Source organism: Adiantum capillus-veneris, chromosome 16 (genome assembly GCF_014529385.1).
Source record: "Adiantum capillus-veneris isolate H3 chromosome 16, ASM1452938v2, whole genome shotgun sequence".
Taxonomy (NCBI): domain Eukaryota; kingdom Viridiplantae; phylum Streptophyta; class Polypodiopsida; order Polypodiales; family Pteridaceae; genus Adiantum; species Adiantum capillus-veneris.
The window spans coordinates 146,769,198-146,841,286 of record NC_140946.1 but is presented as its reverse complement, the minus strand read 5'-3'; positions in this window follow the sequence as shown (position 1 = coordinate 146,841,286).

The following is a 72,089-nucleotide window of genomic DNA, read 5'->3' as shown; positions in this document are numbered from 1 at the left end:
TAAGCTTCTTAGCATGCTGTTTCAGAGTGTAAACTAGGACATAGTCCCCAACCTTAAACTCTTTAGTCCGCACATGCTTATCAAAAAATTCCTTTTGTCGCCTTTTTTGAGCTTAGATAGAAGCTACTGCTTTTAGGCGAAGCTCATCTAGCTTTTCCAGGTCATCTATTCTATCAGAAAGCTCATGCCCTGTCCACTCTAGATCCTTAGCCACCCTTAATGTTGAAATCAAGAATTCTATTGGTAAGATAGCATTTAGCCCAAAAACCATGTTATATGGGGTCGTTCCTATTGATGTTTTATATGCTACCCTATATGCCCATAATGTTGAATGCAACTTCTGGTCACAGTCAGTTCTCGACTCAGATACAATCTTCAGAAGGACCGTGCATATGGTTTTGTTTGTTGCCTCAGCTTGTCCGTTTGCTTGTGGATGATACGGGGCTGATTTCCTATGGATTACCATGAATTCATCTAGAAGGATCTCTATCACTTCATTTATAAAATGTGTGCCTCGATCACTCACAATTTCTATTGGCAATCCATATCGTACAAAGACGTATTCATATAGAAATTGTGCCGTGGTCTTGGCATCTGCTTTTTGAGTTGCCTTTGCTTCGACCCACTTTGTTAGATAGTCTGTAGCCACAACGATGTATTGTGCATGAGTCTTATATGCAGGAGGTGAAATGGGTCCGACATAATCAATCCCCCATTTTGCAAAAGCTCTTGCCCCCATCATTGGTCTAAGCGGCATATCATCTCTTTTAAGTGGTACTTTGGTCCGCTGACAGTCATCGCACCGTTTAACGTATTCCTCAGCGTCCATATGTAATGTTGGCCACCATATTCCTGCGGCTAAGACAAGTTTTGCTGTCTTATCACCTGAGAAATGGCCTCCACCTGCTCCTCCATGAGTTTGCTCTAGGATTATCACATACTCAGACTCTGATGCACAAATCCTAAGCTGGTTGTCTTTACCTCTCTTATAGAGTTGATCTCCTATTAAAGCGTAATCTCTAGCTTCTGTCTCTACAGATTTCTGACGAGCTTTTGACGTTCCTTCTGGGAAAGTTCTATTTGTGAGATATTCAACAATATACTGACTCCATTTCGGAGCGATCGTTATCTGATATAATGTCGAATACTCTGCTGGCGGTTTCGATGAACATACAATACATACAGTGACATATTCATGTACGCTTTCTTTCATTCCTGGCCAATAGACTCCCAATTGTAACAAATTCCTATATGTGTTCCTTCTTGAACAATGAAATGCACATTCCTGAACATGTGCTTCGCGCAGATATATATTATATTCCTCAGGATTGATGCATAGTCGTAAAATATGATCATTTCCCAATTGATACAACCTTCCTGCAACCAATTGAAGATTCTTGGATTGCCGAATAGCAATATGTTTCTGGTTGTATTCTCTTCTATCAAACTCTCCTCCATAGGTTAATAGGCTAACGACATTTTGAGACCACTTCGGTATCATTTCTATGTTGAACAAGTACGCGTCTGGCATGTCGTCATCTACTCCTATAGGGTCTTCTCCATTCGTCAATCGCGAAAGATGATCAGCTCTAAGATGTGTTTTTCCTTTCTTTACTACTACCGTGAAGTCGAATTCCAGTAAGATAATGAACCATCTCACTATTCTCCCGGTATTGCATGGTTTATTCACTAGGTAGAGCAAGGCTTGGTGATCCGTAAAAAACACAAACTTGTTGGCTAGAAGATAATGCCGAAATTTCTTCACAGCATATATCATTCCTAATCCTTATCATTCCTAATCCTTCTCGCTCTGTTGTGGTGTAATTATTCTCTGCATTGTTGAGCTGTCGACTGGCGTAACAGATAGGAAAATCCATGTTTCCTTCTTCTGGCTGAGCCAGAGTGCATCCTATTGCATATGCCGAAGCATCTATGTGCACATGGAATATCTTCTCCCAATCTGGTGATTTCAAGACTGGAGCAGTAATGAGTGCCTCTTTCAATTTCTTGAACGATTCCTCACACTCCTCTGTCCATTCAAAGTTCACTATTAGCCTGTAAAGTGGTTGGCCTATTATAGCGTACATGTAATGAATCGTCTATAATATCCGCAATGTCCCATAAAGCTCTGTACTTGTTTCGCATTGGTTGGTCTAGGCATATCCACTATAACTTTTATCTTCTCTAAATCCGTGGATATTCCGTTTTGTGAGACAATATGTCCCAAAATTCTGCCCTGTCGGACCATAAACACACATTTCTCAGGATTGAGACAAATGCGATATGTCCTACATTTCTCAAATACTTTTCTTAGGTGTTCTAGATACTCATCTGTCAGAAGAGAATGTACACATAAGTCATCCATGTATATTTCTAGAAACAACCGTAAGTATTCTTTGAAAGCATGCGTCATCAGCCTCTGGAAGGTTGCGGGAGCATTGGTTAGACCAAAAGGCATAACCCGATAAGCATAAATTCCCCACTCCGTTGCAAAAGCTGTTTTATGTTGATCTTCCTGTGCTATGGCTAGCTGGTTATATCCTGAACAACCATCAAGAAAAGAGTATGCTGTTTTCCCTGATACACGCTCTAGAACATGATCAGTTATCGGCAGGGGATAATTGTCCCGGATTGTTGCAGCATTCACTTTCTTTAAGTTGACACACACTCGGAGTTTTCCGTTCTTCTTGGGTACTACCACAATCGGAGATACCCAATCGGTGTGTTCAATCTCGTATATAAATTCAGCTTCCATTAGCTTATCTATCTCTTCTTTGACTCGCTTAGCAAATGTATCATTATATGTGTATGGTCTCTGTCTGCTAGGCTTTGCGTCTTGTTTCAGTGGGATTGTGTGTTGGCATATCGATGGGTCAACTCCCTTTAAGTCCTTATAAGACCATGCAAACACATCCCTATACTCTCTGAGAAGACTCAAAAGTCTCTCTTCCTCACCTAGAGACAAATCTGTGGCTATGTACACCGGTCTAGGTGGCTCACCTGGAGCTGCTAAATCAACTTTTTTTGCATCCTCCGGTCCGTCATAAGATTCGGTCTCCTTTCTCTCTCGAATAGGTGGGGTTAATACCACCTTCCTATCCTCTATTGTGAATTTCCTATAGTGAGAGGGAACATCCATGTTTTCCTTGATTTTGGCGTTTTCGTCCTCTCCACTCTCAATTTCTGTTGTCCAAACTTCTTTCAGAGTTTTCTTGAGCTCTCTGTACTTGTTTCTACGTTCTAACTTGGACTCCGTGTGTTCTTTGTTGCGCTTGTTATTTTCTGATTTTTTTGTTTCTGTTTTCATCCCATTCCTTTGAACTTGATTTCTTGAGCCTCTTTTATTTTTTCGTAAGCTCTTTTGATCATTGCCTCTCATTCTTCCAGAAACCTTGTCCTTAACACAATCTTCCGCCTTTACTAGCATTAGGAATTGATTTTTTCCTCTTATTCTAGGCATCGGATTGGTTCTAACCCCCTTTGTTTTTTTCTTTGCTCTATAGCGTTTCTGGCGTTGTTTAGTTTGGTTCGAAAAATCATAAAATCGGACATCCGTTATAGTTTCTTCGTTTCCGCTTGAATTGTCCGTTGACTTGTTGTCTGCTTCATTTCCCCACTCAGGATGATCAGGAATGTCGTGAAATACCTCCTCTTCATCTTCCTTTTCCAGTGTATCGTTCTTTTCAGTTTCTTTTTCGAGTACAGTTCTCAACATGAAGTACGGAACCGCGTCGTACCCGTCCTTGTCGTAAAATTTTGTTGTGGGACCATCCGGAATTGCACAAACATCTAGGGTTGCTAGAATGTGTGTCCATTCTAATGGTTCAAGCGTGTCCTCTGGAAAGGGTTCTCCTACATAAGCTTCGTCTTCGATAGCCCTTTCTAAAACACATTCTTCTCGTTTCAAACTTCCACATTTCAAAGCTCCACACATCCATAACTCCTTGGGTTTACCTAACCAAGCTGGAAATTCGGATCCCGCCAAAGTAGCAGAATCAAACTCCTCCACCGGTGTTCGGTTCACATCTTTGTAGCTATGGTCTTTCAGGTTCACACGTGTAGTGGTTTCCATATTTCTCAGGTATATGTGATCGTAGCCCCAATCCTGGACCATTTTCAACTGTCTCATGAATGGTCTTCCCAGTATGATATCATAGTTATTCTCCTTGCCAAAATCGACAATAGCAAAAGTATGTTCGTATTCAATGCCGCAAGAAGTCACTACAACTTTCTCTAATAACCCCACAGGTTTCTCCATGTGTCCATCTGCTAATTGGAGTTTCAACCTAGTCTTCCTTATTGCTGGTTTCCCCCATTTTTTCCAGATTTCTTTTGTAGCAATGGCTACCCCAGCTCCGCTGTCTAGTATTGCCATCGTCTTTACTCCTTGGAATTCAACTGGTAAGGTTGTATTCCCCTCTTCACCTTCACAATACTCTCCGACCTTGTTTAAGGATACAGGCTTAGCGTTCTTCTGTGGTTTACTCAGCTCTTGTATTCCCTCTTGCAGTCTCGACGTTGGGTCTTTTATCCCAAATTTCTCCAAGCATTTTCCTACAGTGGTCCACATATTTGGTCTTAGCCTCAAAAGCTCAGCTAGAGTGATAGTACATGTTACTGGTGTTGACAAGATCTCTATCAATCCTTGCGAGTCCATGACTTTTTCTGATGAGATTCTTCGTGAGGGAAGTGCTCTAATCTCGGATTTTGCTTCATACTCTCCTAAGTATGAAGGTAAGGTATTTAGTGAATGAGGTTTGCTCTCCATTGTTCTAACAGAGCCCCCATCTCCCCAGTAAGATTGCAGGTCCAAGTCCACTTGAGATCCTGCCTCAAATTCCACTATGGGAGGATTCATGATGTCCCTTTCCCAATTTGTCAGATTAGCTTGGCAACTTAGCTCATTTGCAAAGTTTGCCTCTCTCACTTGTTTCCAAAATTCATTGTAATCCTCATCTCTTCCGTAAGACCTCTGTATGACTGGATGAAAACTCTCTATCTCCTGATCGGTTGTGTTTAATACTATGCGGTCATCCTTGTGTGTATTTTCAGGCTTTTGTGTACTGGGAGTCTTTTCAGCTACCCGTGAAACGATAGTCTCTTGCTGAATTGGGTTTTCCGTTCCACAATTCATTATTTCTTTTTGTGGTTCTAATAAAGCTTGTGCAGTCTCGATCATTCTCTGGACATTTCAAGTCTCTGCTTTTCCAATTCCGCGTTTGGGTATGTCATCCACCTCTGTTCTTGTTTTTGGTTGTTCTTTAACCTAGCTTCGTAAGCTCTCATCAGTGCGTCCAATGGTTCGTGTACTTTGTCGACTAGCACTGATCCCCCTGAGCTTAAGCTAGTTGTTTCTTTGATACTCTTTTGTTTCATTCTTTCAGGGCTCATCTCTCGTTTCCCGTTTTGACTCTCAAGTTTTTCTAATCTATCTTTCGTTCGCTTTAGTTCCTCAGCTAGAATAGCGTCTTCATGTTCTTTTCTCAACTTCATGCGTGCTTTTCTAGCTTTCCATGTGTTTTTCTGACTCCGCGGTCCTTGACTAACCATTTCAATCGCTAACTTTCCATTCTCAGGTTCCCTAGTGGTTTTCTTAGCTTGAGCTCTAGTAACAACTTGCGTTGGTATCAGAGTTTCATTTTCAGACCCACTGCTGGTAGGAATAGTTTCTAGCATATTCAATGTCGTCTTTTGCACTTTGTTTGGATTTTTTGAACAATCCTCAATGAAGTGAGTAACCCCACACTCAGTGCCATAAGCGTTAATTCTAATGATTTCCGTATGTGGACAAACATTCATCAGATGGTCACCTCCACACTTGTAACAGGGTCCTAGTGCTGGTCTTGGTCCCATTTGATTCGTCCTTTGTGGATAGGATGGTCTTTGTCCTGTTAACCCTCCATGAGCTATGAACATCAATGTTCTTGCGTCCAAATTGTATCTCTCTTCATCAGAAGCACTTATAACTGTTGGTATTCCAACATTCCCAATCATGCCCCATGGTTCTGGTTGTTTGGGTTCTTCTGGTGGGTAATACACAGTTGGAAACATGTGTGCACCAGATTCTTCATAATAGGCTTGAACAGGCACTAAGGCTTGTTCTTCCTGATTCTCTAAGGTTGGTGCATATCTAATGCCCACTGGTCTTGCTCCTGGTAAAGGTGGTTGTTGTCCCAATACTGGTTGCAGTCTTTCTATCCCCATAGGTCCTGGTACATTTCCCGTTGGGTATCGAGGTACTGGATGTACTTGAGGTGGTGCTAATTGAGCAGGAGGTGCATACTGACGCTCCCTTACATACCCTTTGTTGTAATAGCACTCCTCTGTTGGATGGTTTGTCCATTGTTGTTCAATAGCACACCATTTCAGTGTTTTTGGCAATGGTTTTTGGTATGGTGCCATCCTTTTTAGAGCATCTTCTATCATTTGCTCTACATTTGGCATGGTTGTTGTTTGAACATTCTTTTTAGTGGTAGTCTCGCTCGCTACGGAGGAGGAGCTACTGGATGCAAAATATGTATCCGCTGACACCTCTCCATAAACCGTACAGTTATCCACTAAGTACAATGCCTCTCTCGTTACTTGCTCGAAACTTCTACAAGCTTTCAAGTGCAAGTCCTTCTTGAGAGTGTCGTTTCTCAGTCCCTCAATAAAGAGAACAGATAGTCTATCATCTTGTGGTCGTTCACGTACTGGACATCTCTCAATGTATTGTTTGAAGCGAAGTGAAGCTTCCTTCACTTTTTCGTGTTCTCTCTGTTTAAAAGCATATATTTGTGAGACCGTATTGTGCTTAATCCCTCGTTTTGAGAATTCCTCAGCAAACTCTCTTAGCAAATGGTCAATGTCATGGAATCCCCCTATGTTCAGTGGTTGAAACCATGTCAATGCCGTACCTTCTAGAGTAAGACCAAATCCCTCGTATTGTGTATGGAAATCTGTTATCTGCTCAGCTCTTAAGACTTGCTTAAAGAGTGACACATGTGCATACGGATCTCCCGAACCACCATACTTCTTTGGCATACACTTCGCTACTTGAGATGGTCTCATACGTCTATGGTCTGATACCAATCTCATTGCTCCTGTGTCCCGGCTAAAGCTTTCTCTAGCATCATGGACTTCATGGGTTACCCTTGTCGGTTCCCCCGCCCTGAATCTACTACTAGGAGGTAAATGTGATGGTTCCGCTTCGAACCTTGGGCCTGGAGTGGTATATGTGGGGATTGGAACTGCACTACCTCGATTCGTATCCATTGACTCTCTGGAATGTAATGATCCCATTGGTCCGGGCTTCGAGTACTGAGGTTGATTGAAAGAGTCAGCAGCCTGAGTTCTTTGTCCTCCTGTCGTCATTGGGTTTTGCCCTCCATTTGTTGGTGCTGGTCTTTGTGATCTAGAAGTAACATAATACTGATGTAGTGGTCCCCCAAAGTATGTATATCCTTCTAATTCTTTCTTGCCCATTGTTGAGTATTGCCTGCCATACTTGTCGTAAGCGGCAATTTTCACTTCCGATCCCTCTGTGTAGGTAAAGACATAAAGTCTTTTTTGGTCTGTCAACTCTCCGGTGTAGGGTTCTTCATATCTATAATAGAGATCTTGCTCCCCATTATTATATTTGTATAGCCCCACATAGATGTTATCAGTGTTGATCCTTGTAGTTTCATTCTCTCTTCTTAACCTCGCATCAGGGAAGTTCATTATTGGTGCTTTCTCCTCAAGTTCTTCATCTACTTTGGCTTTGGTGCCCATCAATCCCCACTTGTCCACAATGTTAGGGTTTAGGACTACCAAGTACATGGTACCTTCGTCATCTAGATATCTATCTCCGCTATAGCTCACAAGCACTAAGTCCTTGAACTCACTAGGTCTCTCCTCTATCTTTACACAATAGCGGTCCATTCCATGTTTGTAGATCTTGGCACCTTGCTCATTGTCGTACTGGTATTTTATGAACAATAGCTTCATTGTGGCGGAAGGGTTTGATGATCCTGTTGCCATATTTTCTCTGTTGTTCAGGTTCAAGTGTTCCAAGTGTTCAGTGAAAATCTGGTAAGATATCTCCGAAGAAGTATCAGAGACACTTCCTTCAAAGATCGGCTCTAATGGTTGCACCCAACTTTGGTTTACACTTCCCTCGGTTGATATGACACTTGTTGGTTCCCCTTGTTTTGGTTGGTTATTCTGGAGGTTCCTGCCCGGTCTCAAATTCATCAATTCCCCTAAAGGACTTTAACTTTTCCGTCTCAACAATTTGTTTTCCCCAAGTTTTTGTGGTCAGAATTGATCCAAACTGATTGATACTTGGTCAAGTGCTTAATCTTGTCAGTTGGACAACTTCTGTTTCATCAAGTGAGAATTTTGTTGCAGTTATGCTGAAAAAGACATTATACGCGTATGATGTCTTTTTTCACAGATTTGGACAATTTTGGTTATACTCACTCTTAGTAGCCCCCTTATGCTTTGTCCACTCACAAAATTCAGTTTGAACTCTGTTTGAGCAAGTTATGGCTAATTTAGGCTTTTTTCGGCAATTTTCCGCTTTTAACTTGTTTTTTGGGTCAATTGTGATGCAAATGGGATGAAACTTGAAATATAACCTCTAGACAGCTATTACAATGGATCTGTGTTGGCAAAGTATCAAAATATGTCCAAAATTAGGTAAAAGACATAATACGCGTATGATGTCTTTTTCCTCAATTTGGGTCAAGACTTGATATTTATGCTTTCTACAGTGTTTGTAACAATCTTGTCAGGTCAAATATCAAAATTAAGCAGTGGATGTGCTAAAAGACATTATACGCGTATGATGTCTTTTGTCCCAGATTTTGACTATTTTTGGTTTTAAGCCTTCTCCAATGTTTATAATTGAGTTTCAAGTGTTTTTGTCAGGTTTGAACGTAAAAACAAGATCTGAATCCAAAATTTCCTATTCTTTGCGTTTCTTGGACTCCGACTTGTTGTTTTGGGTTTCTTTGAGTGTTAATGCTCTTGTTTTAAGTTGAAATTAGGGTATAAACCCCTTTTTGAACACTCTGGTAAAGTCAAAATTTTTGTTTTGGTCTCTGTTTGGTCATTTAGACATCATACGCGTATGATGTCTAAAGTTGCAGATTTCCAGTTTTTTGGCACAGAATCCTTCCTAAAGCTTTCTCTAGTGCTCAGCAACTCCCAGAGACACAGAAAATTTCTCTGACTTTTGTTTATTGCAAGTTTCACTACTAACTCGACGGTTTAGTGATCTAACATGCAATCAACCATATCAAGCAAATACTCCAATGATTACTAGCTCTAGATCAGGATCAAATGAAGTCCTACCTAAGCTATTCCTAATCATAAAATGGGTTTGGTAATTGTGATTTTAAAGAGACCCACAGCCACTCACGGACTAGCAAATTCTTCTTCTATCAACAACTACTCAACACCAACAAAACAACAAACAAATCTAAGCTAAACTAAAAATACTGTCAACACGGAAGACCCAGGAATACCCCACTTCCTAGTATCTCTTGAGATCTTCGGAGTCCACCACTCCTAGATCTTTTCTAACTAAAGTATACAAAGTAGTTTATACGACTCACCTCGTAGGATTAGTCTAAGGTCACCTACTTAGGGCTCTCGTCCCCGGCAGCGGCGCCAAATGTTAAGGCGGTTACGCCGCTAGCGGAAGCTAAATAGCGAGAACTCAACCAACAACAGAATTTGTCAGACGAGGACGAAGCTTGACCCGCAGGCGCATGGAAACAACTAGGTGGGTGTCAAATCACCTACTCGACCTTCTAATGACAATCACTACTAAGGAAATCAAATCTAAGTTCTAAAATACGCAAGTGACTGAAATCCATACTACGAACGAATGGTATACGAAACAGGATCTAGAATCATTGAATCGATCTCAAACTCAAGGGGAAGTCTATACACTAGGTAAGAACAACACCCTAAAGACTTGAACTGCAAAATCAACCTATAACCACTCCGTGCGGTAAACGCGTATGAAGACAGGCCGAAAAATACAGGTGATCGAAACTTGACCCCGATGGTACTAATGTGTAGCTCTCCTCGTTGTGGTTCTATAGATATGTTGCACGCTCCATTCCGACACACGAGTTGGAAGAAAACTCACACCGAAGCTCGTAGGAACTTACCACACATAGAAGCCGATAGCGCGCACTCTTGGTATCTGTGCGTAGCTCTCGCCGTTGCTAACACAATGGCGGTGTCGCTTCTCCAATGGCGGCTCCGTAGCTCGCGTAGCAAGTAGATAAGACTCTCTCTCTCTCTCACTCTCTCTCAGACACAGTCACGACGCTCAAAAACTCACTTTGATTAATAAACTGAATCTTTTTTTAGGTTACAAAACTTTGGCTTATATACCTCAGCCTTGGAGGTGAGAACATCTCTAACTAATTACATCAGCAAGTGAAATTACTTCGGGATTACAAGCTGGAAACTCAATTGAGTCCCGTTACTTAATGAATGGCTCAATTCAAAATCAATGTCGGAAAGACATTTATTACAATCAATGGTTACAAAAATGATGAGTGTGAGCAAAAATGTGGGTGTGATCCTCTGCTGGCTCAACAGCATAGCTTAGTACTATTAGCATGGTAGAGGACATGAGCATGCATTGGAGCGTGACTCTTGGTTGGATTTGCATCACAAAGCCAAGAGTTGTTGGTGTAGGCCTCCCTTCTCACACGCTTGGAGTAGATGATGAGCTTTCTATTAAAGCTTGAAAAGGAGAGAGAGAGAGAGAGTCTTCTTGCTTCACACATGAGATTTGTGTGAGTGTGTGTGTGTAATAATTCCTTGCCAAAATCAGCCCCCTCTCTCTCTTGGTCGACCCCTCTTGCAATTTACTCTTGCTGGCACCCCATTGGACCCTGCAAAGCTTAGCCAATCATAATTGAGAAGCATAAGTGATAGCCTTGTGACATGTGTCCCCCTTTCCCCTTTTGTGAGAGCTTTAGGTAATTAAATAATGCAACTAAACTCTCATTAGACCCCTTTTTCTTCTAGCCAATAGGAATCAGACAAGCCATTGGGTTGATGAATGCTCATTGGACCCCTTGGGAGACTTTCCAATAGTTTTCTAGAGAGCTTAATTCTTATTGGTTCTTTTATCAAGAGTTTTTAAATGAATTTAAGTAGATTTACTCTAGCCTAATTCTCATTGGTCCACCTTTATGGCCATCCAATAGGATTTGAGTGCATTTGGGGGCAACTGGGCTAGGGAGCTGACATGTGTCCCCTACTCCCTTTGTGTAAATGGAGCCTATGAGTGTGTGTGTTTTTCTCTCTCATCCCCTAATTACAAGGCTCTCCCCCTCCAGTGTAGTGAGGTGGTCTGGGGCGGGCAACAAGAAGAGTGGCCTCTAAGCACTCTTCTAGGCTCCCGTGCTGCTCAATTCGGTTGGGGTTGGAAAAAACAACAACACACACACAAACCCGCAACCTAACCCTACACAAATTTGGGCACCACCTAGTTTTGGATGTGAACTAGGACGCGTAGAGAGAGAGAGAGAGAGAGAGAGAGAGAGAGAGAGAGAGAGAGAGAGAGAGAGAGAGAGAGAGAGAGAGATAGTTCTCGGGCTGCTTTGAAATGTATCAGTAGTGATCAAGCAAACACAATTATATATGTAAGAAAGAGAGAGAAGGGGGAGGGGGTGCTTGTTGCACTAATACCTTCTTACAAATTTGTCATGACCAATCAAAGTGAGATTAGTATTTGTTCAACATAGCTTGAGTAAATTACACCACAACACATCACAAGAAAAGCCACCCCAATCACTGTCTTAAGGCCATGGGAGTCCTCTCCACCTTGTCGCCCTCTTACAATATGTGGGATTTATGGCTAAATTGATGACAACACCCAGAGATAAGCTATCAAGAACTTAAAAAAAACACCAAGACACTTACACATCATTGTTTTCCATTACTTCACGTTGGAAGAGAGACAAAGTATCCAAGCTTAGTCCAAATCCACCCTCCTTGATTCAGCAAATGTTGGGCTTGCACTAGTAGGAGAAATGATAGATTTCCTACTCTCAATTGAATGATCACTCTCTTACAATGGCATAGAGTTCCCTTGCTAATCACCCCTAATACAACACATGCATATGCATAAGACAATGAGCTTCCACTCAAGAGCTTCTTCTAGAGAGGTTGAGCTTGGCTTCTCAAGCAATAGGATAGTGCTCTTGCTTATGGCTCTCCCATTTGTGCTAGCTACACCCTCCTTTTATAGCAATTTTGAGGGCTAGGGTTACTCCTCTAACCATGGTTGGGTTAGATTTTCAGCACTTATCTAATTTCTTTTGCTTGGAATTATCAAGAAGTTGGTGGGGATAGATGAAGAAAAGAGAGAGGAGAGAAGTGGAGGTGATAGGACTTTTCATACTAGGTTAGTGTTAGTAAATTAGTAGAGTTAGTATTTTTATTGATTTACAAATGGAATTGGATATTTATAATGGGAGTATCCATGTAGGATACAAATAAGGAAGAAAAAACTCTTAATAGGTAAGAAAACATTGATTTCTTACGATGTTGATGCTCCAAGTGTCTTGAGTAGGGTCAATTTTGACGCTTGTTGACGGTCCATTAGCTTTGACGGTACGTTTTTTCTCCCCTCTTGACCTTCCTTGGGAGCCAAGGTAAGTGAACATGAGTAATCAATCACCATGATGTTGTCTTTCAAGAGAAGAGACTGAATTTTGTGGTTTTTTTGATAGATATGGGTAATATGGATGAGGAAAAATGAGAATAGGTGGTCAATTTTGGAATGGAAGTGTGTGTAGGAGACATGAGTTCACCATGGTTTCTCTTATTCTTCAAGGTTGAGAAGAAGGTGAGTAGGGTGCAGAGAGGAGTGGTGAGAGAGGTGGGGATGATGAGTGGAGAAGTGTGTGTGAAAGAGGAAAATGATAAAGTGGAAGAAGGGAGTGTGGCTGCATAGCATGGGAAAACAGGGGTCCACCAATAAAATCATAGCTCACAGCTCGTAGCTCAAAAAAATATGAAAAACTTTGAGGTGAAAGTTCAACCCATGAGCTACAACTTTTGTTTGTATCACCTTTTCAAATTCGGAGAGCAAGTGACCTTTAAAATTTCAACAAAACCGACTTTCTTTTTCCATTGCACAAAGTCCAAGAGTGTGTTAGGTATGTCAAGCCCGTGGACACAGCCTATAGCAGGCAATTCACTTTGCATGGCCTTTGCATGACAAGTTAACCCTTTATATATGTAAAGAAGCTTTAATCAATACACAAGGCGTTTTATTTCTCTGTGTCGACTCTCTCTCTTCTCTCTCGCTCTCGTTCTGCTGCTCATCTTCTTGCCATGGCACCCCAAAGGCGGCATCCCCTGTAGCTGCAACACCAACAAATGGTATCAGATCCCAGGCAGAGCCCAGGTGGGCCTCCAAAGCCAGGGCCGGATCCTTGGCGCTGTCACCAAGCACACAGGCGGTGGTCAGGAGTGTATCAAAACTCTGATTTTGCTTCGTTGTCTAGAGCAGGAAATGAAGAGACATAAAGGCCTGCGATCGACTTCATAGGGCCGATACAGAGCACCTCTAGCCATTGAAGTTGAAGCTTGAGTTGCTCAAGATCCTTGTCGCAGTTGCTATTGCTGCCGTTGGCCTGCCTTGCTCCAATCGAAGGGGAGGATAACTGGCCAATGCAAACAAGTGCAACCCCCGGTTCTGCCTTTGTCTCCAGCTAGAGGAAACTCGACCAGGCACAGCTTTGTAGGTCGCTGTTGCAAAAGTTTTTATTTTTGATTTCACACTAGTTGAACACCTTATTTGCCTTGCGTAAGGGGTTATTCATACAAAGCAAATCATGTATTGGAACGTCGAAGATGTCTTGACCTCGAAAGTCTTCCTGCCACCCAAAGATCGGTCAAGTTTGTGAAGCTGGTTCACAATCTCCAAGGCATAGCTAGCAAAAGTGATTTTGTACGCGTTCAAGAACACTACAAGCCTACGACTTCAAGCTTCTTAAAACCCTATTTACATCATCTAGTCGGCAAGTGAAGGAGGTTGGTTTCTCAAACATGGTGCACGATAATATTCAACAAATTGTCGAGGACTTGGAAAACAAATCTAGCCTAATTCAAATGAAGGGCATCACTTTTAGCTCGTTTTGGATTTTTTGGCGGTCTTCTTCAGACGCCTTTTGGTCTTATTGTCCTAGCCAAAACTCGCATTTTGTTATTTGTTTATGCTGTCATAGGTCAGTTAAAGTTTTTTTTAATGTTGTCAGTTGTCATCACGTCGAAATTTGTACGGGTTATAGACACTGCCACACAGATCAGTGGTAAGACCTCCCATTTTGTCAGTTCTCAGCCTGTTGTTACCGCTTCTCATGAGGTTACTGGGTACACCTTAAACCCAAGATTTGGCAGTGAACCAAAAACTCCATTTTTGGTAGCTAAAAATTTGGCCTACACCCTATCTCTTCAAGGGGGGGTTACTAACCTAGCACTAGGTTATGGATACACCAGAAATCCTTGGTTGTGAGAGAACCTAAAACTCACGGTTGATGAGTACACCAAAAACTCGAGGTATCATGAGTTGCTTCTCTAGTTCGGGCTTGAGGGGGGGATTGTTAGGTATGTCAAGCCCGTGGGCACAGCCTATAGCAGGCAATTCACTTTGCATGGCCTTTGCATGACAAGTTAACCCTTTATATATGTAAAGAAGCTTTAATCAATACACAAGGAGTTTTATTTCTCTGTGTCGACTCTCTCTCTTCTCTCTCGCTCTCGTTCTGCTGCTCATCTTCTTGCCATGGCACCCCAAAGGCGGCATCCCTCGTAGCTGCAACACCAACAGAGTGAGCCCTCCATAGTGCATGCATGCATGCCACATACCCTTGACCTTATTTGGTAGGTCTATAATTGAAGATATTGTTGAGATCATGATATAAATGAAAGGAAATCAAATATTGAGGGGTCTAAAAAAATATGTACATGTTAAATATAAATAATATAGGTGGAAAAAATATAAAGGGGTCAAAATAAATCTCTCTTATTATAAGTCTACCATAAAAAGATGAATATTTTTGGTGTTCTAATTTATGAGAGTAATAGAGAATAGATGTAGGAAGGAAAAAAATCACAATAGTGAAAAAAATATACACATAAATAAAACTAGTTTTTCTGGGTTTTTGTTGGGATGGAGTTACACAAAAAATAAGAGAATCTTGCATGAAATTATTTCTTTATGGAATAAAGAGTATGGTAAGAAAAATTGTGGTAATGGTGAGTCAATGTACATAGCATAAATAACTTACACCTAAGTATAAATATTTAAATAAATACCAAAATAATTATAATTTTTTTTAATATTTAGGCCCTGTATACAATGAAATATTTACACACAAAGAGGCCATAATATACCTTTTTATTTATTTTTTTTCCTTTTCTTGGCTCAACTAGTCCAGTGACTAGCTAATTGAGGGTTTTTAAGAAAATATGGAGAAAGTCCCCTAACTCACACACGCCTATGTACAGTGAAATGGTAGGGATAACCAAATTTTTTGAGTGATTTGATAGGGTGAGGTAGCTTACTATGGCAATTATGGAAAGCCGAAAAACGGCTATCAGTAGGAGTCTTGAACACTTTTGTGTATACTCACAAAGAATCCAATTTCCCTAAGGTTTGAACATTGGACACAATCTTTGAATTTTGGAACCTTAGAATTTTGGAAGTCTTAATGGGCTGAACCTTAGGGTCTTTAAAGCCCGTTGTTGCACATTGCTCTTTTGCAGATGGCCCCCCCTCTGGATCCCTATTTTCCCTCCTTTGGATCCCTAGTGTGGCCGGTCTGCCAGCTTAACCAATATTCTAGCTTTTTCTCCCCTGATACTTCCCCATATTAAATGATCATTTTAACATGAGAAAATAATTTAGGAGAATTAGATATTAGTTATTATGACATTACCTCTCTCTTGAAATCATAGTCGTCCTCGACTATGGGGTAGAGAAGATAAAGCCTATTTATTCGTCCTTTTTGTAAGGGATAGAGGATCCCTATCTTACCCTACGAGATCGTTCCAGAACGGATGACTAATCCATTTGGAGCTTGAGAGCCTAAGACTGCTGCAAGCATGTCTGCGCATTAGTCGTATCAATCTTCCCTGGTAGAGTGACAAGCTCTACTCGGTGTTTGGAAGGCATCGTCTCCTTAAACTTGATTCTAAGCATGCATACTACTTAGCATTTGTGCACAATAAAGAAAAAGAGAGTCTTATAAGACAAAAACTTATACTACTTAGCATTTGTGCACAATAAGAAAAAGAGTCTTATAAGAAAAAAACTTTGTTCATTCTAAACATTTGTACATTTGCTTACTCTAGGGAAGCATTGTAAGCATTGACAAGGTTTAGGATATCCTTTAATTGTAAGCCTTGCATCCATCTAGCATCTTCAAAAGGATAATTCTTAAACTTAATAAGATACCATCCAATAGTCTTACCACCTCTTAATACCTTGTCTTCATATCGGAGAATGGACTCGGGCTGTAGCACCTCTTCTTGGTCCTCGATCTCCGGTGGATCTTCAATAGTTGGTTCTTGAAGTGGCTCTCCTTTGTAAGGCTTTAGTAGGCTCACATGGAAAGAATTTTTTATGAGCCAATGGCTGGGCAACTTTAGTTGATAGGCAATCTCATTGACTGGTCGAAGAATCTAGAAGGGACCATAGTACCATTTTGCTAACTTAGCATAGTACTTTTGGTGTCCCATAGGATTCTTGCCCGTGGTATGTCTTAATCAAGCCTTGGGAAATTTAAGCAAGACCCAATCATTTTCTTTAAAGGCTTGGGCTCTTCTGAGATTATTAGCAGAAGCCTTTTTCCTTTGCTGTAAGATTGAGATAGCATCCTTAATCTTTTGGAAAGATTCTTGTAGGTCTCGACTATACTCATCTGCAACAAAGATCTTCCCGTGTACTTTAAGTAGCAGGGGACTTTTGGATCTTCCCTCAATTACGAGCTCGAAAGGTGCTTTTCCCGTGGAAGTATGTACAAAGTTATTGTAAGCATACTCCACTAAGGGTAAGTAATTCTCCAATTGGGACCTTTGATCTACTTCCGTTGCATAGGCTTTTAGTAGATCAAGGATTGCTAGGTTAGCTACACTTTGGCCATTCGTTTGAGGGTGATAGGCCAAAGAGAAGTTTAGTCTTGTCCCTAAATTCTCAAAGAGACCCTTCCAAAAATTACTCGTCATCCTAGTATCTCTATCTGACACTATGGACATTGGCAAGACATGGTACTTGAAGATTTGTGATATGAAGAGGGTTGCCATTTGATGGGCTTTGATAGTCTTTTTGACAAGTATGAAATAAGCTTGTTTGTTGAACCTGTCTACTATCATTCATATTCCCGTATTCCCATGGATATACTTAGGCAATCCAAGGATAAAATCAATGGATATGCTCTCCCATGGTGAATTAGGGATTGGCAGAGGTTGAAGCAATCCAGGTTGCTTCCCTCTATCGAACTTTGTCTTTTGTCATACCACACATTTAGAAACATACTCTTGTATGTTTGCTTTCATTGCAGGAAAATAGAAATATGTTTCTATCCCTTTTAGGGTAGACTGAATCCCTCTATGTCCCGCATTAGGAGGAGCATGAGATTCATACATTACTTTCGAGTTAGTAACGCATAGTCTATTGCCATAGGGAAGATAACCATCTTGTAAAGTAAATGGTTACTCTTTCTTCCCTAGTGCAAAAGCTGAAATCACATCTCTAAAATCAGAATCAATAGCATGCTCATCTATCATAGAAGATAGATCATTGTGAGTTGCTATGGAAAACGCATTCACTCTCGGCCGTCTTGAGAGTGCTTCACCTACTTGATTATGCTTGCCAGCAATGTGAGCAATATGAAAATGAGATTGGCAAAAGGAATTTTACCCACCTCATTTGTTTGTCGGAGATCTTGGTCTGCGTCATGAAGTACCTAAGGATTTGGTGATCCGTCCGCAGAATGAAAGGAGTCCCCAATAGATAGTGCTTCCATGAGTCTAAGGCATGTAGAACTGTGAGGATTTCCTTTTCATATATGCCTAGAGCTTGCTCAATAGGGTCGAGCCTTTTGACTTTCATAGGCTATGGCGTGCCCTTCTTGGAGGCAAACAGCTCCAAGGCAATCACCACAAACGTCACATTGGACCTCAAATGGCTTTGAGAGATTTGACAATGTAAGCACAGGTTGAGAGATAAGCTTTTTGAAAGAATTATTCTCCTTGGAAGACCATGTATACCTAATGTTTTTCTTTGTTAGGCCATGTAATGGTTCCGTGATTTGTGAGAACTTTTCTATGAAGCATCTACAGTATGCACACATACCTATAAAGCTTTTTATTTCATGAAGATTCCTTGGATTAGGCCATCCTTTTATTACATCTAGCTTTGATGGATCCATTTGGATGCCATCTTGAGAGATAATGTGACTTAAATATTGAATCTCTTGCAAGAAAAAACTCACTTTTCTTTTGGTTAATATAAAGTTTATTCTCTCTTAGGACTTCAAATATTAGCTGGAGATGTTTCTTGTGTTCATCTATTGAATTAGAGTAGATGATAATATCATCAAAGAGCACTCTAGTAAAGGTTTGGTGAGGCCTGAATAGCTTCTCCATCAAGTGGTTGAATGTGGCTGGTGCATTGGTGAAGCTAAAAGGCATGACAATGTATTCATAAAGACCAAATATAGTGCAAAATGAAGTCTTTCCAATGTCTTGATCAACTATCCTTATTTGATGGTAGCCACTTTTTAGGTCAATGCTACTGAAGTAGGTCGACCCTTGTAGCTTATCAAATAGGTCTTCTACCTGTGGAACAAGAAACCTATTCTTGATAGCGATCCTATTTAGTGCTCTATAGTCAACACACATATGATTCGTGCCATTTTTCTTTTGCACTAATAACATGGGTGAGAAAAATGGAGATGAGCTAGGCCTAGCCATGCCCTTGTCAACTAACTCATGCACTTGCCGCAGAATCTCCTCTTGTTGAGCTTGAGAAACTCTATAAGGAGGTTTATTAGGCGGTGAACTTCCTAGAAGAAGTTCAATTGCATGGTCATCATTGCATCATTTAGGAGGTAGTTCACAAGGGATGTCATCAATAAAAACATCTTGAAATCCCTTGAGAAAATTGGATAAGTTTAATTTCTTGTGATTGTTTATATTTTCTTTTGCTAAAGCATTAGGTTCATTTTGAGAACTCTTTAACAAAAATCATGTGCACTAAAATAGAGGTCTTTATTGACTTATTGAAAGCTTGCGTATGTACAATGGTATGGTGTTACCCAACTCTTTAGCATCTATGTACATATCTTTTTCCATGAACCTAAAGTAGATTTTCCTTTTAGGGAATATAACATTGGCAGCCATGCGATCAAACCATGGTGCCCCTAGGATTACATCCTCGTGCTTGAGAGGAGAGATAAAGAAGTCCTCTTTGTCCACATAGCTTTGGACATGGAGCCTCAATTTCCCAATTAAGGGAGTGACAGAAGCTTCTTGCCCCTTGAAAGCACCATCTACAGTGTCGTGCCGCTCCACTCCCATGACAAGAAAATGAGCAAAGAAATGGCCAATCAGGTTTATTTGAATCTTACAGGATTAATCAGTAGTTATAAGGGCTTGCTAACAAGCCAATTTATAAGCTAAAAGTGTGCCAGATGCGGCTCTAAGGGCCACAAGATGTCTTGGTAATGCTAAACAGTGAGTATCCTTGAAGTGGCCATAGCTGGGATTTTATTAATCCAAGTGGAGTACTCAAAAAGCTCTACATGCGTGTCTTTACGGCTCGTCAATCGGAGCTACGGGTAAGAAGTTATGATAGTTTTAAGTTGAGTGAGTAGCAGATCCGTACCGGATTGGGCAACTACAACTGAAGGGACAAGAATGAAATGAATGCGCTGGACTGAAGCGCTCACTTTGTGGAGCACGTCGGTCTTTTCATATCGATGATCGAGATTTTGGTTGGCAAGATATGGCCAATTTAAGTATCGTCGGGGGCCGGGTTCGAACCGCCCTGGTCGCCTTGATCAATCACATTCATCTGGCTTAATGAAGTGCGATGCCCGATGTGTATGCCAAGGTGGGCCAATGCGGAAGCATTTTTTATCATAAGCCTAGCTTTGACGGACACAGATACTTGCATCTTGGAAGCCATGGTGCCATTCAACACACTAGAGTAGGCAGTAGAATTCAGGGTGATATCAGTGGATGTGGAAAATGATGTTAAGGAGGCGAAGCCTTAACCGATGTTTATGCCAAATGTGAGCCTTCTTATGGAGAAGGCCACCAATGGAGAAGCCTAGCATTGCTTGGCTGATGTGCATGCCAAATGTGAGCCTTCTTATGGAGAATGGCATTGCTCGGCCAAAATATATGCCAAGTGTAGTGCCCTTACTAAGGAACAAGGGCCCTTTAAATAATTTATATGGCTGCCCGCCCATTATGGAGCTATGGCCGCCCAAAGCAAACGAATATGGCCGCCCAATGGGGTAAAAAAAAAAAGGGTTTTAAAACCTAATGTAAAAGGGAAAGTAGTCCATGGCGTTCAACAGGGCGCAGAAGGCGTGGGAAGAGGGAAAAAGCTTCGCGCTGGGCACCATGGCGCTCGGATGAAACCACTGCAGGAGAGAAAGATGACCACAGGCCATCGCAATGCTTTTCGATGCTACACGTGCCTGATTTGGTGCTGGTCCAAATCCGGCCTTGTCACGTCACTAAGGGGAAGTACCCATTAGCGACGTCGCTAATGGGTGCCTCACTTTGTTTAGCAAGAGTAAAAGCCCATGCCAACAAAAGGGATGGCTCTTGGGACTCACTCTTCATCATCTTGTTGTAGAGTTTTCTCTCCGAAAGAGGAAGCCAAGGCTCATAGGCTCTCTTAACCTACTCTTAACCACATAAGCCATGATTAACCTACCGGAAGCCAAGCTTTTGATTTCGAAGCTCTCGAAGCCATTAGCCAAATCTCTCTAATCCCGTACTAAAAACCTCTCTAAGCTCTCTAATCCAACTCTCCTGCATTCTTCTTAGCCTTAAGCTTAATCCAAGCTTGTTTGATCCGTTGAAGCTAAAGCCCTTAAGCTATCATTAACCTACTCTAAACCTCATTAGCAAAAGCTTTCAAGCTTGATCAACCATTCAATTTCTCCCGAAGCCGTAGCTGAAGAAAAGATTTCTCTCTCTCTCTCTCTCTCTCTCTCTCTCTCTCTCTCTCTCTCTCTCTCTCTCTCTCTCTCTCTCTCTCGCTAGTTCTTGGCAAGGCATGCAAGCAAGGAAGATGGAGATCGAAACTTGAGAAGAAGCTTGTCAAGGATTAATGCAAGCAAGGAATATGGAGGTCGAAACTTGAGAAGAAGCCTGTCAAGGGTTAAAGAAAGTAAGGAATTGAAGCCTGGAGGATCCACGGAGCTGATGCCTAATCTCTTGAACCGAGCCAAGCCTAAGCGAAGGTAATCTTAATCTCATTGAGCTTAGCCTAATCTTGAGCTTCTAATTCTAAGCCTAATCCCTTTAAGCCAAGCCAAAGCTTCCAAGCATTGATTAGCCATTCAATTTCTCAAGCTTAACCTCTATTAGCCATCCTAATCCTATTCTAAGCATTCGAGTCAAACCAAGCTTAAGCGGATCACGATAAGCTTCTTCATTGAAGCCTAATCTCTATATTCTTAATCTCTGAGCCTCATCTTAAACCATTAGCCGAGCCAAAACCCATTCAATTCTTGAAGACGAATCAGATGGCCATTGAAGAGGAAGTTCCTAAGCCATAACGGGAAGAAGCAGAAGGCAGAGTTAAGTACGTCATTATCCCTTTTCTTGACTGTCACCTTGATTAAGCCAGGTTTCTTCTTGTAAAGAGCATTTAAGCCTCATTAGTGATTGATTAAACATGGATTCTGTCTATTAACTGGAATTAGGCGAACTGCTTGATTTGAACTCTGTTTGCTGTTAATTGTGTCTGCTACACTTTTTTTTCCCGCACCTCTCACAGCCAGGGGACCGGTGCCTTCCCGGCTCACATTTCGCACATTTATCCCCCGACAGCACGGGTAGGAAATCTCGCATCTCATAGGCTTGGATGCCTAGCTTGTTGACCAACTCTGTGGATATGAAATTGTGACAGGGTCAAAGAGAATAAAAGCATCATGTTCTCTTCCTTTCCCCAAGCATGGCCTAGAGGATAAGCTTTGTGGTGAGCTTACTCTTCTTGGATTTTGACCAAGGTAGCTCTAGGAGGCTCATGGTGGGTGTTCTTTTGGGAGCAAGCACGGTACACATGCCCTTGCTCGCCGCATTTGAAACAACGGTTATCCTTGCAATAATTCTCAAGCTTTTTAGGAGAGAGTTTGTTTTTGCCTTTGTAAACTCCCTTCTCCTTAGCTTTGTTGTTATTGGAATTGCCATTAGGAGACTTTTTTTGGAGCTTGATGATCTTTAAGTGATTATAGTAGATGCAAATCTAAAGACCGGTTGGCACAAACCGGATCGCAATTATTTACATCTGCCCCATTTCAACTTATTTGACCAAGTCAGCATACCACTAGCTTTACCATGTTGTATTAAGCCCATAAACCAAATTTGGTAAGATTTGGATCATTGGATTGAAAATTGTTGCCAAATTTGGAACCCTTGTTTTTCGTGGGCTTAAAATGTCTCTTAGCCCCTATTTGGATCTTGATTCGTGAAGCCACCATGGTATGGTGTATAACCGCAAATATGGTGCGTGGCCTTTGGGAATTGACATACCCATAAAATTGTTGTTTTTGCTCTCCAAAATCCATCTTTTTGAAGATAGTGGCTTTGAGACGTAAGTCCCAAAACTTGTCTACATATTTGTGAATGGATTCGTAGGGAGAGACTTCAAGATTCACCATTCTATGAGCACTTTGTCTTTGGCATCGGTGGCCAAAAACTGCTTCATGATGGAAGCTCTTAAAGCTTTCCATGTTCGTCGGGCTTCACCATTTGCCCGTAGGCTAGACCACCAATTCTTGGCGGGTCTTTTGAAAATGCATAGCTACATGGTGTAGCTTAGAGGACTCCATGAAGACCTCATCTCCAAACGCCGCATCGAATTGTTGGATGAAAGCCAAGACTTTGTCCGTAGCACCAAAGGTGCCATTCGTAGGTAAGGAAAGAGATGTTCTTTCGTCCCTCTTTGAACTTCTTGAGCTTGCATGATCTCTTCCATGCGGCATAAGATTTTGTATGGCCTGTTCTTTTTTATGGTTCAAACGTTGCACCATCGCTTTCTTAAGAGGATGAAGAATTTGAGGAAGATGGAAAAGAGGGTGACCTCTTTCTCGCCTTTTTCTTGCCTTGTTCCTCCTTGTCTGCACCATCACTTTCTTCATAAGAGGAAGAGGATGAAGAATATGGAGAAGAGGGTGACCTCTTTCTTGCCTTTTTCTTCTCTTGTTTTTTTATCATCCCTCTTTGAATTATGGTGTGGAGAGGTGTGCGATGGTCTTCTCCGTTTAGGAGGTGATGGAGAGCGTTTTGCCCGCCGTCGTCTTGGAGCCATCTCCACCGAGGTGGCAGGAGACTCACTTCCATTAGGAAAAATATGAACCCTCTAGGGGCCCTTTGGGATTAAGGTTAATTAGAGGCCAGCCAATGAGAAGAGGGTGATGGACACACTCTATGCCCTCAAAAATGTAGGGGGACAAAGTAGTCTTACACTTTTTAAATGGGCTCTTACCTAGTGAGAAGGTGGGGTGGGGGGGGTAGGGGGGGGTGGGCCATATGGAACCTCCAACTTCCCTCCTTTTTGATCCGGTTTTGAAAAATTTGAAATTTTTCAAAAATTTCAAAACTCAAATTTCATCTTCTGAAAACCCCCCTAAAACTATTTTATGGTCAAAAAAGCATTTTTTGATCTCAAAAAGTCAAAACGTGCATCCAAAAACCCTAAAATTCAAAATTTTTAAAAAACTTTTAAAAAATCTTTTTTTGCTATCCAGAGCTCCCCCAAAATTAGTTATTAGGCAAAAAGGGATTTTCTCTCTCTAGAACCCCTTTTCCAACCCCTCCTTGGTTGCAACCATCACACTCATCCTCTACTCCAACACTCTCTCTCTTTACACCATCTCCATTGCTGCAGCAAGGAAGCTCCTCTCTCCTCCCCTACCACCTTCCATTGCCACACCAAGCAAGGCTTATCCACCTTCTCCTCCCAGTGCCACACCAAGCAAGGGTTGTCCACCTTCTCCTCCCATTGCCACAAGGGTTGACCATTTTATCATATCACTTTATCACACCTACATTGTAGCAACAAGCAAGGTTCTTCTCCTCCTCCTAGTTTGCTTTGCTCAACCATGGCCAACTCTACTTCGCAAAGGCAACCAAAGGATGAGGTCACAGCACTTGCATGCCACAACACTAGAGGTGTAGATGATGAGTGGGTGCCACAAGAGTTCACCAAAGGTGCTTGGGTATACATGCAACCATCTGCTGTTGGCCCTCATCATGTGCGGAATCGTGCAAACTTGGATCTTCATTGGAAAGGAAAGCTCCTTGGCTTCAAGAACCGCAAAGACAAGGGGACCATAGCCATTGTGCAACATGTTTTCTCAATGTCAACCATGCACTTGCAACAACCACCTCGATTTCCAACACATTGTAAGTACATGTTTTGAGAATACAAAGCTAGGTGTGAAATCACAGTGTAATGTTATTATGGATTCATACTTAACATTTGTCATGCATTTATAGTCATATTTCCATCCACGTTGGTGGAGGAGCAGCCACTACATAGTCTCTCCGGCACATTCAATGCTATACATGCGGATATTGGAGCAATAATGTTCCCGCATCTTTGCCCAACCAAACTGGTTCAAAGAAGGATTTTCTTCTATTCTCACTCCTATATTGTCCCTACTTCTACACAAGCATTTGGAACGCTTGAACCCATCAAAGTAACTTCCTTATTAAGTATGGAGTGGCCGGTCCCAGATTTGTGGTCGGTAGCATCTTTCAAGCAAAAGATGATAATGGATGTCCAAAACTCTTTGAAATACTCTAAAGCTTCTAGGTCTGTGGGCTTGAGCTGGTGTTTGCCTATTCATTGTTTTGTGCACATTTTTAAAGAGTTTGGATTTGTGGAGACTACCACAATGCTTGTATGTAAAGATGCGCATTACGAGGAATTAGGAAGGCTTTTAGAAGAGGACTGTGGTTTTGTGGAGGGCATGCACAACGGGGACCGGTACCGTTGTAAGGTAGGAGCTTCAGGTATTGGAATGCGCTATTTGAAATCCCGCACCTCCTTGTACATACGATTTCACTATGATCGTTGGATGTGCAAGCTTGGAGTGTGGACTCCCTTACAGAGTGTAGACGGCGCTATTGCAAGCTTTGACATTGCAGTGAAGATGCCCAACGATGCTTTGGAGGCAGTCCAAGTGAACAAGCATTGGACTCTCAGTAATGTTCGAGAACATTTGGTTATTATGGGTTTTGAGGCCCTTCAACAAGCACAATTTCGTTTACAAGGTCACAAGGTGAGAATCCTTCCACCACATTTTCAATACATCATGGTTTGTCGATCATTAGATGCTTATTGTTATGAATGTCCGCAGATTGGGAAGAGAATGGAAGACAAATTGAAGGTCGAGGAGGACTGGGGGATAGATGGAACTATGCTATCGATCTTATAACTTTGTAACTCTTGCAATTTTCATATTGATCCCCGCTGTAATCAACATGATTTGCTTCGGCAAATCATGCCTTTGAATATAATTTTTTGCATTGGGATGACAAATTATTTTTTGGTGAAAGTGCTTTTTTTTTTAATGTCTTAAAAAAAGGGTACATTATAAAAGGGGGGCCACCTAACTCATTCACTATTTTCACTTTTGCAACTCTTGAGCTCCTCCACTCTCTATCCACACCCCAGGCTAAACATGGATGCTGCCACAGCCACTGCATATGTACCCACATCCACCCCTTTGTCACACTTCATCCTCTTCCTCGAGGACACCAAATACAAAGGGAAGTTGGACCTCCACACCTTTTTTACTCGTCTCCCTGACCTTGACGCCACAGTTGCCCTTCACATGGATGCATTTGAGGAGATTTCTGCGTTCATGGAGGAGCACATCATAAAATATTCTGTATCTATCCCCCCACATGCAGGGATCTGGGTGCCTTGCGATCTTTTGTGCTATATACACAAAGGTGATCGTCCATTCGCCAAGCGGTTGCAACGATTCCAAGAAATTGCAACCAATGCAGGCCATTACTTGGACGAGCAAGCCCCTGGGGTGTCAGCGCTCAAGAAGCGCAAGTTGGGGGTGGAGTACCTTTCTCGGCTCGCAACATTTATCTTCTTGGTGAGCGAGGAACCTGATTTGGAGGAGCTCCGCTTACCACACCTTCAAGTTGGGTCCTTTATCAAGGACACCAAGGAGCAGCAGGTTATCCCCATGAACCCTGTAGCGGAAGGAAAAGCACACCAGCTGGAGTACCCTAGGGGTCTTGAGGAAGTGGTTGAGAAATCCATAGTTGCGGCTGGCCCTAGTGACACTCCAGTGCCACTACCACTGACGGATGTGGCTATCCCAGAGGTAGAAATTAGCCGCTTCTCCTCAGTGTTAGTGGATAGGGAGGAGTTTGTGTTCCTGCATGATTTGGAAAAAGCATTTGGCCTGCGCATGGATGAATGCTTGAGCGTGCTATGCAACAGCAGCAAATGTCCCTTAGACAATACGCCAGATGCCCTAGAAAGCAAGCTCTTGCCAGATGGGGACTCTGTTGCTGACACTATTGCAGTTGTATGTGCGGAGGTCCTGGCAGCAGAGCAGTTGCACATGGCTGATGAAGATTTCCAAGCCACGCAAGCCAAGGTTGAGGCTGCTAGGATGCCTATGCCATTATGCAACCTCCCATCTGATGATCCAAAGCTTGTATCTGTGGTGCATGGGACCATTGACTTGGATGCAAAGGGCAACAGGGAGGAGGATGACAAGGAGCAGGAGGTAAACTGTACCTAATTTTCATGTTACTATTTTATCCTTCGTTGTCTTTTTTCTCAACCTTCATCGGTTTATGACAGGATGTTGTGGAGGTTGATGATTTTGCTGCAAGGGCGGGTGGCAAGCGGACGGGCTTTGGACCTCAAGCTTCCCTTGCGCATTACCTCGGACAACTCCCCCCTGGCGATGTGGCCATTATCCATAATGAATTTACTCCCCAAGCTCATTTTATGACTTGCAAGTAAAGACCAAATCACCTTGTGGCTGTAACTCGTCATTTGCGTGCTCCTCCGGAATGTGCAAGAGTTTCAATGGATGAATACGGGTGTTTGCGTTCCCTTGCACCAAGGGGTGTTTCTTTCAAGTATGTGATGGTGTTGGTAAGCTTCTGGATGTGGGACTCCTTTTCTTGCATTTGTTGTTCAAGACTTTTAACTACCCTCTCCGAAGAGGCAACACTCTCTTGTAATGCCGTCGTCTTGAGGTGAAGAGCTTGACATTCGTGCATCCACATATGCAAAGAAGCACCTGCACCCATACACAGCCGCTTGCAATAGCCTAACAAGCCTGCTTCTCCCCTCCCAAGAAATTGAAGAAATGTGGAAAGGCTATTAAACGGTGGATGGAAGCGGCTTATAGGATCGTAAGGGTACAAATGGCCATCCACCCAAATGTCAACATTGGTCTCACAAGCGGTGCGACGTTCCTGTGATGACCTTTGATCACCTTCACTAGTGGTCTTCGGTGCAAATGCCGTGGGTAAGCGAATATGTATGCTTTTGGTGTGCGGAGTACGTGGTGGTGGAAGCAAACCATTTGTGATGTCCGTGAGCACCATGGAAACTGTTGCGTGAGGAAGCAAATGATGAAAAGATAGAGGGGGAAGGGTAGAGAGGCCGAGCAGGATGGGAGGAGAGAAGGAGGGAGGGAGGGGAGGGAGAGATTGGGGAGGAGGAGAAAGGTAGGGGCAGAGAGGGAGAGGAGAGGGATTTATTACTTTTTGGGGGAAAAGATTTTTGAAAAAATGGACTTTCTAAGCTTGTGGATTAAAAAATGGGTCAAAAAATGATTTTTGGATATGTATATATGTTGGGAGGGAGTTTTAAGTAAAAAACAAATAAAAATGAAATTTTTTTAAAAAAGTCAAATTTTGACTCTTTTTGACCCACGGAATTGCTGATGTGGACACACCCCTATGCTTCCTTCACTTAAAAAAAGGCTAGAGAGAGAAAGCAACCTTTTAGGTCCACATCCTACATTTGTCTAAAAAAAAGGCTAGAAAAGCCTACTCAAAACTACTTTCTTCAATGCCCTTGCCCCCTAAACCCCACACAACATTAGCCTTAATCCCTAAAAATTAGGATTCCTTACAAGGCCCATGCAAGGTTCATATTTCTCCTAATGCACTCTTGCTGCTTTGGTAGGGGATCTTGAGTTCTCCTTTAGGAAGGAGATGCGTCATCAAGAAGTAAACTTTTGAGCCCTTCGTATGGATCCTCTCCTTCTTCCCAAATCGGAGAGAGTACTCTTTTGGAAGTCTCACAAGGTGGCTTTCTAGGTACCCTCTCTTCATGGTGGGAAGCTTGGAGAATCTCATGAGCATGAAGCTTCCATTGCACTTCACTTTGGAGGGATGGATTGCCCATGGCATGTTGAAGCCTAGAAACAAGGTAGTTAACAAGCATAGGGGCATCATTAGTAACCTGTTCATTAGCAAATCAAAGCTATCAACATTAATTTCACTCTCTTTACTATTGTCAGCCATTCTAAAAATTTCTTAGGTGTAATATTTTTAGGTGTACTTTGGAACTTCAAACCCTATTTGCTGCTCCTCTTTACCCCTTTAGAAAAGCACTCAAGCTACTTCACCCATGGCTCGAATATCATTAATTGCAGGGAATAGAAGAGAGGGTCTTTCAACACCAAAATAGTACCGTCTCTTGTCAAGCTTCTCATAGCTCAATAGTGGTCGTAGGCAAGCCCTGTAGGAATCCACTATTAAGACCATAGCTCTCGACGGTGATGCCGTCATTTGAACGAAGGTAGGCGCACTGCAAGGTTGAAAAATCCCTATTCTACTTACTCAATTGCAATTAATAATACCAACCATTTATAGCTAGCTTGAGGACCTCCCTTCTTGAGCAAGAAAAGAGAAACCTTGTTCTCTGATACCAATGTAACATTATATGGCCTAGTAACTTGTGGGTAGTGGAAAATAGCATAAACATAGTGAGCATTTCATTAGAATAGATTCCTAATGACCATAGCAAGAGTGCTTGGATGGAGAGAGCAACAAAAATCATAACACCTAGTTAGATAGGCATGAACAATACTTCAAAAGAGAGAGAAATTAAGCTATTGACAACAGTTGAGGACCGGATTTATATGGAGCCGGCCCCCCCTCCAAAAGGCTTTGTATTATAGGTTTCCCCCATCAAGGGAGACATTTTACAGTATAAATATACTTTGTGTTCCTTTAATAAATTTATGGTGAAATGAAGATGGAAGCTTCAAGCACCATGCAGACACTTATAAAACACAACATCAATTCCCTCACAGTCTCAGACCCAAGACCTCACACACCTTCGAAGATGGTGAGAGCTAGCGGGGTATGAGAGTAGATTGAGAAGAAGAAGGAGTAGTCTTACAAGAAAGAAGTATGTCTCCTCACATAATCACTCATAAAAGCTTAACATAGCTTAGTAATTAGCATGGTAGAGGACATGAGCATGCATTGGAGCTTGGCTCTTGGTTTGATTTTCATCACAAAGCCAAGAGTTGTTGGTGTAGGCCTCCCTTCTCACAAGCTTTGAGTAGATGATGAGCTTTCCATTAAAGCTTGAGAAGGAGAGAGAGAGAGACTTATTGATTCACACATGAGATTGTGTGAGTATGTGTGTGATAATGCCTTGCCAAAATCAGTCCCCCCCTCTCTCTTGGTCGACCCCTCTTGCAATTTACTCTTACTGGCACCGCATTGGACCCTACAAAGCTTAGCCAATCATAATTGAGAAGCATAAGTGATAGCCTTGTGACATGTATCCCCCTTTCCCCTTCTGTGCAAGATTTAAGTAACTAAATAATGCAACTAAACTCTCATTGAACCCCTTTTTCTTCTGGGCCAATAGGAATCAGGCAAGCCATATGGCTGCTAAATGCTCATTGGACCCCTTGTGAGACTGTCTGATAGTCTTCTAGATAGATTAATTATTATTGGTTCTTTTATCAAGTGTTTTTAAATGAATTAAACTAGATTTTCTCTAGCCTAATTCTCATTGGTCCACCTCTATGGCCATCCAATAGGATTTGAGTGCACCTTGGGGGCAATTGGGCTAGGGAGCTGACATGTGTCCCCTATTTCCTTTGTGTAAAGGGAGCCTGTGAGTTTTTGTGTGTGTTTCTCTCTCATCACCTACTTACGGGGTTCGCCCCCTCCTATGTAGGAGTCTTGAAGACTTTTGTGTACACTCACAAAGCATCCAATTTCCCTAAGGTTTGACCATTGGACACAGCCTTTGAATTTTGGAACCTTAGCATTTTGAAAGTCTTAATGGGCTGAACCTTAGGCTCTTTAAAGCCCATTGTTGCACATTTCTCTTTTGCATATGGACCCCCTTTGGATCCCTTCTGTGGCCGATCTGCCAGCTTAACCAATATTCTAGCTTTTTCTCCCATGATACTTCCCCATATTAAATGATTAGTTTAACATGAGAATATCATTTAGGAGAATTAGATAATAGTTATTATGACGGGGATCGTTTCCCAAACTTATAAAGCACATTCTTTCTTACAAAATTTGGCAAAAGCCAAGAAATTCAAGGAGTTTCTGTGTGTATTTTTTGAAGATGTGGTTGTGTCCATTGTGGATTTTGTAGAGTACACGTTCAAAGGATATGATGAAATTCAATCAATGCATTGGTTTGGTAACCAAAGACTATTTTTGTGCACATAACATATGTGCGGATTGCAAGTAGCATCCACAAGTACTACCACTTTATATTTTGGATGATAAAAGTCATGATACTCTCTTTGTTCAATGTTGTTGCACCCTCCACCATAGTTGGTTGAAAGATCTAGGTATCTCCCAACATTGGGTTTGTCAGATGTTGTAATGTCATAGCTCAAAGCAAAAAGTTCTTTCTATTTTCTTGCTCGTTGTGGAATGTTGATCGAGTTAAAGATGATATGTCACCTTTCAAGATCAGGCCACAAGATGGGTGAACATGATGGTGTAGGTTTTGTTATCAAGAGGCATTTGATTGAGGAGTAGTTGAAGTCAGACTATGTGACATTACAATGTATATGAGATATTGTTCCATTCTTGAGGAAAACCATGTTAGAGGGGGTTACTATCACTTATGCATCTAAGGTACATTTGGTTACATGAGTGTTTTGGGAAATTCAAGGAGGGTGATGTGGATTGAAGCAACAATTGAAAATGTAAAGCTATAGAAGATATACATGGTTTACATTGTCTCTCTTGATACTCCTTAACCAATGGAAACACTCAATGGCATGCAATTTCTCACGTTTTTGCAATGCATGCATGCAAGATATTTGGAGAAGGTCTTCAAATATTGTGCATGTTCCTAATTGGGAGTATGTTACACTAGAAGCCTTCGATAATTTCAATGCTGATGACATTCATGAATTTGCATATGAAGGACACCGAATGATGCACTTCATATTGGTGACAATGTTGATATTGTCACTCATCATGAAAATGATTCACTTTCCAATTTCTATGTTCTAAAATGCACAGTAGCACATAGAAATTGGAAAGTTCATCATTTTCATAAGTATAGAGAAGAAGAGGACCCACACTATTGCCACAAATGTTTGGGGGAGCTATGGTCATATTGACATATATGTCGCAAAGATTAGTTGGTATGCACGAGCAAAAGAAAATCCCTATCAGTCCAAGCTCTTGTAGTAGTATAAGCATAAAGCTACCTTGCAATCAAAATTTATAAGAGCTATTAAGTTCCCAATGAAAAGAGTGGGCCATAGGAGAAGATTCTTGCTATTCCTGTGTATGATGTTATTTACAATATCACTCTTTTTAATGTGAAGTAGTTTTAGTTAACCTTTAAATTCTACCATCATGGAAAAAATTTTCCTTCCTTTTGTTGTACATGATTTTTTTGATTATTTGTTCTTGGTCATAGCTTAAATTGTATGTGTCGCTTGTTTCTTGAACATACAAAATGTAACACTTTCCATAGTGCATGCATATTGTAAAATAGAAATCACTTAGCGAGCAAAGCTTACCAAACGGCTAACAACAAAAGGAGAGCAATAGAAATTTGCACAAAAGGGGAAATAAAAGGGGGAGGGGAGGGGGGAATGTGTAACATAAGAGATACACCAAACACGTCTCGCTATTATCAAGGAGCCATCAGTGGTGGTATCTCTTACAAAAGGAGAGGAAGCTATATAGGGAGGGAAAGGAGGAAAAGAGATTTTCTTTGGGATGTTATCAAGCATTAAAGAGGGACAATTACTAAGAGCTTATCATTGTAAGGGAATTAAAATGGGGGGGGGGGGGGGGGGGGTTTGGAGTGTGAAGATAAGAGATTGAGGTTAGCGGCGAGGCAAGGATTTGGGGTGTGAAGATTAGCGATTGAGGCTAGAGGCACTTATCTCACAAAGGTTTCGGCCATTAAGCCAACATATGATGAATTTAGAAAGATGGGCAAGCTCTAGATTGGAACAAAGGAGCTTAGAAAGAGGCTCGTTGATGGATTTGTTTAGCCTAAGCTTATGAATTTTTACAATTGGGGGGAGGTGGGGGGGGGGGCTTTGAAACCTTTTGCTTGAGAAGCAAAGATTTCCTAGAGCTATAGGAGACAAAATTCAAGCAGGCTATAAGGAGGGGTGTGGGGTAATAGAGAAAATTCTAGTACGTATGGTAAGAAAGCCGAAGAGGGATCTTTCTCTAATGATATACAGCTTAAGCTCTGAGATACTGAATGCAATCTTCCGAGAGGAAATGGTTGTGGTAATCTTAATATGCTCCTATAGAGGATGTCCATTCTTGGAAAGGAGGTTGGTTATTTCATTGCGGGAGCCTTGCCAAATGCCAAAAGCATCATACACATACCTTTAATAATATAGTAGAGGTGGAGTGTCTAAAAGGTTGATGTTATCTTCTATATGACACAATAATAGACATGCATAGACAACTACAAAATTAGAACCCATTGCGGTGCCTTTCACTTGGTGCCAAATTGTACCATTAAAAGATTTGTAGTGGTGATTGATGACAACCGATATATGCCAAAGCCAAGATGAGGTTGAGCTTGGGAAGGGGAAAATGATAATGAATAACACATTATAGAGCAAGGAGACCTTCGAGAATAGGGATACTAGGATACAAGGACTCAAAATCGAAGGTAAAGAGGCAGACATGAGGCGGAAGTGGGAGAGAGGACAAATCCACAATGAGGGATTGTAAATCCTTAAGGTGCTGCCTTTTAGAAATAAGAATAGGATAGAGATGTGAATGAAGCCATTTAGAGGCATTATCCAAAATATAGCCTGTATATGTGCAAATAGGGCGACCCACAAGATTAGGTTTGTGGATATCTCGGGGGGTTCACCGTTCAATACCCCCCTATATAACATGCATTCACAAGGTATTAAAAAATCCCCTCTTTAACATGTCTAAATGAATAAATGACCCCTTATTTTAAGATTTGTTTCCAAAATTGAATATAAAACCCCCTTATTTTAATGTATCTATGTTTAATTTCCTAAATTGTTTGCATTTTAAAACCCCTCCTTTTGAATTCATGTTATACATTAACATGATTACATAGTGCACCCCTTGAGGTGGATCTTGGGAAGGAGGAGGAATGGACAAGGTTTTAGGATTCTTTTGGAGGGTGCTCAAATATAAATTCTCTCGTTAATGGGAAGGGTAGGGAACCTAGCAAGGGTAGAGGAAAGGTGCACAAATTTGAGAGGTGCCAAGGAGATAGGAGTGTACATAAGGGGGCTGAGAGGTGATGAGAAACTTCTTTAAAGTACCAATCTTTAGAAAGGATAATAGGTCCTTGTTAAGTATGGAGCTTGATTTACCCTTGTAATTTTTTGTGGTAAAAGCGCACATTTGTAAGGCCCCCATTATGAGGAGAAGCCATCGTGTGTGAAGGAAAATCACTCACCGGAAACCAAAATTTTCACGAACAAGAATGAGGGGCAACTTTAAAGGCCTCGGGGGCGGATGTCCCCGAGACTTTTTTTCCCGCCGGAATATTCTTTTTTGCCGGAATATTATGGTCGGCCGGCGGCCGGAAAGCGGTCGGAAAACAACCGGTCGGTTGGCCGGTGGCCGATAGTCAATGGCCGATGGCCGGTGGCCGGTAGTCAATGGCTAGTGGCCGGTGGTCGGAAGTCAATGGCCGGTGGCCGAATTCAAAAGCGTACTTGTCTTCTCAAGGGCGGCCACACATGGGCGGATTGGAGGGTCTGATTTGGACTTATTCGCACAAGGGCGGCTACACATGGCTGTCTCTCATAAGAGAGGGCAGCCCTTCTGGCCTATAAAAGGAGGCCATTTCTACACACATTTCATATTGTGAAGTTGATGCAACAAGGTGAGTGTGAGGTGGTGAGAGTGAAGCAAGGCGGGAGCTCCATTAAGGGTATAATCCCTTTGTAAACTATTTCTTGTTTTGAAGTACTAAAGCCATTGAGTGGCTGCTTTCCCGTGGACGTAGACCACATTGGGTGAACCACGTATATCGTGTGTACTCTCTCTCTCTCTCTCTCTCTACTCTATAATCTCGTGTATATAAATCTGTCTCTCTCCATTAAGTAATCTACTCAATTATCTATTTAGCTATGTCTTATTTCCTAACAACTGGTATCAGAGCAAGGTTTGCTCGTAGCTAAATTATCTCAAGGAAAGGATTCCTTGAATTGAGTGGGAGTTATGGCGGAGGAAGGGAAGCTCAAGATTGAGAAGTTCAACGGCAAAAACTACCAACATTGGAAGATGCAGATTGAAGACTATCTCTACCAGAAGGACCTCTATTTGCCACTAAGCGGTCTTGCGAAGAAGCCCGCAACAATGGCAGATGAAGCATGGATTGTCCTTGATCGAAAGGCACTGGGAACAATCCAGTTAAGCTTGGCGTCAACGGTGGCCTTCAATGTTTCGGAGATGAAGACCAGGGAGGACTTGATGAAGTCACTTGACGACTTCTACGAGAAACCATCGGCATCCAATAAGGTATTTCTTATGAAGCGCTTGTTCAATCTAAAGATGGCAGAGAATGGTTCAGCTGCAAAACACCTAAATGACTTTAGCACAAACATAAGTCAACTTCGATTAGTGAAAATCAATTTCGATGATGAAGTGCGAGCTCTCCTTATACTATCATCTCTACCGGATAGTTGGGACAGCCTTGTGATGGCTGTAAGTAATTCTATCTCTGGCACAAATACTCTTAAGTTTGATGATGTTGTGGGTGTTCTCCTAAGCGAGGAAATGCGAAGGAGAAGCACAGGATAATCATCAAGTGCTGCACTATCAGTGGAAACAAGAGGAAGGCTTAAGGAGAGGTTCAAAAACCAAAAGGGTCGTGATCGCTCAAGGCAGAGCAAGTCACACTCAAAGTCAGTTCTTGAATGTTGGAACTGCGGCAAGAAGGGCCACGTCAAGAAGGATTGCTGGTCCAAGAAGAAGAAGGAGACAGAGTCTCAAGACAACAAGCCAACATCGGAGGCCAATATGGCAGGTAAAGTAGAGCAAGATGCTCTAATTCTCTCATTAGACAATGTGTCTAATTCCTGGATAGTAGATTCCGGGGCTTCATTCCATGCGACACCACACAAGCAACATTTCTAAGACTACACCAAAGGTAATTTTGGGTATGTATACTTGGGAGATGATGAAGCTTGTGAGATTGTCCGCAAAGGTACAGTTTCTGTCAAAACTGCTAACGGAAATGAATGGAAGCTTAAAGATGTTAGGCATGTTCCTTCTCTTCACAAAAATTTGATCTCTACAAGACAATTGGACGATGAAGGTCACAACATTGCATTCGGAAACAAACGGTGGAAGATCTCAAAGGGATCTTTGGTGGTTGCCAAGGGTGAAAAAGTCGGTACACTTTACTTGTGTACTGTTAGCACGCAACCTTCAGCTTGTGCAGCAACTACAGAAGTTGACAGTGCGGTGTGGCACTACCAACTTGGGCATATGAGTGCCAAAGGAATGCAAATCCTTCAAACAAAGAAGCTTCTACCAGGTTTGAAAGAAGTGGACTTAGAGTTCTGTGAAGATTGTGTTTATGGTAAACATAAGAGGGTAAAATTTCAAAAATCAGGAAATGAAAGAAAAAATAAAAAACTTGAGTTGGTTCATTCTGATGTTTGGGGTCCTGCAAGTACACCATCACTTGGTGGCTCATTGTACTATGTAACATTCATAGAAGATGCGACTAGAAAAACATGGGTTTATGTCGTGAAGAATAAATCCGATGTATTTTCCATATTTCAAAGGTGGAAAGCCTTTGTGGAGAATGAAACATGTACCAAGGTTAAATGCCTCAGATCCGACAATGGAGGCGAATATTGCAGCCAAGCTTTTAAAAGCTTTTGTGCTAGCAATGGCATTCGGAGGCAAAGGACAACCCCAAGGACACCTCAACAAAATGGGATTTCGGAAAGGATGAACAGGACAATCATGGAACGAGCACGAAGCATGCGGCTACATGCAGGCCTACCGCTTGAGCTTTGGGCGGAAGCTGTAAGTACGTTTGGGTACTTAATCAATCGGTCACTCTCAACGGCATTGGATGGGGGAGTTCCAGAAGAGGTATGGACAGGTAAACCGGTGAATTATGCATTTCTCAAAGTGTTTGGGTGTGAGGCTTTCATGCACATAGATAGAAGCCTAAGATCAAAGTTAGATGCAAAGTCCAAAAAGTGTTTCTTCATTGGCTATGGAGAAGGAGACTTTGGGTATCGCCTATGGAATCCTGAAGATGGTAAAATCTTAAGGAGTAGGGATGTAATTTTTTACGAATAGAATATGTACAAAGATTACTTGGAAAGAAGAAAAACAAAAGAAACAGGTGATGAGTACATGGAGCTTGAGGACGGTGAAGACTCAAGGACTGCAAACGGTGACAATGTGCAATAACGTCAACTAAATGAGGAGCCTCAACCTATTCCCCGAAGATCTACAAGAGCAAGTAGGCCTCCAGAAAGGTTTGTTCCTTCCTTCAACCATCTCTTGATCTCAGATTCTGGAGAACCGGAATCATATGAAGAAGCTATGCAACATGAATCCAAAGAAGAATGGACGAAGAGCATGCAAGTGGAGATGGACTCACTACTTCGCAACCAAACATGGGAGTTAGTTGAGTTGCCTAAAGGTAAGCGGGCACTTCAAAACAAATGGGTGTACAAGCTAAAGGAAGAAGAAGGTGGGAAGAAAAGGTACAAGTCTAGGCTTGTGGTAAAAGGTTTGTCTCAAAAGAAAGGTATTGACTTCAATGAAATATTTTCTCTTGTTGTAAAAATGAACTCAATTAGGCTTGTCTTATGCCTTGTGGCTGCTCATGATCTAAATCTCGAGCAAATGGATGTAAATACGGCATTCCCTCACGGTGACTTAGAGGAGGAAATCTACATGCTTCAACCAAAGGGGTATGAAGTAAAAGGTAAGGAAAAAATGGTTTGCAGATTAAAAAAGAGCTTGTATGGTTTAAAGCAAGCATACAGACAATGGTACTTGAAGTTTGATCGATGGATGTTGGATCATGGATTCACAAGATGCAACTCGGATCACTGCGTCTAAACGGAGAATTTGGGAGATGGGAAATTCATCATCCTAATGTTGTATGTTGATGACATGTTGATTGCAAGTGCTAACATGCAGGACATCAAAGACCTAAAAGAGGAGCTATCCAAATCTTTTTAAATGAAAGATTTAGGTGCTGCAAAGAGGATACTTGGTATGAAAATATCAAGGGATAGGACGAAGAAGACAATAAAGCTATCTCAAGAAGATTACATCAAGAAGGTACTAGAAAGGTTTGCAATGCAAAATGCAAAACCAGTTTCTACACCTTTGGCTGGTCATTTTAAACTAACGAAGGATATGTGTCCAAAGACACAAGAGGAGATAGCCTATATGTCTAAAGTTCCATATGCTGCAGTGGTAGGTTCTCTAATGTATGCTATGGTCTGGACAAGGCTAGACATTGCACATGCAGTGGGAGTTGTGAGTAGGTTCATGGACAACCCAGGTAAAGAGCATTGGCAAGCTGTGAAGTGGATACTTAGGTATCTAAAAGGGACAACAACAAATGCTTTGTATTTTGGAGGAATTGATATTTTTCTAGAAGGGTATGCTGATGCAGATATGGCAGGTGACAAAGATACTTGAAGGAGCACTACTGGCTATGTGTTCACGGTTGGAGGCACAGCAGTAAGCTGGGCTTCAAAGCTGCAGAAAGTGGTTTCACTTTCTACCACGGAAGCAGAGTATGTAGCAATGATGGAGGCAAGCAAAGAAATTCTGTGGCTTCACAGATTCTTAGAAGAGCTTGGATTCAAACAAGACAATTGTGTCTTGTACAGTGATAGCCAAAGCGCTATCCATCTTGCAAAGAACTCAGCCTTTCATTCAAGGACAAAGCACATTGAGGTGAGATATCACTTCATACGCACTCTTTTGGAAGAGGGACAACTAAAGCTAGGAAAGGTGCATACAAGTGAAAATCCTGCAGACATGTTTACAAAGGTGGTCAACAAGGAGAAGTTGAGCTTTTGCTCATCTTCAATCGGCATTCAAGGATAAGAAGCCAGAATGGAAAGCAGTCACAGGTTTGGTTTGGAGATCAGTCTCCAAGTGGGAGATTGTTAAGTATGGAGCCTGATTTATCCTTGTAATTTTTTGTGGTAAAAGCGCACATTTGTAAGGCCCCCATTATGAGGAGAAGCCATCGTGCGTGAAGGAAAATCACTCACCGGAAACCAAAATTTTCACGGACAAGAATCAGGGGCAACTTTAAAGGCCTCGGGGGCGGAGGCCCCCGATAATTTTTTTTTCGTCGGAATATTCTTTTTCGCCAGAATATTATGGCCGGACGGCGGCCGAAAAGTGGTCGAAAAACAACCAGTCGGTTGGCCGGTGGCCGGTAGTCAATGGCCGATGGCCGGTGGCCGGTAGTCAATGGCCGGTGGCCGGTGGTCGGAAGTCAATGGCCGGTGGCCGAATTCAAAAGCGGACTTGTCTTCTCAAGGGCGGCCACACATGGGCGGATTGGAGGGTCCGATTTGGACTTATTCGCACAAGGGCGGCTACACATGGCTGTCTCTCATAAGAGAGGGCAACCCTTTTGGCCTATAAAAGGAGGCCATTTCTACACACATTTCATAGTGTGAAGTTGATGCAACAAGGTGAGTGTGAGGTGGTGAGAGTGAAGCAAGGCGGGAGCTCCATTAAGGGTATAATCCCTTTGTAAACTACTTCTTGTTTTGGAGTACTAAAGCCATTGAGTGGCTGCTTTCCCGTGGACGTAGCCCACATTGGGTGAACCATGTATATCGTGTGTACTCTCTCTCTCTCTCTCTCTCTACTCTATAATCTCGTGTATATAAATATGTCTCTCTCCATTAAGTAATCTACTCAATTATCTATTTAGCTACGTCTTATTTCCTAACAGTCCTAGGCTCTTATTTGCTTGTTTCATGATAATGTTTTTGATTGGAGAGCTCTTTTCAAAGATGGCTGAGTGTAAAAAGAGAAATGACTAGGCAAAGAATAGATAAGGGACTCTAGAATAGAGGAAATGCATTTGAAATTTGTGCGAAGGGTTGGGGATGGCAAAGGAGGAAACCAAGAGGGGTTAGGAATGTGGAAAAGGGAAAGAGAGGGTGGAGGGCATTTGAAAAAAATACATGAAGTTGATACCTTATCTCCAACTTAGAATAGGCCTCTATAATAGAAGAAGGGTGAGGAGGGGGAGGGGGAGATCTAAGATTTTATTTTTTGAAAGAGGAAAACTATGGTTGGAGAGGTTATGAAAAGCGAGATTAGTGACCTTATGCTCCAAAGAAAAGACCGATTGCTTACTTGATGCAAGATTCTTAAAGAGGTGTGGACTGGAGAGTGGAAGCCAATATTTGGCCCTTCTTTTGGATCCATGGGAGAATATGGTAGGGAGGAAGAGGGGTGAACAAGGAGGAGGGGTCCAAATATAAGGAAAAAGAGGTGGGGTAGTAAAGAGCAAGTGGACCCAAGAAGAAGGGTGCTCCACCCCTACTCTCTCCTCCATCGCAAGTTTTTTGAGATTTTGCAAAACTTGGAGAGGATAAACTTAGGATGGAAGGGTTTTGTAGGGGACTGGGGTGATGGGGATGGCCATAGATTAAGGGAAGGCTTAGGTAAGGGGGAGGAGTGGAGTACAGGCTTATACAAGGGATAGCTAGGGTCGGGTGGGGGGTTGGAGAGAGAGGTGCCAAGAGGGTAATTAGGGGTCATCATCAAAGGAGGGAAAATATGGGAAGGCAATGAGTTTAAGACATTGGTGCCAAAGGAAAAGCTACAAGGCTTAGAAGGCATGTTCGGGATTGAAGGGAAAGAGGTTTTGGGTTTTTTGGAAGAAGGTTGACAGAAACCCATATCCAAAGAAACCAAGGGCCTTGTACCCAATGGTAGGGTTTTGGAAGAGGCCTTGGACTTAGTACCCAAAGGTGAAGTTTTGGAAGAAGTCATGAAAGGGTGATGTTTTTCACAAAAGGTGCCTTAGACAGGGTGGAAAGGAGCTTGCTCAATTTCATAAGTGACCTCATGTTGAACAAGTTCGCCAACTGTTTCTTCCTTGGGCATGGCTTCCACTTCTTCCAAAAGGACTTGTTGTGACCTCTTCCTAGCCGTGTGTGCTTCTTCTATCATGGAGGAGGCTAGGTGCAATAGGAAGATCAAATTTTAAGTATTGGCATGGAATTCAAGGAGAGAGGTTTGTTTCCAAACAGGAAGTTGGTTACTCCAAGTGGCTGGTAATACCCTAGTAAAAGAGATATAAGAGATCTTGTTAACAAAGTCAGCAAGCCTTTCACTACAAGAGGTTGTGTGCACTTGTGATGTTTTTAGAGAAGGAAATACATTGGGTTTTTATACTCCCCGGCGTCGCTAAGACCGTCGCTACAGGAACATCGCTATGACCGTCGCTATTTGTGTCGCTATACTCTTTGCTATATAGCAACACATATAGCGACGGTTACAGGCTACCTATAGCAACACTCATAGAGACATTCCAGAGCCTTATATAGTGACGCTTATAGTCATGCCCGAGTGTAAAAAAATTTGGGTGGTAGGGCATTCAAATTTTTGGTGGCAGGGCATTCAACCATATTGAATGTTTCAATAATAGAGTAAACCTAAATGAATCCAAGATAAGCCCATATTCACCTTTGAAAGAAAGTGCAAGGTATAGACCCAAAGTAGTCACCCACAAGACAATATAACCATTAAATCCATCATCCATAGTATTGTTTGCAGAATAAAGATACAAAACTGGCAAAATTAAATTGATGAAAATCACTTGATTGTACACATCATAGGCAAAATCACTTGATTGTTAAGCTTTGCAAATGTAATAGGTACAACACCATTGTCATTATTGTGAAAATATACATGGTTTTCCAATAGTTACAAAAAGATGCATACACATCATCTCATTATACATGCTGTGACAAAAGGAAAATAATGCTATCTAGCTATGGCTACACTGACGTCGTCTAATCAGACGTCTCATCACGTCCAAGCGGCGTATCTTTCAAATTCTGCAGAAAACAATAAGACAACTTTCTGTAAGTATAAACATATAATTTACAAAACAATACAACAAATAGAAAAGAGTAAACCCTAATACTACCCATGCCACCGCGAGAACTTAGAATGTCCATCAGGGCGTTTAAGCCCTTTCTGCATGCATACTCGCGCTCGTACAGTGTGGGGTCATGTCCTACCCCATCGACCACACTGTTCAAAACATACAAAGAATCCATTATGTTAGAATTTAAAAGTACAAATAGACGTGACTACCAAACCTCAAGGGCAATGCAAAAATACTTACAAAATATTCCTCAAATGATGCCCACCCGCCGCTTCCCAAGTGGTGCGAGCTCCCTGCCTCTACTCGCGCTTTGGCTGTCTCCTTTTGTTGCTTCCACTTGTCAGGATTCTTGCGTGCTGCTTGCTTCGCATTCTTCCAATCTTATTTGGCCAACCAATTTGGTTTGTTCCGCCCATGCTTTATTTATTTTTGCACTTCAGAACGCTTGTGCTTGTAGTATTCACACACTTGAACCTTCATCAGGTCTTCATTGAAGCGCTCATCCGTGTTGACATGGGAAACCCGTCATGCAACATGCTAATGACTCTGTCTTTTAATTCACTTGGTACTTGACTCCAAGTGTTTAGTATATAGTGTCTAAACACCTGAGAGCAAAGACCGTGCATGCGCGAGATCATCTTCTTGCCTTCATCATCCAAGATGATGCCACCATTGATGTTGACGGAGTATGGCAAGCCTTCTCGTCTATGATGCGTGAACTTGGGTGCCTTGGCAAGGGTCTCTAGAAGCGTGTCGATGGGGGTACGGACATCAGGTGTCTCCACACGGAGTCTGGGCCCGGAAGCAAGGAGTGTCGACTATGGTGACTCCCGGAGGAGTAGGTAGTGTTGTGTAGCCAGGAACGGTCAATAGCCGCGCAAAACCTGGCATAGATGGCGATGCCGTGGCTGGTGTGGGGGCGGGAAAAGAAAGGAAAGGGAAAGAGCCTTGCCAAACACGAGGCGATGTAGAGGCATTAGCGGTGGCATCCCCATAATAACTGCCGCCGCCACCACTAGAGCGTTGGTGCCTAGACGAGTGTGAAGATCGTCTCATCGACATTGAAGCTTCGGAGCACACTGAATGCTCCAAAACAGAGGGAGATGTTGAAGGAGTAGAATGACGTGATAGTGCTTCTTAGCGTCTCTTTCATGCGATAGAATGACGTGATAGTGCTTCTTAGCGTATCTTTCATGCGATCAACTAGATCTAGTGGAGTGACGAGTAGCATCTATGAGCAGAGACGGATCACCTCCTTCGTGATTGCAGCCTCGGTCTCCATTGCACTCGAAGCGCTACTAGTGCTTCTTCGCGTCTCTTTCATCCGATCAACTAGATCTAGTGGAGTGACGAGCAGTATCTATGAGTAGAGACGGATCACCTCCTTTGTGATTACGACCTCGATCTCCATCGCACTTGGAGCGCAGTGCTCGTTGGCATATCAGACTCACGACACACCGAGGAGTGTCCCTACTTGTGAGAACATACCTCGAGCATACGTACCTGAAGGAGTGGACACAATGGCGATTAAACACAATTTAAGTTTCTCAACTATAGCCACGTGAATACTATATATATTATAAAACGGAGCAAAATTGTTCAAATACAATGTTTATGGCTTTAAGAGGTCTCTCTCTCATCCTCGCATAGCTTAGCATAACTCCCTATATCTATATAGAGCTCTCCGTTTAGGCAGATGTCCTCCGTTTCATTTTGTAGATCCTCTGCATGCACCCCATAGAGAGTAGCAACTTGATGCTCGTCTGGCACCACCTCAACGGCTTCTGACTAAGCATCTTCTGCAATCTCCTCCATTGATGCCACTGTGATTCTCACATGGTAACCCTCACACATCCGTGCACTACGAGGGACTACCTCTATGACCTACCACTAGTTTGATGCATACTTTGTAGGATGAAATATCACCTGCTAGAGCCACATAACTTGCATGAGAGCTTCCAAGCACATAACTTCTAAAATTGGATGTTAACTATCTACATGCTTACTTGTTCACAATGCTCGGAGGGTAGTACGAAAGTGTCTCTTATGTCGGTCCATCTTTTAGATTGTGACTCCCACATTGAAATTATTGACACTAGCTCTCACTTCTGATAGGTACATGGATTTAGTATACTTCTGTCCATTCTGATAGGCGTAAGATATAGTGTATGCTCATAGTGGCTACATGTTACAAGTTATGCACTATTTCTAATCAATGGATATTTTGATCGTGAGTCTATTGCTTACATGTTACAACTAATCACAAGTTACAAGTTCTACAGGTTTCTTTGGTAGAGCTACATTCAACTACAGGTTGCATATGCATTGATCATAGTTATTGTTCTATAGTGTTCAAGGAGATCTCTCAATTTGGCATCCTAGAAGTGTTTTATGGTTGAGTTTGACATTTTGCTCAATTTACAAGGGAGACTCTATAATATTTCTTCCAAGACCTTTTTCCATATATCTTTTGTTGCAGACGAGGATTTTGGTTTCTTGATATTCATTTAGCAGATATGTGTGATGTTTCAAAAATTGTAGAGATTACTTGTGAGAGGTGAAGCTCTCATTCATTTTTGGCATTGTGGTCACATAGGGAACATTAGGCATGGATTTTTTTGACATATGAGGCAACGAAAGTGATCTATGTGAGATGGAGAGATGGTTTTTACACATGCTAGAGAGATGGCTCACTATTCCATTGATGGTGATGTCATGGCTACCTCTAGCGTTTCTCATGCTTACATGTCTAGCACAAGTGGTCCATTTCTTCTCATTTGCTAGATGAGGATGCAATATTTTACATCACACCATGTCTTGAGTGGATTAATACCTCGAGTAGTATCTTCTTTAGTGGAAGGCTTGGTTGTGTATACTTGGTTGATGATTTGGCGTTTGACATTTTGGGAGCAGGAGATATATATGCTTGTCATTACCTAGTGGTGCAACTTTTATGATACAACATGTGCATTATGTTCTTGAGATTGCATAGAGTTCAACCTTGATGAGATGGCCATCAAATTATGGCTATCATGTACTACTTCAAGAGAAATCTTTTGAGATATGTTTCAAATTGGTTGTGATTGCAAGAGGAGCTAAATATGTCTTCTCTACTCCATTAGATGTATCCAAGGTTTAAGATGGTTTGGACTTGATTGCATCATTGATATGTGGTATGTGAGGGATGAGACATGTCTCACTCGTAAGTGAGCTCAAATATGCTTAAGAGACAAAACATGTAGGTATGAGCCTATGCACAACATGTCAGTGGAATGTGGAGCATTATTGCTCTAGTGAGACATAGCAAGTGTCGACAAAGTTTGTGCAGACAGAGATAGAGCCAGTATGCTCCCTACAGACATATGTAGAGATGACATACATGTAGTTCTTTGGTTCTCCCTCTAATGTGGCAAGTTTGATGGCTCCTCTAGGTGATATATCCTTCTTCACAAACTGAGGGGGGTCACTTAATAATTATGTGACTATCACGTGAGTCATTAGGGAGCATTTGGACTCTCAAAGGGACTTTCTCTCTCTTGTTCAAAATAGGCACATGGTAAAAATTTTACAAATGAAATCAAAACTTGTCGGACCTTTTGGATTTAGAATGTACTCATTGAGATCTAACCTTTGATATATAGCATGCCATTAGATTCCTTATATTCTAGAAGATTCTATTTTTTAATGTGACAACTTTGTCTTATAGATTTATGGAATCTCTCCCCACATTTCAGCTTTAGTGGAAAGTCCTTAACTTCTATAAATCAAATCCAAATTTGTCGGAGTTTGGGGATTTAAAACTTACTTTCTAAGATCTTTCCAATAATATGTTGGTTGATAGGGCTTTCACAAAACATTCATGGACTTCACTAGGTTTACCACTTTGGACAAGAGAGACAAAGTCAAACATCCTTATAGGGCCCCTTTGAGAGTCCAAATTCAATAACCCCTTTTATTGAATTTAATTTTTTCTCACAATTTCACAAACAGAAGGGTGCCACAAAATAGAATTGGAAAAAAAATTACAAATTGAATAGGAAAAGGGAGTATTTTTATTTTGTCACAAATTCACAGATAAGGAGTTTTAAAAGTAATCCTTGAACGAGCGTGATATACAAAATTTATACATAGTGACCTCCCAAGATCACAAATGGGAAATTATTGCCTTGCCTTTTCGATTTCTTGAAGTGTTGTTTTAAGATATAGAATAATACAGAGTCCCTCTTTTGAAACTCCTTGTTGATCAGGTGCTGATCATACAACTCTTTCATCTATTGTTTTCGTGCGTAGATGCCTGTAATTTCTTTGAGCCACACTTCATCCAATCTTGATAGTTGGTCAACCCTTTCCGACAATTAATGTCTAGTCTATCCTAAGTTTTCGGCTACACATAATGTGGAAACCAAGAATTCCATGGGAAATATGGAATTAATCCCAAACACTAAATTGAAAGGTGTTGTCCCTAGTTTTATTATGCTACTCGATATGCCCAACGAGCTGAATGTAGCTTTTGATCCCAATCTGCTATTGACACATCTACAATTTTGGTGACCATTTTCATAAAGTTTTGTTTGTGCTCTCCCCTTGTCCATTTGCTTAAGGGTGATATGGAATTTACTTCAAATGAAAAAGCATGAATTCTTTCAATAGAAAATCAGCAATTTTGTTTATAAAGTGTGTCCCTTGATTACTCATTGGAGTCAATTGATAGCCCGTATCTGGTAAAGATGGTCTCATACAAGGATTGTGTAGTAATTTCTACATCGTTTTGTTGCATTGCTTGGCTTTGATCCACTTTGTCAGATAATTTGTGTGGGACGTGTGTCTAACCTCACTATCCTATCTTATTGCAATTTTAGCGAGAACCACGATTAAATTGTCAATCTATGGGACGAAGCTCACTCGACTAGTGCATAGAGGCTACAAGAGGTTGTCAATCTCTTGGAAAACAACTAACAACTTGCATCTAACTCAAGCTACACTCAAGTGACTGAAATCACCAAAAGCCAATCGCTCATCGACAAACAAATCACATCGGTTACAACATCAAATGACATTCAAACGTAACAAAACTTCTAGGACATGTTTATAAGACCTAAGCACACATAATTATGGTCTCAAACCCCACTTTAGGTCAAGTGCCAAAATCACGATTATTAACAATAGTGGGTTTTTTACCTAGCCGTTTTCGACTCAGAATGCACCTAAATGCTTAGCAATGATGTCCCAATATCCCGCCTATGCTTAGTTTTTGATTTTAAAGTGTAGATTCCTACTTATGATGAAATTAGGCCGCGGGTCGGTGATGCCAAAAGCTACAAAATAATGTGATGTGTTTACGTCAATGCGTAGAGCTCTTACATGCGGTTGTAATGCAAGAAACGCGACTGCAATGTGACAACCGGAGAGGGAGTAGGAAGCACAAGAAGGAGAGGAGTGAGCGTTGTTAGCTTACGCTGTGTATTTCATTATCCAAAACTTACAAAAATTTGCTTTTATGCCTTAGCCAAGGTTTTTGGTGATCAAAACTTATAATTTGGGAGCTCTAACTAAAGATAGGCACTGATAGGTTGATACAATCTAGAAGCTTACAGCCCCGGCTCATTAATTACAAGGTTTATCCAAAAAATAGGAGTTACTATATTTCCGATTTATAAAAAATAATAAGTGTTTTTACATGGGAGCTCTGAAAAATGGTGTCCATGTTAGCTTGCTGCTAACATTTCCCCCCTCCTCGCTTGTGTCATCCCTTGACATAGCTTTATGGGCTGAAGTAGTCTTCGGGTTGACGGTTGGCGAGGCGGTCTTTAAGCGCATTTAGTTCCTTTTGGTATGTGATCTTTCTCTCTTTATCTGGAACTTGCAAGAGCTGCATAGTGACTCTGTTTTTTAGCTCCACCGCTGAGTAGCCTACAAAACTTAATGTTAGGCTGCTAGTCACTGGCCAAATATCTTTGTTTGCCAAGTGAAGAACCCTATGTAGAATGCTTCTTCAAATGCGAGCATATTGTGAGAAGGTAAAAACATGCATCTGGAGTAGAAGCCATAGAGGACTTCTTCGGACGGTTGACCACTAAGGTCATAGCATAATCCTTTATTACCCTCGAGGAATGACATCCAAGGGGCACCTGCCTAATCTGGCTCATGGAATACTTCGATGCAGGTGAGCAGCATTCGAAAGATTTTATATAGTATAGCACAAGATAAATTGGTAGACTTTTGAAGAATGACAAGGCGCCCATTAGGGTTTTCACCATGTATTCTTCAGTCGGTGGTTCCTTTTCTGGAGCAGGCAATCTTGGGTAGTTCAGCCAAGTTGGTCGCTTTTGTGTTAGTGCCTCATGTGCTATCCAGATCCTTACTCTTGGTACAGGATAGAAAGTACGATACTTTTGTAAGGCCGCAGGTGCTCTTGTGAACAGAATCAAATACCTTGGATTCTTGTTCAACCAGCTCAGCCTCCACTTCGGGTGGTCTTGATCTGCGCCCTCAACTTGCATGTCTGTGTAAAGCCTTTCTTTCTCTTGTAGCAACTCCACTTTAATCAGAGAATAGGGTAGGGATTGTTGGTGCCATTGTGCATTGATTTGATTGGGAGTGAGTTGTGTAACCTTGACGGAGTGAAGAAATCTCAACTCCCAATCCGTTGCTGCCTTCCACTGCTCATCTACCTCTTGTGTAATTTTTTCTTTTAGTGCATCTTCCTCAGCCTTTGAGAGCTGGACCATTGGCACTATATCTGTATCTGTTATTTGCACATGAAATTACTTGTTGCCACTTAGCCTTTCAGTTGGCTGTGTCTCCATCTCAGCAAAAGTAACTGAGGGGATCTCTATTTGTGGTTGCTCAGAAGTTCTTGCCTCTTCTTGTGTTTCTGGCCGTCCCTTCTCAATAGTTGATTGAGTCTTTTAAGTTCAGCTATTTTAGCAGCTCGTCTTCTCTTTGGACCCGCATTAAAGCCAGGTCTCTACGTTGAGACTGCTCTAGTTTAAGCTCCAGCTTAAGGTCTTTATTCTTCTTCTCTAATGCTTTATAGAACTCATATGTTCCTTTGATCGAGTCTACGACTGGATTCTCTCATATTTGCCACAAGAAAATTGCATGATCATTTATTCTTTGTTCAGAGTACTGTAGGGAAGCATTTCCTACATCTAAATGTACTTGCATCTTCTGAATTGACAGGGTTGTTGTTAGAAGTTCATTTGTAACTTTTGTCAGTTGTTCATCTTTTGCTTTGCATGCATCTGACAACTTTGTAAGCAATTCACCGAGCTCCTCCATCTCTTTCGGCTGCTTATCCCTTGCGAGTTGATGTTGTTCGGCTTCCGCTTTCAACTCCTGCACTTGCCTTTGTAGATCAATGATGACGTTTAGTCGGTTGTCTAACTCCCCTTGGAGTGTGTCAATCACCATTTCTAATTCTTTGGCCCTTGTGCTACGGCTAAGTGCTGCTGAGTGAAGTCGTTCAATCATGTCCTGCATTTGCTTGGCATACTCATTAACTTGCAGGATCACTTCATCGTTTGATTGCCAATGTTCATTTTGTGTTGTTTCCTTGATGTTTTTGTAGTATCCTGTGTATCCTTTGGCTGCGTCATGGCGGCAGGTTGCTATTGTCCTTTTGGCTGTGGCTGAGCTGTGGATGATCCTCTTCCGCTTTGTCATCCTAAGGCTTCGTGGATGCCTTGGCCTTCTCTTGCTGTGTTGAGGTAGACGGTGTTTCCTTGGCATCCTCTTTTCTTGTTTATTCAAACCCTGTGTCCTCTGGTGCATGACTTGTTGCCCTTTCGGCTTTGGCTCTTTGTGTGGCTCTTGTGTAGTAGTTGCCTGATGTGCATATTCCGCTGCTTCTTGTTGTTCAATATCTGTCTCTTTCGTTGGCTCAGTTGCTGTGTTTCTAACTGTTGGTGATGGTGGTGGTCTTGGCATGGGGTGATCATGCTGTTCAAAAATAGGTGAAGAAATTTGGGGAGACACATCACCTTGCTCATGTTGTACTTCTCCTTGTTCCGCTGCTTTCTCTGCTTGCTTTTGTTGCTCCACCGCCTCTTTAGCATTTCTGTTCCGCTTCCTAGGCTTTCCTTAGCTTTAAAGCTTCTGCTTCTTGGTACATCCTTTACAGTAATTCGGTGGGATCTTTAGCTTGTTTCCTGGTATGATGATTTGTTCTTGCACCTTTAAGCTCAATGGGTACCCATTTTACGGGGTTCTTTCCATGGCTTGGCGATTGCGTTAATAGGATTGCTTTTGTCTTTCAAATTTTTCTTGTTTTTGTTGTGGCTCCTCCGGATGTGTTGCCACGGATTTTCTCTTCATTTCTTCCCGTCATGCTCTTTTTTCCTCGTTATTGAAACTTTCATTGTTGTGTCGTTCTGGCGAGCTCTCAGCAGACTCTTCATCTGACTTGTTGGTTCTCTTGGCAAATCTTGTAGTTTGAAGGGAAGGTTGTGCTGAAACTATCCAAGTGTGCTGATCTGGGGTAGGCAGCAAGTTGTCGGTCATGCTTATGGCATGGTTAGCAATCCTGGTCAAAACCTTTGATGCACCCAAATATGTGATTTTCCCTTCTTTCTTTGTCCCCTTCAATGTGGACAAAACATATTTTGCATGGTCAATTGGTTGCCTGGTTGTTCATTTGAGAACTTGTGTAAAGGTCGAGGCAACCACATGATTTGGTGTTGTATACCTTGGCGGTCTTTTGGCAAGGAAGTGGAAATTCTGGTGATACAACCTTGCGGGATCTTCGCCCTATTTATGGATGAGGTTGGTAAATGTAGCAGCTATGGTCTCCTTGGTGAAGGTTCCTACCATCTTTCTATCTCTTGCCCTCATTGTCATTCCCTCGTTGGGCAGTCTTAAAGCTTCTACCACTATATCTTTGGTAATTACCACTTCAACTTTGTTCCCTTGCTGGTCAGAGATTTGAGCGGTTCCATCTTCTTGGATCGTGGACAAAAGCTCATAAGCTTTTTGGAAGTCCACTCCAAACGGCTCTTGTTCATAGAAATCTCTAAGTCCCAGTCTTCCGTTGGCTTCTTTGGTCTTGAGCTTTGCAGTGACATCATACACTTATTTGGATAGAAGTTGCAGCTCTACCTGATGTCCTTCCTTGCTCTTGAACTTCCTGTGAACATTGTGGTGTTATGATCTTCAAGATGTTCCTTTGAGAGGTAGGTCGCTTTGAAATTCTTGACAGAATCGAGGTCCAATTGGTATGGCGGTAGCTCTTGTAGCTTGTCCTTTTGCGTGAGGTTCTTCTTGGCCCTCTCTGTGGCTTGCATGGCTCTTGTTGAGTGAATAGAGCGTCAAGGTAAGCAAATTTGGCAAATTTTCTCCGAAATGTCCTTCAGTCTGAAATGCTGACGAATTTGGTCCAATTTGCTTCAAATCAATTTTTGGACATGCATAGATGCATAAAAACATGTAAAGATCAAATTCATAAAGTCAATACAAAACTTTGCAACAAAAGTAAAGAATCGCGATTATTTACAAATGAGTAATTTTCTCAACTTTTTGCAAATTTGGCATTATAGGCTTGAAGTATATACCAAATACATACTCTGAGTGAAATATGGGCTCATTTGAGGGCACTGGGTGAAAATGGTGCCAGATTTAGGCTTTAGGTCTCTAAAAGAGTAGATGTAAAAACATTTTAAGATTTTGAGATCTAAATTTGTTCAAACTTGGCTAGTGGGCTTAGGGCATCATGTACTTGGATGTATGATGGCAAAATATCAAATTTCTCCCATTTTGGCCAAAAAGTAAATAATTGGGATTATTAACTTTTCTACGAAAATGAGCATTTTTTGGTACAACTTGGTTCTAGGCATTGTATAGACCTTGTGTATGTGATATGAGGTGATTCGGATCAAAAAATGTGGCTCATAACTCAAATTTTGGCTTGCAAGGACTTCTTTGCGTTTTTTGGCAATTTTCCAAGTTATATGTGATCATTTTGGCTCATACTTGAATTTTGGCATGTAATAGGTGTCTACAAGTGATAGGTGAGGTGATGATGCAATTTTCAAGCCAAAATAGTGTAAAAGTAAATAATCACGATTATTTATAGCAGTCACATTTTTCTTGCAAAACTTAAAATTTTTGACTTAAACACATTCTATACACCTAAAACAGTCCTAAATTGAATTTGGTAAAGTTTGGTCTTACCGGCATCACTTTGTGCTTTTTCGACTCTGAAATCTATGATTTTTGTGACTACATGGCCTATAGTGTTGGTTAGTCAATTTTGAAGCTTTGGACTTGTCCGCAACATAGTTAACTCATCCAATTTTGGCCCATTTGGAGTCAATTTGACCTCGTATATTGAATTTGAGACCTCGTAGGTAAGCTATCTGTGGAGTCAGAATACAATTCTGGCATCTGCCAAAAACCTAGCTTTTCTACTTGGGACCCCCTTGACCCTTGTCGAATGGTCATCCAATGATATAGAAGTGTTCTAATATGTCGGGGTATGCTATAGTTCAAATCTCATTCGATTTGGTTGAGCTGATAGGCCGCTATGGTCGCTTTTTGGTCGTAGGTCTTCGTGCACTGCTCGGATGCTAGGGTTTTTCTAGGGGTTTAGACTAGCTTTCGGCCGTACATGGATCATTGATGAGTAAAGAACTTACCCCTCATGTCTCGTGTGAGACGGCGTTGAAAACAGGTGACTGTAGACTCCGGAAAAGATGCGCGAAAGAGGTCAAAAAGCTCTCTCTCCAAAGGCAACAAGTGGAAATGAGGTGGTTTTAGTCTACCTGGGAAATCTATACCCGGACTTCCTGAACCATTTTTCTCCAAATTCATGCTAGTCCTACTAGGACTTGAAATCTATGTCAGACTAAAAAAATTTCCCAATCGAATTCCTGTTGCTCATTCTACAAGAATTCTGCAAAAGTAGGTCTGACCGCCTAATTTAGGCTTCCCGTTTCCATCTTCCGATTTGATTGAAATTTTTTGTGCTTGTCCGTCTTGACTTTTTGATCATCACTACCATGTCTTCAGTTTCTTCATCTGAGATCTTTTGCTATTTCTTATTAATTTTTGACCTGTTTATTGAAAAAATCAAAGAAAATAACAAAATGCGCTAAAAAAACAAAGTGAAAATCTAATATTAAGAAAATGTATTAAAAAAACGCATCTTTATAGTTTTTTGTTGGATTTCTCTAATTTGAAGTCTCAATATAAAGAAAAATGATGAAAAATAATAAAAAAGGACTATGTTTTTATGATTTTTTGATAGTATACACACTATTTACACTCATCGCGGAGATATCATCAGTTAAATTCCCCTATTGATGATTTATAAGGGCATTGATAGGTAATTTTGCAAAAAACACACGTTAACATCAAACTTTTTTCTCTCTCTTCAAACATTGCCCTTAATTACTTAGTACTCTTCCACCCCTCCTAGATGGCGTATTCCGAGACGACTGTGTGCATGGGTTGATCAATCGTGTCTATGCATAGCCTTGGTTGGCTCTACCATGATTTGAAGATCAATGCAGTTCAAACCATTATGCTGTGCAAGAGTTGGGTCTTCAGTAATTAACTGAAGGGTTTCTGATGTCGAGGCTTTTTATGCTGTCTTCCAAAGAGAAAATCTTGTAGCTTGTGTGCTCTTTGCTTGATTGTGCCATCAAGATGCTTTAGCACGTTGATTGTGCCATCAGGATGCTTTAGCACATTGATTTCCTGATCAAAGAGCACACAAGCTACAAGATTTTCTCTTTGGAAGACAACATCAGAAAGCTTGTGTGCTTGCCATTGATACCTTGGTTTGCGTGGTGTAGAACGGTGTGGGTGAGGTTTCTGAGGCTTAATTCTCCATTGCTTGATTGGTTTTACCATTTGCGGATAAGATAAGTGCTCTTTTTTCTTCCAAATCCATTTCGTGTTAGGTTCCCTTCTCGTCGATGCTCTTCTCTGTGTTTTGACCTTTGGAACCGTCTTTGGTATTGTCGATGATGTTTTGGGCATCCAGATTTGAATCGGCTTGTCCTTAAGCTTTGTTTTTGGTACCCAAATTTGCCTGACTCCTTGCATGCTACCTATAGCATTTGCTTGTCAATAGGATGGAGAAGATTGATTACTTCGTGGTTTGGTCAACTGATTGCTAACTTTCCATTCCTCCTTGCTTGGTGCAATTTGAACAATGAGTTGTCCACCTTTAGGTGATAGCTTGATCTGATTCGTATCCCAATATGGTACTACCTTGTATGTCCACATCCATGGAATTCCTAGAATCATCGTCTCATTCAAGTGTTCATCTGGTAGGCATACAAACTTATGAGGGCATGAACATCCATGTACCATCACATTCAAGTTGACTACTGGTTGGTGTTACCATATACATGTGGTAGTGATGTGTGTGAACACACTAGGACCGCCAGGGCATTTTTTCCTCTTTAGGAGGTTTTCCGCCCCGTGCATTGTATATGCTCCCATCACTCTAGGGCTATCTATCTTTCCATTGCACACTAAGTAACCCACTCTCTATTGTGTGCCTTGAGCCTCCTGTAATGGCTATTGCCCACACAGAAGCAATAGGCATTACGGGAATGATTACCCGCAACTACATTATATGAACATCAACGCACATAATGACAAGAGAAGGAAGTACAAAGTACACAGACTCAGAACAACCCTTGCTTCATTCATCTGTAATCCAGACACAGAGTACAATAGATGATGCCATGAATATCATAGAGATTGGTTAAGTTACATCAAAAGACAGGTATGCCCCTCCATATACAACCGCTGCTCCAGCGCAGATCGGGAATGGTGCACACACTCCTGTCCCATGATATCCTATGAAGAACTGTCGCTCCGGCCGCCGCATACCGCATGACTCCTGACTCCTGATCCGCAGTGTCCAGACCACCGCAGGAACGCATGTGCGGCTAATGCCGTAACACCTGGCATGCACGGTGGATTGCGCGAACCCACAATCAGCCCCTCCGGTTGGAAGGTTTCGGTTGTTGCTCTGCACCCTGCTCTGGTGAAGAGCAAACATCAATATAGCCAAAGCCCTGAAAATCTGCAGTATGGGCTCGATAGACCTCATCCAAAAGACGTGGATCTATCTCAATTTGTTCCGCCCAGGTAGCCCAAGGAATAAACTGCGTTGGCAAGGAGATAGATTGAGGCGGTTGTGGCAGAGGAGCAAGAGGTGTATGCAAGGGATAATAACGAGTAAGGTAGCGATTAAGAGCAACCCAAAATGGAGGGCAAGGTGGGAGACTGAGAGAAAAGGAATGAGCTAAGGTCTCCACCCAAAAACAGACCCTGCGCCTCTCCTTACGAAATAGACGAATCATTTTCTGCAAACAAGAGACATGAGCCTGGACTTCAGCACAATCCTCTGTAGCTTGTGCCCAATCAGCAACATCAAAACCCTCTGGAACAACACTCTTACCTCTGTCAGTGTTGGATGACTCAGGTTGCACCACAACCTGCTGAGCGGGTGGCTGTGCTCCCACCTCAGCAGCCAAGCGTGTGCTCCAGCTTTGTAATTGATTATCTAAAACAGTTCAGAGATCCTCTTGCATCTCCACTGCCAATGCATCCAAATCAGTCATGTTGATCATTACATCGCCAGGGTGCGAGGTTAAGTAAGAAACTAGGCTATGCTGTGTTCTCAACTGAAGAAGTTCTTGTTGAATAGACCTTACAAACTCAGTATTAGCCCCTCTTAATCTTTGTATTTCTTCCCCTTGATAGCAAGTAATGGCAGTCAGCTGTTCATTCTGAGTGTTTAACTCGTCAATCCGAGTCTGCGAAGTCGCTACCTACGCTTCCAGCTCATTGACTCGTCCCTCTGTGGCTGGGGCTAGCCAGGCCGCACGAATAGACTCTGCAAGTCTGCTCAAAAATGTGCCGCATGCCTGTAATTGGTCAGTAGAGGTCGCTGCTGCTGTAGCCTCCCAGGTTAGCGCTGCGGGGAGAATACCTCCCGTCGAAGCAGCCGCATTCATAATACTCGACGTTTCCGGTTGAGCGGGGACGTCCAGAACCGCAGAGGTCATCTGCAAGGGAGTTGTAATGCTAACTCTTTCCTGCATTCGGCGGCACTAGCGAGCCACCGCAGAATCTTCCGCAACAGGAGATGCAGTTGCTGGAGGTGGTGTTGAAAATTGCTGCTCCTCACGGCCGCGCTTGCCGCTTGCTGATCCTGCACCTGCAGTGGCCATCTCCTCGGCTCCAGAGGATACCACCGCCGTCAATGAACCAGGCAATAGTCGATGGTCCTGCTGTCTTTACTGGTGGTGCGGATTGTGGCAACCAGGACACAGTCTTTTTCCGCACCTCTTCCTGAGCCGTCCAATCCCGAATTTTCACATCGGGAGTTGGAACCGCATATTTACCCGATCGCGTGATTAATGAAACCGCTGGGTCAGACTCCTCCAATCCTTCAATTTGAACCATAGCCACACTAGGCTGTTTCCCTGCAGCGCGTTCCTGCTTTTTCCGATCGTATTCCATAGCTTTAGTACACTCAGATCGCCAATGACCATCCCCCAAACAGAAAAGGCATGTGTTGGGGCGATTAGGATCTCGGCCACCTCTTCCGCGGCCTCGTCCTCCCCCTTGACCCCGTCCTCCTGCTTGACCTTGCAGTGGCGGCTCTGGTGTATGAGCATGAGCCATCGCCATAGCAGGCTCTTGTCCCTGCCCTATCTGTGGTTGTTGCCAGGTAGAAGAGTCCCCTCGTCTCCGATGACCCCGGCCATTGAAATAACATTCCACTGTATTATGAGTATTGGTCATGCAAATCGCACACCACTTTTGATTCATTGCACATTCCTGAACAGCATGGCCCGGATTCCGACATTGGATACACCAGATTTCCTTCAGACTTTTAGCCACTGCAGCCGATTCTGTCGATCCGGAGGATACACCTTTCCCGTGACGCTGGGAATTTTTTCCGTGGTGTCTCTTTCGATTCTTTTCCCGAATCGCTGTTGCCTGAGTCCGAGGAATCAGATCCTGCGGATTCCGACTCCGAACTATCACTGCCACTGTCCTGTGACTTCTGATGAGATTTCTTTCTATCTTTCTTCTTTGACTTCTTTGGATGTTCCATATCCTCTAAAGCCTCTCCTGCTACTACAGCCCTAGCAATTACAGTATCTAGTGGAGTAGTTACCTTATCCACTGTCGTCATAGCCGTTCTGAGATCCTTGTTGAGCCCTCGCAAAAAATAGTCATTCAGTACTTCCACTGCAGGTCTTTGTGCCTGAGGTACCCTCTGCAAAAGCATCCGAAATTTTGCAGCGTAATCCTCCACTGGAAATGACTTCTGTGGGAGCGTTCGAAGCTTCTCCAAATGTTGAGGGACTGTCTTTTCCGTTTGAAACCTTCGTAGAAACGCTATGGATCTGTCAACATACGTCTGGAACTGATTATTAGGATATTTGGACAACCATTTCGCAGCTTTCCCTGAGAGTGTAGATTCAAATACTGACTGTTGATGGAGAGAAATCACCACCCCAGGATGATTCAATCCATAAGTTTTATTGAATTGGCGTAAATGTGCATCCGGGTCTTCACTCGAAAGACCGCGAAACCGACTATACTTAATCTGAGGATGAGCCATCACTCCTTGCCCAACTGTTCCTCCTCCCCCCGGAAAAAGCTGACAAGCACTAGGAGGTGGGGACAGTGGCGGAGATACTCCCAGACTGCTTACCGGAGACGGTGGTGGAGCAACCTGTGTGGGTGAGGGTGAACGTACGACAGGAGGACATGACTGACTGCGCGGATCGTTGGCAAGGAGATAGATTGAGGCGGTTGTGGCAGAGGAGCAAGAGGTGTATGCAAGGGATAATAACGAGTAAGGTAGCGATTAAGAGCAACCCAAAATGGAGGGCAAGGTGGGAGACTGAGAGAAAAGGAATGAGCTAAGGTCTCCACCCAAAAACAGACCCTGCGCCTCTCCTTACGAAATCGACGAATCATTTTCTGCAAACGAGAGACATGAGCCTCGGCTTCAGCACAATCCTCTGTAGCTTGTGCCCAATCAGCAACATCAAAACCCTCTAGAACAACACTCTTACCTCTGTCAGTGTTGGATGACTCAGGTTGCACCACAACCTGCTGAGCGGGTGGTTGTGCTCCCACCTCAGCAGCCAAGCGTGTGCTCCAACTTTGTAATTGATTATCTAAAAAAGTTCGGAGATCCTCTTGCATCTCCACTTCCAATGCATCCAAATCAGTCATGTTGATCATTACATCGCCAGGGTGCGAGGTTAAGTAAGAAGCTAGGCTATGCTATGTTCTCAACTGAAGAAGTTCTTGTTGAATAGACCTTACAAACTCAGCATTAGCCCCTCTTAATCTTTGTATTTCTTCCCCTTGCTGGCGAGTAATGGCAGTCAGCTGTTCATTCTGAGTGTTTAACTCGTCAATCCGAGTCTGCGAAGTCGCTACCTATGCTTCCAGCTCATTGACTCGTCCCTTTGTGGCTGGGGCTGGGGCTGGCCAGGCCACACGAATAGACTCTGCAAGTCTGCTCAAAAATGTGCCGCATGCCTGTAATTGGTCAGTAGAGGTTGCTGGTGCTGTAGCCTCCCAGGGTAGCGCTGTGGGGAGAATACCTCCCGTCGAGGCAGCCGCATTCATAATACCCGACGTTTCCGGTTGAGCGGGGACGTCCAGAACCGCAGAGCTCATCTGCAAGGGAGTCGTACTGCTAACTCTTTCCTGCATTCGGCGGCGCCAACGAGCCACCGCAGAATCTTCCGCAACAGGAGATGCAGTTGCTGGAGGTGGTGTTGAAAATTGCTGCTCCTCACGGCCGCGCTTGCGGTTTGCTGATCCTGCCCCTACAGTGGCCATCTCCTGGGCTCCAGAGGATACCACCACTGTCGATGAACCAGGCAATTCCACAGTACCCACTTGTTGCTGCTGTGTTTCCCTCTCCGCCGGTACTGCCAAGCTTTGTGTTTGCGACAGAGGAGGATGAGTGCCTTGGACCACCAAGCGATCATCTTCAAAGTGGCAAAGAGGACGTAGGGCAAGAGGAAAGATCAATGTGAGCAGTTGGCCCACCTTTGTATTGGTTGGGGTACCCCTCCCCAACTGTGCCATCACTCGTTGGCACTCCGCCAGCAGTCGCTCTCTGACCACTACTGCCCAAGCTACTGGCCCAAAGTTGGCCGAATGCAACACATTTCTAGCTCGGGTCGAAATAGTATACATTTTGGCCTGTAGCCAAATCGCCTCAAGGAACCACCGATATGCATCCTCGGTTGCCACATCTGACAACCCTGACAGTTTATACTCCCCTTTGACCTTCAAGCCAAATTCCTGCTTGACATCTGCAGCAGGGATCACATGGGAGGTTCGCACCATGCCATCGTTGGGTAAACAACAACATCTTGAGATTCTTTCTGCTGTCAACTGTATCTGTTGATTGTTGAGGACCACCATATCACCAGCCGCGAGTTGCTTGATCAAAAGTGCTGCCTGCAGATGCACTGGGATTACTTGCTAGTCCAGGTTGGCGAACACATGCATCCGCAAGTCTTGCAGCCATGCATCCACTCGTCGAAGCGCGAGCTGCTGCACGGGAGTGAAAGGGACACATTGCATAAGAGAAGCTGTCATGGTGGCTATGAGATGCAGGAGCAGAGAATAAAACACTAAGAGCGCGCGACACATGAAACTAGAGAACCACAATAAAAAACGTCTGCATGCAATAGTAACCCTTCCACAATGAGTTCCCAAAATAGGGCGATCCACGGTGTCGCAACCATCATAGATCTTTTCGCGCTTCCCAAGATTGCATGCAAAAGAATCCCCAATCATGATTAAGATGGCTTCCGGCTCTTGTACCGCAGCAAAGGGGCACTGAATCGTGGTAAGTGAAACATAATGGCGCAGTCTGAAACCATTGACCGGCACAGAAATAACCTCCCCCTGCAAATCCGCCAAATAAAAAGAAATAGGTCCACATGCTTGAAAAATCCAAAATGGTCCTACCACCTTAATTTAAGCTTCCCCGGCATCTTCTCGAGACGGGAATTGAAGACAAGGACCAGCTGTCCTCGAACAAATTGCCGTGCTTTCGGGCGATCCAACCATTTTTTCCGCTTAGACTGTAGATCCCGCAGCACCGCAAAGCTCTGCAGCCGCTCTTCGTCCAGTTCCTGCAAAACATCCAATCGGTAAATCATGGAATCCTCCGGAAGAAGCCGATCCGCAATCAACATCCGCAAACTCGGAATCACATGCTCCACCGGAGTGATTGCCTCCATGCCATATGCTAACTAAAAAGGAGTCAATCCTGTTGCCACTTTGTAAGCTGTCCGATAGGCCCATAAGGCAGAAGGAAGTTTCACATCCCAATCCGTTCTATTCATATTCACTAACTTTGTCAAAATTCGAATCAATTGTTTATTGGTTGATTCTGCTTGCCCATTCGCCTGCAGATAATATGGAGAAGATTTTTTGTGCAATACAAAGTAAAACCGCAGCATTCTCTCCATCACCTTATTCAAAAAATGACTTCCCCTGTCACTAACCAGCTCAATAGGGCATCCATATCTAGAAAAGATATCCTTATATAAGCATCCCGCCACAGAAATTGCAGTGTTATCCCTCAAAGGCCATGCCTCCACCCATTTGGTAGCATAATCCGTGGCTGTCAAGATATACTTATTCCCTGTGTGAGCTGCCACTGGTTTAAAAGGACCAACAAAATCCAAACCCCACTTTTGAAAAGGCTCCAAGGGCAAGACTGGCTGAAAAGGCATTCTCGACCGTTTGGTAGGTTGCCCCAAACGCTGACACACATCACACTGTTGCACATAGTTTCTCGCATCTTGAAACAATGTGGGCCACCATAATCCTGATTGGAGAAACTTTCTAGCTGTAATTAGTGCTGCAAAGTGACCTCCGGCAATACCCATATGTACTTCCTCTAGGACTGCTTTCTGCTCCAGTGGTAGAACACATCGGAGTAACACCTCTGCCACCGTGCGATAATAGAGCTTCCCCAGAATGATCTCAAAATTCCTGCTTCTAATAGACATACGTTTCCTCTGATGGCTGGTCAAGAAGGAAGGCATGTCGCCACTCTCGAGAAAATGAAACATCTCCTCATACCATGTCCATGGAATGCTCGGAATGACCCTTACCTGACTCGGGATGGTAATATCTTCTGCAGCAACTCCTGTTAAAAAGAGAGATGCGTCCGGAAATTCATCAGCGACCCTCATCGGCGGCTCTCCAGAGTCTAGCCGGGATAGGTAGTCAGCCACCGCATGCTGAGCCCCTGGCCTGTGTATGACCTCAAAGTCAAATTCCTGCAACAGAAGCACCCATCGGGCCAATCTTCCCGTCAAATTCTGTTGCCTTACTAGGTATAACAGAGCCGAATGGTCCACATGGAAGAAAAACCGTCGGCCCAACAGATAGTGCCGGAATTTCTTCATTGAATAAATCATCCCTAAACATTCCCTTTCCGTTACTGAATAATTTCTTTCTGTAGATGATAATCGTCTACTGGCATAATAGACAGGTTGGAACCATCCTTGACTTTGTTCCTGCATCAACACACTGCCAATAGCGCGATCCGAAGCATCCATGAACACATGAAAATCCTGCCCCCAATTCGGTGCCAGCATAATCGGAGCTTTGGAGAGCTGCAGTTTTAATCTTCAAAAAGCCAAATCACATTCCTGTGTCCATTCGAAATCTATAGCATGAGCTGCCTGAGTAGTCGGGATTGCCAAATGCGCGACAAACCGCAAATGCCTCCCATGCCATCGGGCTTGACCCAGGAAAATCTGGCACTGTTTCTGATTCCGCGGTGCAGGCACTTCCATAATTGCGGCAATTTTATCGGGATCCACAGAAATGCTGTCTTCAGAGATGATATGCCCCAAGAGCCTGCCACTGCGAACAGCAAATGCACACTTTAAAGGATTCAAACTGAATTTTACCTCTCTGCATTTCGTAAAGCATAACCGTACTTGTTGCAAATGCTCCAATTGTGCTCCAAAAACACTGAGATCATCCAGAAAAATCCGCATAAAATCCATCAAGTAAGGCCCAAAGATTTGAAACATATCCCGTTGAAAAGTGGAAGGTGCATTCCGCAATCCAAACCACATTACTGTGCAGGCAAATACTCCCCATGCGGTAATAAAAGCTGTTTTTGGTTGATCCCACAATGCCATTCTGATTTGATTATATCCACTAAATCCATCCAAAAAAGTATACATCTCATGTCCTACTACATCATCCAAAATGGAATCCAAAAACGGGAGAGGAAAAGGATCTGGAACAGTAGCGGCATTCAATTTTCGGTAATCCACAAAAATTCGGATTTGCTTATTCTTCTTTGGTACTACCACAATTGGAGAAATCCATTCCGGATTATCAATAGGGGTAATAAAACCCACTTCCAACAGGCGATCAATTTTCAATTTAACTTGCTTTGCCACATTCGGATTCATCCTGTACGAATGCTGCTTCACGGGCACCGCATCCGGTTTCAGATTGATCGTATGCTGATAAAACTTAGGATCCAATCCCTGCATGTCCGCATATTCCCATGCAAAAACATCCTTAAACTCTGTCAGTAATTTGAGCAAATCATCTCTAAAACTTGCTTCCAACTGCTTATTAATGTATATGGGCTGCGACTCCGCTTGCTCCCCAAGAAAAACCTTCTCTAATTCATCTTCCATAACCCTTGTAATTTTTTCCATTTGCGCCTCAAACGCTCGTTTTGCTGAATCACGTCCTCCAGTGACTCAAGACTTGGAAGCACCTATTGTTGGGGCTCCCCTATTCCTCCTGGAGTTCCTGAAACCCCCACCGAATGCCCTTTCGGAATCAGAGAAATATCCGCAAGGTATAGAGAAACCAAATCCGGATTCGCTTTGAGAAATTGTTCCTCTTCATCCTCTTCTAATCCTTCCACCATATTAACTGTTTCTGCTATCACCGGCCATGCTGCGTGAACTGGTTGTCGGCATGTTCCCAACACCACACGCACTTTCTTTTACCCTTCTTTACTGTAAGCATATTTGCTTCCCAATTATGTTTTACCCTCGCTTGTCGTAACCAGGGTCTCCCCAAGATAATGTGATAATCCTGATTACGATTTTCAATATTCAAAACTACTAAGGAAACAGCGAAGGACAAGCCCGCTACATCCAAAACAATACCCCGAAGTAAACCCACTGGTTGCACTCTTCGCTGATCTGCCATGCGGACTACAAAGGGTGCAGGCTCCCAATCACTGAGACCAAAATGCTCACACGCTGCTTGGGTGATAATGTTTACCCCCGCTCCTCCATCCAAGAGTATCTTGTCAATGTATATGCCATGGTATCGAACTGAAAGTTCCAGAATACGGGTATCCGTGATCCTATTCGCCGGCAATGGGGCTGAATCATCATCCTCGCTTTCAACCTTCCCAATGGCAACTTTCCTCAGCTTAGTGGCCGTTTGTCGCAGCAATGCATTATGGAAATTCGGGACCAATTTCAGCAATGAACCCAAAGGTACTTGAATTGGTGATGTGAGAACCTCTTTCCAAACTGAATTCCACTCCTCCTGTTCTTTAATATCATCCTTAATTCCAACTTTCCCTTCCCTTATTTCCAGGCCTACAGTGGTTGGCATAGTCGATGGTCCTGCTGTCTTTACTGGTGGTGTGGATTGTGGCAACCAGGACACAGTCTTTTTCCGCACCTCTTCCTGAGCCGTCCAATCCGGAATTTTCACATCGGGAGTTGAAACCACATTTTTACCCGATCGCGTGATTAATGAAACCGCTGGGTCAGACTCCTCCAATCCTTCAATCTGAACCATAGCCACACTAGGCTGTTTCCCTGCAGCGCGTTCCTGCTTTTTCCGATCGTATTCCATAGCTTTAGTACACTTAGATTGCCAATGACCATCCCCCAAACAGAAAAGGCATGTGTTGGGGCGATTAGGATCTCGGACACCTCTTCCGCGGCCTCGTCCTCCCCCTTGACCCCGTCCTCCTGCTTGACCTTGCAGAGGCGGCTCTGGTGTATGAGCATGAGCCATCACCACAACAGGCTCTTGTCCTTGCCCTATCTGTGGTTGTTGCCAGGTAGAAGAGTCCCCTCGTTTCCGACGACCCCGGCCATTGAAATAACATTCCACTGCATTATGAGTATTGGTCATGCGAATCGCACACCACTTCTGATTCATTGCACATTCCTGAACAGCATGGCCCGGATTCCGACATTGGGTACACCAGATTTCCTTCAGACTTTTAGCCACTGCAGCCGATTCCGTCGATCCGGAGGATACACCTTTCCCGGGACACTGGGATTTTTTCCGTGGTGTCTCTTCCGATTCTTTTCCCGAATCGCTGTTGCCTGAGTCCGAGGAATCAGATCCTGCGGATTCCGACTCCGAACTATCACTGCCAGTGTCCTGTGACTTCTGATAAGATTTCTTTCTATCTTTCTTCTTTGACTTCTTTGGATGTTCCGTATCCTCTAAAGCCTCTCCTGCTACTACAGCCCTAGCAATTACAGTATCCAGTGGAGTAGTTACCTTATCCACTGTCGCCATAGCCGTTCTGAGATCCTTGTTGAGCCCCCGCAAAAAATAGTCATTCAGTACTTCCGCTGCCGGTCTTTGTGCCTGAGGTACCCTCTGCAAAAGCATCCGAAATTTTGCAGCGTAATTCTCCACTGGCAATGACTTCTGTGGGAGCGTTCGAAGCTTCTCCAAATGTTGAGGGACTGTCTTTTCCGTTTGAAACCTTCGTAGAAACGCTATGGATCCGTCAGCATATGTCTGGAAATGATCATTAGGATATTCGGACAACCATTTTGCAGCTTTCCCTGAGAGTGTAGATTCAAATACTGACTGTTGATGGAGAGAAATCACCACCCCAGGATGATTCAATCCATAAGCTTTATTGAATTGGCGTAAATGTGCATCCGGGTCTTCACTCGAAAGACCGCGAAACCGACTATACTTAATCTGAGGATGAGCCATCACTCCTTGCCCAACTGTTCCTCCTCCCCCCGGGAAAAGCTGACGAGCACTAGGAGGTGGGGACAGTGGTGGAGATACTCCCGGACTGCTTACCGGACACGATGGTGGAGCAACCTGTGTGGGTGAGGGTGAACGTACGACAGGAGGACATGGCTGACTGCGCGGAGTACGTCTCGCTCGCCGCAACCTCCTACTACGCACCGGGCTTGGTGATGAAGATACAGATTCCTCAATCTGTGGTGAAGAAAAAAAAAATCATCTGAACCGCCTCTCCTCCTACCTCTTCCTACAATTGAAACCACAGGGTCAGGTGGACCCTGCGACCTAGTGCGCATGCATATTCATCGCAGGCCGTTCATCACGCATCGTGGTCGCCAGATGTAATGGCTACTGCCCACACAAGAGCAATAGGCATTACCGGAATGATTACCCGCAACTACATTATATGAACATCAACGCACAGAATGACAAGAGAAGGAAGTACAAAGTACATAGACTCAGAACAACCCTTGCTTCATTCATCTGTAATCCAGACACAGAGTACAATAGATGATGCCATGAATATCATAGAGATTGGTTAAGTTACATCAAAAGACAGGTATGCCCCTCCATATACAACCGCTGCTCCAGCGCAGATCGGGAACGGTGCACACACTCCTGTCCCATGATATCCTATGAAGAACTGTCGCTCCGGCCGCCGCATACCGCATGACTCCTGACTCCTGATCCGTAGTGTCTAGACCACCGCAGGACCGCATGTGCGGCTAATGCCGTAACACCTCCTTCGTCTTCTCCAAGCTATGTGCGTTTCTCTGCAACCCTTATTCCAACAATTGGTATCAGAGCAAGTTGCGTCCTCCGAGGATTAGTTGCCAGTAGCTCCAGCGCATGCATGCTCATTTTTCTTTGATTTCAGTGAGCTTTGGTGAGCATTTGCAAGTTAATAAAAATTTCAAGTAAGCTCGTAGAGCTTGATCTGCTCAGATTTTTGATTCGGGCTCATTTCGGCCTCCGTTTCCGCTGTAGGCAGTACTGCATAGGCTATTTCATCATTTTGTGCAAAATTTTTGTGAGTGCCGTTTTCTGCATAACAGGTGCCTTACAGTCTTCTATGGTTTATGCTATATAGCACGTGTTGTTTTCGCTTCATTTCTCCTCTTTTCAGGCAGTTTTCACATCATGTGTAGCATTTAACATGGCTAACAACAACACAGATGTGTTCAATGTTTGCTGTTGAGGACAGATTGGATGGGGACAATTACCCTATGTGGGCTTACATGATGCAACATGTTCTTGTGTCAAAGGGCGTTTAGAATATTGTGTAGGGCATTGATGTATGTCCTAGTTCTGAGGATGCAGGCGATGTTGAGGATGTTGCAGGTCTCGCTAAAAGAATTGCTGCTATTAGAGTTGCTTTGCCTACGGCAAAACAATCTCGTTGGGATGTAAAGGATGCGTAGGCTCATGCATTGATTGCATTTTCTGTGAAGCACACCATTGTTCCTCACATTTGTTCAACAAAATCTGCAAAACAGGCTTGGGATATTTTGGCCGGTCTTTATGCAAGTCACAATAAGGCTAAAATTGCTTTGCTGCGTAAAGAGCTGGAGTCAAAGATTATGCATGAGGAATATTATATGGACACTTTTCTTGCTGGTGTTAAGATCAATGGGCAACTTATTTTTGTAGGTGAAGTCATTTCAGACGGCTCCCTTGTGCAGACTGTTCTTGATGCCTTACCAGATTCTTACCAAACTTTTGCTAGTACTTGGAGACTTATGACCCAAGGAAATCCTGAAGTTGTCAAGTTTGATGCATTATGCACATTGCTTTTGCAAGAGTCACTTTACAAAAAAAAAAGGACTAGATAGCGTGTAGTTGAACAGGATTTTATTCCTTCTCAAAGAAAGGGTGGTAATAGCAATGCAACCACTTCTTATGGTTCTGTTGCGAGTGGCAACACTTCTATTCCTAATGCTTCTACTAGCAGTACTTTGTCTAACAATTCTGGTGATAAGGGAAAAAAAGAAGATGCATTGCCATTGTTGTAAAACTAATGATCACTTCATCAAGCAGTGTCCTAAGTTGAAGGCTAAAGAGGCTAAGAAGAAAGAGGGTGGTTCCACTATAAATGCTGGTTCCACTACAAATGCATCCATTGCTGAGTCTTTTGTGAAAGGAGACTGTGATGCTGATGTTGATGCAGAATGGGCTTTTAGCACAGAGTGCACTTACAATCCTATTGTCCATGATGCATGCATTTGTGTGGTATTTCAACAATGGTGCTACAAAGCACATTACCTCACATCGTCAATTGTTCACCTCTCTCGAGTCTATCCCTCATGGGAATTCAATCATTTGTGCCAACAATGCCTCTTATCCAGTTCAAGGGGTTGGAAAGATTGTGCTTATTGCTGGAAATGGCAGTTCTCTCACACTTGTTGATGCACCTTATGTACCTGCAATCAAGAAGAATCTTTTGTCTATATCTACACTTGCTAGACTTGGACTTGTAGTCAAATTTGTGGATGACAGATGTACAATTCATGATCTCAGTTTCGGTGATGAAATTGTTGCATCTGGGCTTTTGTGTCGTGGGCTGTATAAGCTCACTTTGTATGACAAGTGTGGTCAAAATTTTGCAAATGCAGTTGCTGATTCAAGGGCTATTTCAGATGCAAAACTTTGGCATGCACGTTTTGGTCATCTAAAGTTTACCAGTTTGCTGCGTTTGCAAAAATCTGATATGGTTGCTTCTTTGCCACCTCTTGAAGCACCTGTCAAACATGTTTGTGAAGGCTGTATTTTGGGTAAGATGCAACGTTTGAAGTTTCCAAAGGATGGTTCAATTAGGGCCACATGCAGATTGCAGCTTGTGCATAGTGATGTTTGTGGGCCCATGCAAACTCCGTCCTTGGGCAATTACCTTTACTTCGTGACCTTCATTGATGACTAATCCAGGCATGCATGGGTATTTCCGCTTAAAGCGAAGTCCGAAGTTTTTATGTGCTTCAAACAATTCCTGGCTATGGCTGAAAATGTATCGAAATGTACTATGGGCACCCTCCGCTCCGATCGAGGGGGGGAGTATATGTCTCATGAATTTAATGCATTTCTGGCTACTCATTGGATAAAACACCAATGTACAATTCCTTATACACCTCAGCAAAATGGTGTTGCTGAGAGAAAAAATAGGTCACTTACGGAAATGGCACGATGTATGGTCAAAAGTCAAGCTTTGTCGCATTCTTTTTGGCTTGAGTCCATCATGTGTGCCACTTATGTACTAAACAGGTGTCCTACAAAAGCTTTCTAGTTTATTACTCCATATGAAGCATGGCATGATAGAAAGCCTTCTATTGAGCACATGTGTGTTTTTGGTTGTTTGGCATATGCTTTGGTGCCACAAACACAACACAAAAAATTGGATGATAAGGCTGTCAAATGTATTTTTGTTGATGATAGTGCTGAAAGCAAAGGTTACAGGTTGTATCATCCGCAAACAAAGCGTATTTTGGTTTCATGAGATGTAGTGTTTGTGGAAGATTCTGTTTAGGCCTTGCTATCATGTACTAGAGACAGTAATGTAAGCTCACAGGACATTTATGACACTTTGTTGCCTCTTTTCAGTGGTGGAAATACGAATGTAAATTCCAATGAGGCAAATGTACAGCCTATGGGGGTTTTTGAAAATGTTACAGACTAGCCTATTACTGATGCAGATGTACATAATGTGCTTGATGAGGAAAGGGTTGAAAATGAGTAGGCTAGAGGTATACCAAAATGGTTGGGAGATACATTGTGTGACAGTAAATTGGATGCACCTTTTTCTAGTCGTACTGGTTCAGGCTCTCACCATGTATCTTATGCATCAGATTGTTATGCTTTGGATGTCTAGCTTACATGATGTTGAGGAACCTTTGTCTTTTGATGAAGCACATAATTCAAAAAATTGAATGGCTGACATGCAATCAGAATATGATGCACTTATAGAAAATGACACATGGACTTTATGTGATTTGCCTCCTGGCAAAAAGGCCATTGGTACAAAGTGGGTTTACAAGTTGAAACGCAAGCTGGATGGTGAGATCGATCTCCATAAGGCTCAGCTTGTTGCAAAGAGTTATGCATAGCAAAAAGGCATAGATTATGAAGAGACTTTTGCTCCCACTTGTCGTATGACTACTGTGCATTTTCTATGTGCATTGGCAACTCATTTTGGTTCGGATGTACATCAATCAGACATTGTTACTTATTTCTTGAATGGTGACATATTTGAGGAAGTTTATGTAACACAACCTTGCAGTTGTGTCAAGAAAGGACAAGAGAACAAAGTGTGTAGATATAAGAAGGCTTTGTATGGGTTGAAGCAATCTCCTCGTGCTTGGTATGAGAAAGCTGACACACATTTGGTCAGACAAGGCTTTCCTAATAGTCCAACGGAAAGCACATTGTATGTAAAGCATGAGGGTGATATACTTCTCATTGTGGTTCTTTATGCTGATGATTTGCGGATCAATGGACCAAATGAAAGACATATTGTTAAATTTAAGGCTGATTTGAATGCTACCTTCAAGATGAAAGATTTGGGGTTGTTGCATCATTACTTGGGTATACAGTTTAAGCAGTGTGATGGTGGTATTTCCTTGTGTCAAAAATGTTACATAGAGACATTGCTATGTAAGTTTGGACTTGAGGTTTGCAAACCTATTGCCACGCCCATGGAAACAGGTTTGAAATTGAGTCTTCATGATGCTGGTGATCCTGCAGATGTCACTCTTTACCAAAATGCTGTTGGATGCCTCATTTATGTATGCAACATGAGGCAGGATATTCAGTTTGCAGTCTCACAGGTCATCAAACTTATGTATAGCCCAGGGTCTAAGAATTGGCAGGCTGTCAAGAGGATTTTCCGCTACCTTAGTGGCACTTTACATATTGGCTTGTTTTATCCCAAGGGGGGATCATTGCCACGAGACTTACATGCTTTTTCGGACTCAGATTGGGCTGGTTGTTTTGACACGCGAGTATCCACAAGTGGTTTTTTTTTCATGCTTGGCATTTCATGTATATCATGGTTGAGAAAGAAGCAACCTACTATGGCCACTTTGAGTTGTGAGGCTGAGTACAGGGCAATCTTCACAGCTACGGTTGAGTATGTATGGATCAAACGCCTTATGGCTGATTTGGGTGTTGGACAGGAAACTGCCAACACTATCTACATTGATAGTCAGAGCACATTGGCAATTGCAAGGAACCCAGTTTTTCATGCTCGCACAAAGCACATTGAGGTGCATTAGCACTATGTCAGGGAGAGGCTCTCAGAGCAGGAGAGATCAGCTTGGATTATGTGCCAACACAGGACAACCTTGCAGATCTTTTCACAAAGGCATTATCTCATAAGAACCTTAAAGCTTTCCGCAAATCTTTGGGCTTACTCCCCTTTGTGGACTGATCATGTCCTTAGGGCATGGCACTTCCCCTTTACTCATGTGCCATCTCTTGTTCACCGCATCACTCCAGGGGGGATTTGTTACCATATACATGTGGTAGTGATGTGTGTGAACACACTAGGACCGCCGGGGCATTTCTTCCTCTTTAGGAGGTTTTTTCCGCCGTGCATTGTATATACATCCATCACTCTAGGGCTATCTATCCTTCCATTGCACACTAAGTAACACACTCTCTATTGTGTGCCTTGAGCCTCCTTTGTCTTCTCCAAGCTATGTGCATTTCTCTACAACCCTAATTCCAACAGTTGGTGTTGGATTTTTGTTGCATCCTTTGATTGTCGCTATTCCTGTTGTCAAAGATGGACTTGTTGCTTTCTTGTACGTGGAATAACTGACTGCATTTACTTGAGCTCCTGTATCGACCAAAGAATTTGTGCTATGATTATTGAGTTGTACTCTGATGCGAAGGTCCATTCCATCTAACCATTCCTCATCTATTGCTCATCTGTTGACACTGTATCTTTTGGCAATTCCCATTGTCGGCCATCTATTTCCAGGGTGTTGATGGGAATAGGTTGATGATTCTTGAGAGCAGCTTTTCTTTTGAGTACCCGAAGCCGAGCTTCTTCCTAGGCTTCATCAATAACCTTCTATCGTTTTATCTTCCTTTGCTTGGTTGCATGCATTCTTTCTAGCAATTCATTGGTTAGCGGAAAATTGTACTTCTTTAAACGACATCCACCAATCCAATTAGCCATTGGCTCACCATCTAGGGTGGATAGCTTAACTGCTGCACTTGGAGATACATCTTCAATGATAAACGGTCCGTTTCCCTTTTTCTTAAAATTGGGAATGTGTTGCTTAAGGGAATAGACTAAAACTAAGTCCCCTTTTTTGAAGATTTTTGTAATTAGATGGGAATCAAAAAACTATTTTTGTTTTCACTTTTGTGCGTGGATGTGAGCTACAACAATTAGCCTTTGCTCATCTAGCTTTTCTAAATTCTCAAGTCTTTTTGACAATTCATGTCCAATCCACTCAAGATCTTTTGCTACCCTTAGTGTCGGCAATAGAAATTCTATTGGTAGTATGGCATCAATATCATAAACAAGTTTAAAGGGTTTAGCATTTAAAGCTGTTTTAAATGAAACTCGATAAGACCTTAGAGCAGCATGGAGATTCATTTCCCGGTCCGTTCTTTTTGAACTAACCACTAAATAGTCAAAACCAAGCTAAGAATCTTATTCGTATGCTCAACTTGTCCGTTTGCTTGTGGGTGATAGGGAGCTGATTTGTTATGGATGACCATAAACTCATTAAGAAAATACTCGATTACCTTATTGAGGAAATGAGTTCCCCTATCACTGACAATTTCTATAGGCAATCCATATCTTGTAACACATACTCATATAAGAATGCGGAAGTGGTTCTGGCATCATTCTTTTGAGTTGCTTTAGCTTTGGCCCATAGCTTTGGCCCACTTAGTCAAATAGTCCGTAGCTACAATGATATATTGAGCTTGGGTTCTATAAGCAGGTGGCTAAATTAGCCCAACAAAGTCTATACCCCATTTTGCGAAAGCTCTAGCTCCCATCATTGGTCTTAAGGACATGCTATCTACTCTTGTTAGAATTTTTACTTGTTGAGACAAGCATCACATCTTTGAACATATTCTTTGGCGTCTTCAAAAAGTGTTGGCCACCATATGCCTGCCATCAAGATTGCTCTTGCGGTGGTCTCACTAGAAAAGTGAC